This window comes from Solea solea, chromosome 17 (assembly GCF_958295425.1).
Source record: "Solea solea chromosome 17, fSolSol10.1, whole genome shotgun sequence".
Taxonomy (NCBI): Eukaryota; Metazoa; Chordata; class Actinopteri; order Pleuronectiformes; family Soleidae; genus Solea; species Solea solea.
This window is the reverse complement of record NC_081150.1, coordinates 9,088,951-9,161,039: the sequence shown is the minus strand read 5'-3', so window position 1 is coordinate 9,161,039 and position 72,089 is coordinate 9,088,951. Positions and strand designations below refer to the sequence as shown.

Genomic DNA, 72,089 nt, shown 5'->3' with positions numbered 1-72,089 from the left:
AAAATTGTTTTCAATTTAAACACAAGTGCAAGACAAGAAAATGCCTCAAAGAGTGAGTGAGTGAGTGAGTGTGTGTGTGTGTGTGTGTACACTTGTATTTGTAACCTCTTTATGACCTTTTCAGGAATAAACACTGAGCTTCAAAGGACCAGTAGTCCTCATGGAGACCAAAACTGGTCCTAATGAGGCAGAAATTTGTTTCTGGGAAGCTGGCTAAGATTTAGTGATAGTTAGGTTAAGGTTAGGGTTACGCATTAACTGGTTTTTGGTTGAGGTTAGGGATAACACTTTGCTTAGGCTGTCCAGTAAATGCCAGTGTAGTCCTTAAAAGAATAGCTGTGTGAACCTGTGTGTGTTTGTGTGTGTGGCTTTGGTTGCCTGCACCTCTAAAAAGACCCACTGAGGCCAGGTAGGGAAGTGAGGAATAGTTGTTTGTGCACAAAAGACTGCGCTTTTTGTCACCTAGAGGAAAACTGCATGCCAAAACTCGTATGTGATGTAGATAGACGACAGGCCTGACAGCATATGGCCTCAGTGTGTGTGCGTGCTATTGTGTGTTTGAGTGTGCATGTGTGTGTGATTTAAGCATCTAGACGGCACTGTGGGCCTCAAGAGACAGATTTCTCCGTTTGATTAGTTTTCTTTCTCAGACCACAGCCCCCCTCCTCCAGAAGCTTGGAAAAGATTACAGTCCATTTTTTTACGGTCTACTTTTTTAGTTCACATTTGCCATCAGTCAGTTTTCAATCTGTGCCACATGTAAATGCATATTTTAGCATTTACTTGTGTGATGTCTATATTCAAAACAAAAACAGAATGAAAGATGTTCTTTGACAACAGTGTAGGGGGAAAGCTATTTCTCAGTGTCGCAGAGTAAAGATTTCAACATGGCTGTGATATTCTCCTCACTAACTGAAGCTCTCCGACTTTGGCATCATGTTTTCTGCAGTGAATGATGTAGTGAAGCGGGGGTAGTTTGGAGGTTTTTCTTTGTTTGTACATAAACAAATGGAAGCAAAAAGCTTTTCTTCTGAGGGGGAGGAAAGTCTCTAAATTTGTTGACTTTGAGCACATGCCAGTTTCAGTGATGTTAAGTGAGGGGCACACAAACAAAAAGTGAAGCAGAAATCCCCAGAGAACACACTCACATCTCTTCTCTCTCCCACCTCCATCTTTCTCTGTGGCTGACTCTTTCTCTCTGCCTTTTTATCTCGCGTCCACCTTGCTGGTTTTGTAAAAAGTCAATATTGACCCTCTGTCATAAAGTAGGATGTCAGATCTAACGCAATTTATTGCACTGGCCTACAGTTAAACCAAGAGAGGTAAGCTAGAGAAACAAACCCACTTCCCTTCCCCCACACATGTACTTAAAAGAAAGCTACAACATGGACAAGGTGTGAGGAGAAGAAGAGGCAAATACATTTCTAGAGATGTGACGAAGGAGGAGTTTAAGGCCATTAGGGTGCAAGTGGGGGGAGGCAGGGTGTCTTCAAAAAAATGGCAAAAGGCTTGAAAGTGGCAACGGAGGGCAGTGAAGGGGAAGAAAATGGGGAGACAGGAGGGGTGAGAAGAGTTTTCAGGGTGGCAGTCAAGGCTACTGAAGCTCCACAGGAGTTTGGGAACCAGTGAACCTTGCTTTACCCCCTCCTTCTTCTTCTCTTCTCATCCCCCCCTTCATCAATGTGAGGAAAGCCTCCCAGGGCGTCGGCGATATATTTCCCATGAGCTTTAACATGCAGCCCATTAACCCTCCTCTATAACATCCCGCGCTGTTAACATGTGTCCCGTGAAATCTTTTCATGAAAAAGAAAATAGTATTTTTCGGAGAACAGAATAACATTTCCACACCTGTATAGCATGAACATGATGAAATGAAATAAGAGGCAGTTGTACTTGTGGGGGAGGTTGATGTGAATTCGGGAGGTGGATTTTGAACTTATGGTTCGGCCAGCACCGTGTTCACTGCATGTCCACCTATACCTGCAACATGCACCTATTAGGCAATACTAGCTGTCAATCACACAATACCCAAGCCACCAATAGATGATGTTTTATCCAAGTGGCAACCAGTCAACCACAAGACTCTGAACTCCTGTTCTGAAGCCTTAAGAAGAAATGGAAGCTCATAAATGTCCTATAACCAGACACCTCTTAATACCAGCTTGTATGTGCCATGATTTATCAGCGATTTTACTCGAAATGGGGACATAATTAACAAAATTGATTTCATATGCAACTGGAGAAGTAAGTAGTGACAGGCACCATTAACTCCTCAGGAAAGTGTTTACTGATGCTGTAAATCAAGGGCCAAAGTCGACTAATTTTCCCACAGACGTCCATTCAGATGAGTCATTTTTGTAACCAGCGATATATTCTTACGTCAGCTCGGAAACCAGAAGACTACGAGCAATTTTTTATATAAAGTTAATGGTTTTATCACCTATTTTATTAAATGGGACCATGATTTACAAACTGGACATGCGATATTGAAGACCTGAAACTAAAGATAGAGGCCATAAACTCCCCAGGACAATATTTACTAGCGTTATAAATCATTTGGGAAGTAGGGTCATAGGGTCACTATTTAATACAGATCACTGAGATTAGAATCATTTTTTTCGTTCTTTACTGAAAAAGAAATTCTGATCTCAGTTATATGTCTTAGATAAACCAAAAAATAAACACATACAGTACATTGAACGATCGAGAAACACATTTAATCGCAAATACATCGGTAAAAGCCAATAGAATGAGTTGAACAACATAGAATGCAATGCAGTTTTACCAGCTGGACTATCGCAAACACCAAACTTCCTCTCACAATTAAAACTCTTTAAATAGCCTCTAAATTAGTGAGTAGAATAAACTTCCAGACAATAAGTGATACACTTTTCTCTGTGTGTGTGTATGTGCATGTGTATGCATGTGTGTGTATACCAGTGGAAAAAGGCCCTATATCAAACACATCCAAACATGTAGACAGACAGCTCTAAGCTAATCCTGCAGAATATCAAAAGAAAGCCTTCACTCCTGAGAGAGATTGAAGGAGTGACTGCGGAAGAGAGATAGACAGAAGAGGGAGAGAGGTCAGGAAATGGGCAGGGGAGTTCAAAGAGGGGATGGAAAAAAGAGGAGAGAGGAGGAGGAGGACCTGGGAGAGAGTTAAGAGTGTTCAAGTGTAAAATGAGGAGAATAAAACCCTTTGTAGAGTGCTACTTACCCAGTGGCCACTGTTAAGCCATTTCTCGCTGAATCAATCCCTTAAACCAACTAATGCTCTGTAAACCTTTTCAGTATATACATACATATGTGTATATATATACATATATACCTAGTTTTATTATTGTTTCTAAATGGTGCATGCTCACAGCTTGTACTGATCTTAGTTTGCAACCTCTCTTCTCTCTCTGTGTCTGACTTTTAGCCATTTCTAAAGTACTGTACACTAAGGAGGCCAGTGTGTGTGGAGTATGTTTTGTCTGAGCGTCCAAAACGGCCCGGAGCTAGCCTGCCTTATCAGCCTCCTCTTGTCTCGTTGCCCTAGCGACACATCCCACCTGGAGGGAGGCCAGCACCCCATTAAGGAGATCAAAGCTGGGTAAAGTGGATGAAGCTCTGTCTCTCTGTCTGACTGTCTAAGAATCTCTTATTCACATGTGTTTATACCCAACTCACTTTTTCTACTCCATGCATTCTGTATTAATCTAACAATCATTAAAAGATCGCTTTTGCTTTTACCGCTATACAACATCATTATTACTAATAATAATAACTAGACAATATTTCATAACTAACAATATTTGAAGAAATTGCAGTGGGATTCCTGCCTTCTGCCCGAGGTGAAGCCAATCTGGTATGTTGCATAACTTTGGTATGAATGAGAAGTTGAAATGATGAGTTCAAGTTTCAAATGGAATGTCTGAATGTTTAGAAAGAAGTCAAAAAGTTGTGCAAAATAAGGGGATGGAGAGTAGGAAATACATACAACTGTCTGAAACGCAACTATGGCAGAGGAAGACAAGATACAGCACAACCGCATATGACGTCAGCTCGTATTAAGACTGGTTCGGGCAGAAACAATGGCACTAGCGGCTAAAACGATGCTTTGTTCCTTTAAGAGCACCAGTGTGTGGTGAGCTTACGTGCAGCAAAAAATATTGTGTCTCTGTGACTGGTGTTGCACTGTTTCTACTACTTTTTTCTACCACAACTCAACTGACTTTTTGCTTTCTGGTTTATTTTATTCATCACAGCCCTAACAGTCTATTAGTGACACTCTTGCTAACTCATACGGTTATTATTCTAGCCTTGTGATTAGCTTTGCAGCAATGGCTACTCGCTCTAGAAGTCAAATACAACTGTGTAAGTAAATGACATTAACATTTAAAAGCCACCGTTACGCAATCACACTGAAGGAGAAGATATTAGAGAGGGAAGATAGAGGGAGAAAAGGGGACTCTGAGACACAATCTTATTGTCCTAAATTAGCTGAATATTTGATGTGTGCAGTCTAATCTGACTAGCCATACTGTCAACTTACTCTTTCTTGAGAGTAAAATAAAAGAGCCATTAATCAACACATGTGCTTCTTGTTTCCTCTTCAGTGCGGACACTAATTACTCTCAACTCTCCACACTTTGCTGAGTGAGCAGGAGTTGAAAGACTAAGTCACGTTTTCTACTCCACAGGAACACCCACAGCCACTTTTTCATTTTGTAGCAATGTTTGATTATTCTGACCATAAAAAAACAATCATTCTCCCTGTTTGTGTAAGTTAGAAATATAAAACATAAATAGTACACGAGTGACAAGGTCATCTCTAAAAACAGAGAGAGGGGAGACGACAGCCTGGCAACACAGAGAGCGCGAGTTACTCCCATATGTCTCCTCGCTCCGTTTGCTGTGTTTTAAGGAAAAGTAGCTAAACCGTGCGGCTGTATTGAACACCCCACTGTTCACTGGATGAATGAAAAGTGGAAGTTGGCCGAGAAACGGCTAACTACCAAGAATGAGACGCTTCCGCCAATAACTCCACGTACATAAAACACCACTCTAATGTAATTGTAGAATGCAGTAAAATGAAATGGAACAGACTTGTAACTCTACCTCACATTTTAAGGTGAGTAGGGGAAGTGGCCTTGCGTAAATCCTATCATGTTTTGTTTTTTTTCTTTTATTTCACTTTTAAAGAAAGCAAAGCAATGTCACAGAGGAGCGAATAACTCTGCAGCTTTTATGAGTGCTTTGTGTAATGTTATCCATACACATGTGACATACAGTCCATGCATAATCTTGCCATGTTTTGACACCTTTGTCAAACACTATGAAAGTATTCACAACTGGTTTAAACACTCACAGACACACGGCAAATGTCACAATCTGAATAGTGCCACTATTATGATTACATTTAACCCTTTCTTTCCTGTCCTCGGGAGGTTTTACAGTTCTGTGCATTATACCATTCCTCCGCTTTTTGCTGTATGTCTTAAAGCACCAGCTTTTGCTGTTTCATCCAAGATTACAGTGGTCTCTTCCTTCCTCCCACAGAGTCTGGAAAGCCGGTTAAATATTTGTTTCTCTCTGTTAAAAGCTTTCGGGAGACTGGATATTTGCCCCACTGACTACACCTGGCCACTCTGGTAGGACATTTGTTGAATGAGAGGAGACAGGAGAGTCCTCCTCAGCTTTAAAATGGATGTGCTGTTTCTTAATTTTACATAACTTCAGCCTGTTGGAAAAAAAAATACTGACTTCTTTCTTTTAAAGCACCATTCATTTATGTCTTGTTAACGACATGGCCATTCTTCTGTGAGCTGCCTATTGTTGTATTGCGCCATTTAAAGGAGTATTTTACCCTAAAACCCCTAAAATAAAACAAAATAAACAAACAAACAAGACAATTCATGAGAACTGCTATTAAAACGCTATAAACCGCACTCCAAAACAGATTTCCCCAAGTGGAATCACTGTGCCGTTCATTTGTCAGATATACATGCCAAGGGTCATTAAAGCCATTTATGGTTTCAGAAAAAAAGAAAAGAAAAAAAGAATGTTGTTGTATTTCAAGTCGTCTATTTCTTACATCACTGTGGAATAAGCTGTGAAATGTAGCCAAGGTTGAATGTGTTGTACTGAAATGTGGAGCAGAAAAAAAAAATACATTGTGTTTAGCTCTAAACATTTTGAAGCCTTTGTAACCAGATACTGTTAGAAATGGCACTGGAGCTGATTGTGTTGTAGTGTTTTGTCACAAAGGTTAAGAAAGTGACAGTTGATCGCGCCATGATCGCCATTTTATTAATAAATAATGAAGATGAGTCACTGATCTAGACTTCAAGTCAGTCCGAATGTGAACCCATCCCATGGTTACTGCAGCATCAACCTTAGATTTTCCATTACAGCACCAAACAGGTGCAGTGTCGTCCGTGTGGGAGAGGAATGCACAGATGCATCTGTGTGTATTCTACGGTATCAACAAACCTGCACACGAATGTGATGTCTCCAACAGCGGGAGTGTCTGGCAAAGAGTGTGAAGTAGTAACTGAAAAATGCAATAATATTATGCTGTGCATAAGTGGACTGGACTTTATTTGCACTCTACTCTGACGGTTCATCAGTGGGTGACGAGGTCAGTCTCATGGTTCTGGGGAACCAACCAGGAAGAAACAGCAGGTAAAACAACACAAAACAAATTATCTGACTTGACATGACAAAGCTGCAGTGTCTTAGGTCTTATTTTTATGAGATGAGATGAGTCCAGCTGCGGCCGACTCAATGTGTTTTGAATAACGATGACCTGGATGAATGAGAATCAACACAGACATGTTGATGATGGTGTTATTCTTACTTTGTCTGGTTTTTGTGAACAGAAACTATGTTATATTATTTGTAAACTGTGTCATTCACATGAAAACGGGCTCTGACAAGTCATACCTGACTGAGGGAGCGTTTCTGTGTATACACCAGCAGCACCACGGCAGGCAGGGACAAGAAGCATGCACTTATCCTGTCAAAGCGCTGAACAACCAAGAGTTTTGAGCAGTGTTGGGAACGTTACTTTAAAATAGTAATTAGTTATAGTTACTCACTACTTGTTCCAAAAAGAGTTAGTAACTGAATTACTCTATAATAAAAGTAACTCGTTACCAGGGAAAGTAACTATTTGCGTTACTGTTAAAAAAAAGTTGCTATATGTCAAAGAATTTGGATTTTTTTTGTCAGTTGAAATGAGTAGAACAGACAGGTGTTTGTACATAACCTTCTATATTTATTGCACGTCGACAGACAGCAAGATGTTTATCCTGCACTTCAAGTATTATCTTTGTAAGAAAAGTAAATAGTTACACCATATAAAGTGCATTTAACTCTAGCAAATTAAATCAAACTCTCTCAACCTGAGACAACAAAAGTAAACTTTTAAACAACAAAAAAGTGTGTTTAGCTCTGTAGTCTTCTTCTTAATTAAATAAATCAAACTCTCAATAATCTGTGTTTTTGGCAACTAACTTTGTAGATGCGTGTGCCATTGTGAGATGCTTCATTAAATTAGAATTGCTTACAACGGATGTCGACAAAGTTTTTGCTCCGGGACATAATGTACATAATGTACATAATGTTAATGTATTACATGTACGTTCTTGCCTTTGATCACAATGAAGTGATTTTATCGCCACTTTGAAAATGCCAACGTTACATCGGAGTCCTGACTCGCCATCTCTGTGAATAACGTCGTTACCTAACGCCGTTCTTTTAAACAGTGTTATTCCAAACACTGGTTTTGAGCAGTAGAGTTCATTTATGAAACTCTTATGGTGTTTTAGCGTGATGCATTTTATTGCCTTCATCTGTCTTAACATAAAACATCACTTCCTGTATGCAGTGCAGGAATGTTGCCAGGCGACATGAGATCTAAACACCAACTATACTAACAAATATAAAGAGTCATTTGAAGCTTATAGGCTTAATCAGTCTGAGGTTTTTGGATATTTAGTGATATATTTTTAATATGGTTCATAAAAACAACTGCTCAGATAAAAAAAAAGAGCCTGTGACAAAAAGTTTAGACTCTGGAAGCTTAGCGTGCCAAAAGTCCTTTTGTTCCTCTTTTCAGCAATTGCTAGATAGAGTTACACTTTTTTTAGGCTTTTATGCTTTCAAATACAACACAAAATCACGTGCAGCGCAAGCAATGTGTGTTTTCAGTTAGACATTTCATTGTGCTGCTGGATGACATGACATTGACCCATTCAAGCATTTGCTTCTGAGCCCAAACCAGAGGTTTTATTGAAAACAACACACAAGCAAAGTTTTTGGCTGCCATGCTGCTGAAACTAACACTGGATAAGAATTAGGCTATTTAAAAGTTTTCATCGGTGGTTTTATGTTTAGGTTTAGTTTTTATGGTATCTGAGAACTTTTTCCATCACTGTGTAGTGGGAGTCTCTGGACAATATGCGTGCCAGGTTTGGCCTGGCTCAGGATCTGAGGAGTGCAACTTGTGAAACCGTGGTTGGTGGAGATCACTTAAGACAGCCCAACAACACTCCTCTGCACAAATAGACTGCTGGAGGTTATGCATACAATGGTTTATAAACATTAATACGGTGGTTTATTCAGAGCACCCGATGAACCTAAACACTGTGCAAGTACACGACTGCATACTGTACACACAGAAAAGAATGAAATGAAACTCACTCTCCCCCACAAATCTACATTTGTGTTTCCTGTTCAGCCTTTGCTAGACAGCTACAGTGCCAAAACCAAACGCTCAAAAAAAAAGGAGAGGTATGTGATTAAATATATTTAATCAGTTTCCAGGGTTAACTCACAAACAGAGTCCCTGTAGAGAGAAGCACTCAAGCAGCGACTGGCAGGTCTTTAGGAAACACCAGCAAAAGCCATTTTCCACTTACAGAAAGTCTTGTCATCACTCTTCTCAAGTGCCCTTGTGGCACCAGCTGTAAGCCACCTATGCTTCTCAGATCAAAGTGAGCCACAGAAATACGGGAACTTTGGCTTTTCAAGGAAATAGTTATTTAGAACGACAAAGCTGTTACACTGCCAGGTCGGATAATAAGGATGGGTTTTTATTTTTGCATCAGAAGTATAATTTCTTCATTTTAAACAGCAACTCGAGTCAAGCGTTTTGTACAATGGTCCAATCTTAAATAACTGGCCAGGAAAAGGTCAAAAGTAAGTATAGTATAGAGATCTCTGATTATTCACCCCCAAAAAAGAATGGGCATCCCAGTGGCCTAGGGAGGAACATGGTGACCATGTAATCTCAAAGAAGCTAAATCAAGGCTCTCTCATACTAAATATCAGGGCAATCTATGCTGCCTGTGTTGAAGTAGTGAGTGTTGACCAAAATGATGGACCAGCCATAGCTGCCTTTTCAATGAGCAAAGAGCAAACATGTCTAAAACGTTACAGCAAATGTCAGGGGACAGGACTAGATCTCACACTTGTTGGGTATAAATGAAAAGATCTGGCAACTGAATTTGTCGACGCATGACTTTAGCAGTCTATAAAGTTTCCTAGCGTAGGTGTGCGGAACCACCAGCATCCCGTTCTGTTTTACCTGAAGTCTCATTCTCCAAGTCCAAGAACAATATCAGTCCTCAGTGAAGGATTGTGTTTTCCACAAACGAAGTTCCCACAGCATCTCTGCAGAGCCGTTTCGCTTCATTCAGCCAGGAAAGTTTTTCCTCACCAACTACAGCTCCATATGGGTTTGTCTGAGTCACTAATGTTTAGTACGAGGCTTTTCAATCAATGGCTGTACTGCCGCACTGAATTCACATGTTTGAAACACATCATGTAAATGATGTCGCAAATCTGCACCCCTCAGAATATCCCTTTGCCCTACCTGCTTTCATTTCATTTTTGACACTCTTACACTGTTATCACAAATGATCGAAATAATGACTCAACGCTAAAGAAACAACACAAGAGCTGTAATGAACCTCAGTAACGTTGTGTTGCTTCTACATACAACAGCGTCACTTTTCACTGGCGTTAGAAGACATCGCAGCCCCCACCAATCAGCAAACGAGCGACCTCCGCCTGCCACTAAATGAGGGGGAGTAGAGGAGTGAGAATCAGAGGGAGGAGGAGAGGAATGTTAGATGGGGTGGGGCAGTTCAGTAGTCGTGCTTACTTTACTCTCTAGGTTAATTACCATACTGACAGATTGATTACTGAGAGTGACAGAGGAGGGGGGTCTGGCAGCAGCTCCCAGCTGTACTCCTTAACCTTCAAACTGTGTGTGTGACAAAATGGGACTGAAACAGGAATTGTAAAACATCTTTGTAATAGTTTCACTTTGCGTCTGTGTGTGTGTGTGTGCTGCTGGACACCTGGAGTTTGAATAGAGAGCGTTTGGGACGTCTGTATCTGTATACTTTTCATTTCAAGGGTCGCTGCAGAGGTCCTACGTGTCACCACAGTTGGAAAACAAACACACGGACAGACACGCACACAAACATGCAATCATTTTCCTGTCAGCAGGTTCTGGCACTGGTCACATGTGTTCATTATCATAACTCTGCGCTGTGGCAGATACAACATACACACAGGTCAAATGATGACTTGGAACTCCCAAAAACTGCGAGTCTGACGCAAAACAGTGGACGCAAATTTGCACGTTAACACTCGACGATTCCCAAACGCGTTCACATATCCACAACAGCAAATGTAAATAAGACACGTCGCCTGACCTCATGCACTCAACTGAAAGTGTTTGTGCGGACACTAGTTTCAACACAGCTGCTTTTTATTTAGTTTTAAGCTTCATTTGATACACAAAAATTACACCAAAGTGTAGCCTACTGCAAGCCTGCTGCTTTGGGTGCTTAAATAATGAATTAATTAGAAAAGAAATTCAAGACTGTCTGCCCTCTAATTCAGACCTCAAGTGTATAAAATGTTTCAAATCTGATTATGCCGACTTCCAGGCCCAGTGCCACGCATAAACTCATTGACCTTCATCCGTCGATATTATAGACGTTCAAGCAGCCAGGCAAGGGATGAGCAAAGAGATGAAGAAGGAAGTGAAAGAAAACGAAGGCTGTCTAAGTAGCTTAAGTGTTTTTTGCTTTTTCTTTTTTGTCTTCATTTGTTGGGGATCAAAGCTGGCTCCTGCTTTAAGAGCTGTCTCTTTCATAAGGAGGATTAGAACCAAACGCAGCTCCAGCTCCCACTGAGGAGAGGAGGAGGAGGAGGAGGAGGAGGGGTGCGCTACCATTTCCAGCACAGGTGGGTCGTTTTACAAGCACGAGGAGGCTAAAAGACACCTCATTTGAAAAAATATCCTGCAAAGTCTTTTTGGACAGCGCTGCGTACTGGATTGTGATATCCACACACAAACCAGCCTTTTGATACTGGAGGGCCAGTATGTTCGGGGAAGTCCTTGCTCAGCTAAACCTAACTCCAACTCCAGTCTGTCGGGCAGATAATTCCACAGGTAGGCAATGAAACACTGCAGAGTTGAACAAGTACACTGTAACCTGTGTGTGTCCTTGTGCAGAATCTGAGTTAAAATGTGTTCATTAAATTAGAGTGGTCAAAACTTCATTTGTACTTATACTTATACTTATACTACTTAAATTTGCTGTTGATACATATCAGAAACTAAATCTTTATTATTATACAGCAAGGAAAAACAGCATAGCAAGGACAAACCCTGTCTTCATGTCTATATTGGGCCGTCCTATTTCATATCAAACAAAAATAGATCCGTGCAGCTGTCAGTCCACCTAGCCAGCACGCTCACAACACAGGTGACTGTCATCCACACCAGAACAAACAACGCGACGGATAACAGCTTCTTTACAGTGTGTGTTTGTGTGTGTACCCAACAAGCATGGGGGTGGCCATGTAGGCTAAATGCCACAAGTAGTTTTCATTAATAGTGCTGGTAAAGCATTGTGACATTTGAGCGGCCCTTTGCCTCACAACGAGACGACGCAACTGCCAAAACCTGCACGGTCACACAGCAATAACCTTGTCGGACTAAGACAAGCATGTCCTCTGGCTGACAGTGGATGTGTGGTAAAAAGATGGGTCATGGGACTGGGTGGTGGGGTGATCGCCATTGTTGTCAAATTAATTAAATATTTGTGTATTTTTGGCAGCCTGGTGTCTACGACAGTGTGTGTGTGTGTGTGTGTGTGAGTGTGTGTGTGAGACACACTATGGTGCTGCAGGCACCTGGATAGATACAGTGAATGTCTATGGTATCACATAACTGGGTCAACTGATTTTTATCAGCAGGGATCCACAGATAAGATACAGATAATATAACACGGACATGTTGTCTTTAATAAATGTATCACAATGTTGTTTTATTGCTCCATTCAGCAATTTATGATAACAAACTTAAGCGGTTTGACATTTATGGACACATAGTTAGTTTGCATCGTTGCTCAGAGTTACTTCAACTAACTACATGAATTTTGTACATGTGCAAAAGAAATCCTGTATTGAAACACATGATAATCACATGAATGTACCCCCGTCTACCACCTGTCATCGAGTCAAGTAAAGCTCAGTCCTTATCATTTAGCCATTTTTACCTGGATTACGCTCTGAATGGACCGTTCAGCACTGCCACAGCAGCTACTCCCAACCAACTTCCCCTTGCGCCAGGTCCACTCCACTGAATCTTAAATCCACATGCCAATCTTCCCAGTCCCTTCCCCTTTTTACAAATCCATAAGCCTGCGAAAATAATACCATGTTAACTTCCAAGACGAGATCAGCACAGGTCAACGCACTAAAAGCAGTAAAGATTAAGTTTTTATATTACAAAATGCTTAGCTGGATGCCCTAAGCTCACAAGGGGTAGATCCAGCCTGTGTTTTGAGTGTAACCAAATAAAATGAAAACATATACATTCAAACCCGGGACTAAAGGCAGTAAAATAACATATGTACAGCAGTTTCTTGTTTAGGGGTTACCAGACTTGCAGTTGTGCCGGGTCAACACACATTTCTTTGTAAGGTGACGAGCAGAGGAGGCTGACATGTTCAGAGCTGTTTCACTTTGTTTCCGCTTTATACACAAACAATGTCCCACTGTCATCACTCCATCCCTCAAATACCAAATGGCCCCCTTAAGAGTGGGGCCCCCATGATTTCTCTTGTAGAGCAAGACGTCTCCAACGAAGGAGCTTTTACTCCATGCAAGCTCAAAGCGCTTCTCTTCAAGAAGCCTTACATCCAAAATAGAATGATCTGCTGATCTTTCTAGCATTACTATACTTGTATATATACTAGTATACACACAATGATTTTCCACACTGATAATGTGTCTGGTCCCACTTCTCCCCCTTATGCCTTGTGACATTAGTATTGCATGACACTCTGACTGACATAGAGCCACACGCTCCCTGACTTTACTTTGCAACTGGTAGTCGATCTCTCACCCTGTAAACCTGCCGGCTTGTGTTAGTGGGCGCTTTCTCACAGGTTATCGCTCTCACAGCTGTTTTTTCATGTTCTTCTGCTGTAATTTAAGCTACTCTGCGATGATAATGGATTTAGCAGGTCCCTTTTAACAGCTCTCTGACCAGATGTGCACAGCAGCCTCAGGATAGACGGCTAAGTATCACTCTGTCTTCATTTCGTCTAAGGTGGTCTTCCATTTTCAACTAGGTAAGGCTCACCTGGAGGGTCCTCACCACGCCTCATAATTACGCTTAACATTTTCATCCTATACACTCATCTGATAGTTCTTACCCTGCCTCTGTGCATGGTCATAAAACCTCATCTGATCCGCTCCAAAATCTTCACTGATTATCCTGACAACTGTTAATTAACTTAACACTTCTTTCCTGTGGTAAAAAAAAGAAGAAGTATTTTACTTGAAGCTACCTGTCTTAAAGGAATAGTAAGTCTTTGGGAAAATGCTTTCTTGCCATAAGGTAGCCAATTTACAGCTTGATATCCCATTATTATTAGGACTGGCATAAGAGGTATCAGTCTGTTAAATATCAGAACTACTAAAGCTGATTTGTGGAGAGATTCTTAGAGTTTCTCCCCACATCCCCCCACTGCTTGCTCCACAACACTGTTGGAAAACCACAAATTATAAACCATGGTCTGCTTTTTCTTGTCATTCAATGTCAGTGGTCTGCAGGTGTCACACACAGGTCAACCTTTCAAGCCCAAAATGAATCTTTATTTTAGTTAATCTTAAGCAAACTTCAGAAAGCAGATATGACCACTTTCGTCATCAGTCATTATCACACTTTGCACTAACCAGTCTGCTTCAGCCGCACTGTAAATCATACAAAGGAAACCACGTAGTCTTATCTCACTCCATATTCATTTACCTCCAAATTCCCGACCTGATGGTCACACTTCATTAAGCATTAACAGACAGATAAAGTCTTAAGAGGGTTAAGATTATTTCTCAAACTGGCGTGACTCCACTTAAAGATATGATCAGTAATGAACTTTGTGGGTCACTTAATTAAAAGGGACATGATTTAAAAAAATTTAACAGGTGAATGAATCCTCCTATATCTTGTGAACAAGGACGGGATTAGAGTTGTTGCTCCTGCTTTATGAAGCATCCAAATCTAAATGACTGCAAAGCCAAGATTTCGACACTCCTAACCTTTCCCAGATGTGGGAGTCGACGGAGAGATGAGGGTGTGGATGAAGTAGGTGCAGCAGCGTGATGGGAAAGTAGAGCTGAACAGAGAGAGTGGAGCACTGGGAGAAGGAGAATATTTTGGGGTGAGTGAGAAAGAGGCTGTCACGGCCTCCACGGGTGAGGTAGGGGGCCAGAGGTGAGAGAGATGTGATCTCTGCTGTCTCTGTGGTAGGACCACGGGGGAATGACAGAATAATGAGAACGAGCATCTGACAGGAAATAAAGACAGTGTGGGCAGGGTCGCCAAGAGGCAGCAAGCCAGACATTGTTGAAATCTACAATAAACTGTGCAGTACGGGTTAAGAAAACGTCTCATAACGTGCAGCACCGGAGACTTCATGACCTTTGCTGCTCAGACTGAACATAAATAATTGATTATTCCAGAGGGCATCAACTATACTGTCATTTTAGATATTCCTGTAGGTTTCTTCATTTTATTTAATAACTACACTGTTGACTTCATTTTAATAAAAAAAGAAAACTTATTTTATTTATTTAATTTTCATCAGTCGCGCTCTGATTTGGCGAGGTTACGTTCCATTTTGTTGTGTCTCCTGTTCTTGCGACGTGTTGATAAACTGATGGAGTGGGACGACTACCGGATACCTCAGTAGCTCCAGTGGTGAACACTCATCCATTCTGTCTGTCATTCTAACGTGGATACTTGAGAGGTAAAGAATGAAAGGCATGAAGGGCACATGGAGAGGAAGGGGGGTGGGGGGCGGCGACTTTGAAGTATCTTCTCCGTATATGTCACTGTCAAGAGTGTTCATTCAGAACGGACTCGGGACCCCTAAGCAACACAAACAAACAACCGAAACAGTCCTCAGCACTGCCTTCGACTCAAATGAGGCAGAGCGCGAAAGAGCATTTTTGTCATTCTGCTGAAGACAGAACCGATGTGGCGTTCCTTCACCAAGTCTGCGACCTCTGTTTTCAGACACTGTCGGTTTGTTTTCCAGCAATTTCCCCAAAGTAATGGGATAAAAATGAACAACAATCACGTAAACAAAATGGTAATTTAGCTTCCAACAGGGCAACTGAAACATTATCCACATTGGTTTGCAATTTAACTGGCATGAAAGTCTGGACCAAGAAATTCCTTTGTAGATGCAGCGTAACTGTAGCTTGCGTGTCTTGCCTTGATGTGGTTTTGACATCCTCAATAATGAAAGCAAATGACTGAGCAAATGCTTCCTGGCTGGGAGATCAGGATCACTCATATAATTTGTAATGCTTGCTCACTGAACACAAAGACAGCAGCTCTATGAGCAATGCATGAGTAAGGAAATTAGAATCAAAAGACTTAAGCGATGGAATGGAAAGAGAAGTAAGTTTTAGACCACAGGTGTCAAACTCAAGGCCCGCGGGCCAAATCCGGCCCGCCCATGCAATTGTATTCGGCCCGCGAGATAATATGCTATGTCTTTCCAGCTTTTTTTTCCACAAACAAATCAAATGTGGACTTTGAAAAGCCAGAAGGGGAAATAACCCCCTTCTGGGTTTTCAAAGTCCACATTTGATATCTGGCTTCCTACAGCAAATAATTGGTGAAAATAAATGTGACGACAGGACTGTTTGTGCTGTTCTACTGAAGAGGGAATCAGTAGAATTGTTATTTGACCTCATCTGGCCCTCGACTTGGACATAGTTTGTAATTTCGGCCCCCTCTGTTATTGAATTTGACACCCCTGTTTTAGACTGATGTAGCTCATTCATTCATTTATTTTTTGAAATTCTCTCTTTTACTTTGTTTTCTTGTTTTGTTTTATCAGCCAATTTCCTCAAAGGTGGTTTGATGTCTGACTAAAACTTGAACTTGAATCTAAATCACTGTATCTTTCACATTTGATCCAAAGGCTAGTCTGGTTCCAGACCTCAAAGTCTCCATAGTCTGTCCAGATTTCTTTTTTCCTTTGTTTTTCTCTCCTTGCACTTTAAATATGTCAGGTTCTAGCCTGGACTACCATCAGAGCTTTGCAGTCAGGATCAGGAATGAAGACATTTGAGCAAGAGGTGGAGAAAAAAAAAGATTTGAATCTGTTTTGGCAAAACTTGACAAAGTTACAACCAACTTGCGTAATGATAATTATAGGCTTTTTTGGGCGAAAAGCTGCTTTTTGACTTGCTGAAGTAATTGCTTGGCACTTACTTGCTTGGAGTTTTAAAACCAAACTAACCAAAGCTGAGAATAAAGAGCAAGTCATTAGTTTTTTAGGTATGTGGGCCAACCTATTAGACCAATTTAAATTTTAGTAGAGGAAAATTCTGTCTAAGCCTCTAATCAATCTGTAGTAAATTTCACAACAATCCAATAAAGATTATTTGAAGTTGTGTTGGTGTTACTGAAAGGAAAAGTCAAACCAAAATTGTTAGAATTTGTCAATGCTAGACCTCAGGCTTGGTATCATTGCAGTCTGAGGTTCTGAAAGCTTTCATCTTGTAAATTAATAAAACCAATAACAATCCATCCAATTGTTTTTGAAGAATTTCAGTCTTCTTCCAATGAGGTTGACTTTGCCACAGTGAACATGGTGACCATGAAAACACCAGGTTAATAATAATATTATTATTATTGTTGTCAGTATTAATGCATTTATTAATGTATAATTTGATGTAACTGGGTGTGTGTATGTATATGTATGTATATAATTCAAAAAGAAAAAGCATTGCCAGGAGAACGCAGTAGACAGCTTATGAATGTATAGATGCATGTTATAATAACTGCAATTAAAGTCTTAAAAAGAAAATAAATCAGGTTATACAGCAGTCCTTTAGTCCCTTAATAACCCCCAATTATGTCAATAAAAAATTCCACTATCAGTTTTGACAATACAAATTGAGACACCCAATCCAAACTTGATGCATGGCTGCACGCGTACTATACAGTACATGTGTTTAAGGAAAGACCAGAGTTTCTTGATTTAAAGTCTGTGTCTGCACGAGCAACAAGCATGAAATCGGAGCACTAACCATGAAAACTACATTTTCCGTTCCACACCATACCGACAAAATATCCATGTGTTTCCACTGATCTAGTAATAAAAACTAGTGTTGCCAAAAGAGAGCGTATTAATTAACATTATCTTTAGCTAACTAAAAAAGTAATATCGGTCTCTGTGTTTTCATAAATGTGACCACTATGCTTCGATGGAAAAGAGGTAATTCAATTTCCAACTGGGCCCCTGCTCCACTGAGGCGTACTGTGCTTGGACCGGATCCACCAGGATCCCCTGCTAGCATGTTAAGATCACAGACGAATGGGGGCTCTCACCCTGCATACATGTCTTCAATAATGAAATGTCTTCCCTGTACCTGTAGAAGATGACAATCTTAATTTCATTTCCATGTTTAAAAGGTGGTTGTGAAGGCTGGGCCCCTGGTCATGGACCCTGAGGTCCTGCCAATTTTTTTTTACTGTGCTCTTACCCATTTAATATGGATACAACAAAAACATTCTTGTGTGCACGTCTTTATAAGTCAATGGGGATACATGGGAGTATTGTGATTTTCATTATCCTTCAGTTCACTGCTGGGATTCAGCCATATCTTGTGAGTGAGGTAAGGAAATTACACTCCTGAGTGCGATTTGAGATAACTGGTTGTAGTGCTTCCAATAGGCCATTGTATAACCTATTTAAACAAATTACAAGGATTTTGGCTATTATAAAACTTCAGACCAATAAAATAAGCTGTTGTGCTTCAGTTTGTCAGACGAAAATTCAATATGGCTAAAAAAAAGTAGACCCCCTCGGGTGTTTTATTTGATAGGCAGTCCATGTGATTGCAATCTGGCCAACGTCCCAGGGAAATGCTCTTAGACCTGTTTAATATACTGTACATTGTCAGGTCAGAGGTTGTCTAAGTACCGTAGAGCAGAATTAGTGCCTGATAGACAACTTTCTACCGATTAAACCCTCTACCGATTTGTATAACAATAGATTAAAACACTGAATATAGCCATTCAGATATTACGGTGGACCTAAAAACGGGCAAAAACAGAGCAAACACAAGTGTCCTAAACAAGCCAAAAGTTTGGTGTATTAAGTGTTGATTGAAAAGAGCAGATTTATGGTATTATAATACTAAACAAAACCGTAACACATGCTGACTCACAATTCCAAACTAAGAAAAGAAAAGCTTTATACCTGGGCTCATATACTGACATATAAATAGAAGGAAAAGTTGAGATATGTGAAACTGCACTTGTGTCCACTATGAATATATATTTTTAAATTGGTTAAAAAGTTAAAAAGAAAAGATCAAAGAGTCATCATAAGTCAAAAAACTATAAAAAACAAACAAAAAAAACACAAATTACACCATTTACAATTATATAAGTTACCTCTATTATTAAGCACTCTTTTGAAGGACACTGTAAAAATATTGATATGCACAATATTTAATATTTGCAGTTTAAAACAGTAAAACTGACCAAATATACTGCAGAGCCTTTGCTTACCTGTAACAGAGTTGCACATGTTTTGACAGTGCTTGAGGTTAATGATGTTGGACTATCCTATTACTAGTGGCATGCAACCTCTGTACTGCCTGTCAGTGAATGCTCCCTTGCCTCTGGCTAAGGAGATATTACTTCAGGGAGAAGAATCCCATTCAGCGGGCAGGTAATACTGTCTGTGTCCTGAGAGACTGTTGTCTGCTATCTGGATTTGAACAGCGGTGCTTACAGCCCAGAGCGCACGAATGTAATATGATTTTACGGATGATGACAGAGGTATGTCTTCCCTGTAAGTGTGGCCTATTGTGTTAAAGATATAGTCTGTCTGTTTCACATTATACTGTGTGCCTCCCAAGGTTTACCCTCACACAAAAAAGACAGCTCCAATAATCAGACCCACATTTCTGCTGCAGGGAGGGAACCGTCTGAACTGCGATGTATGAGGTCTTGTAGTGATCATACTGGCAATTTGCAGTGTATGGTTGCTCTGTGTTAGTCTCCAGGGCCACAAGCACATGCACTTCAATGCATAGCAAGCGTACATGGATAAATGTTCCGCAGTTGTCTCTCAGATTTATAGCACATAGTTAGCTATTTTGGGAAATGTGCCTATTTGACTTTTTTACTGCAAAAATATAACAAGATTTATATATTTTTTGCATCTGCACTGAAGCCTCTGTATGTAGCTGGATTATAAATAGTAGAAAAAAATGTTTGCTTAGCTCTGTCCAAAGATAACACGAAGCCGCCTTACAATGTCAATATATCAGTCGGTATCATAAATTGTGAAAGTGATGGTGTATGGCATTCATTAATTTTCACGGTTATGTGGTGGCCTTTTGTTTAATGACTGTGAACTGTTTTTTCTTATCTTTAAAGGGATCCGTTTTCTAAGACATGACAGTGTGAATGAGTACACTTTACTCTAATGTCTTATTTCAAATGTTAAATAATCTTAAACACATTCTTAGCCATTCTTAACAATCTTAACCAACCTATAATGGTATGTTCTGAAAGGAACAAAATGCATTTATACACATATAAGAGGACAAACAAGTGTCTAGTTACTGTCTCTAATTGTGATTAGTGGCAAAGATGTTGTCCATCTTTTATTTTAACTGTTGGCTCTGTATGGAGCAGAGACAACAAGGTCTTGAGTTTTCAAAGAGATCCTCCTCAGATCAAATATCGGCAGATTTCCTGGGGATCAGTCGTAGATGAGCTGCAGTAGTGATTGAATCACAGCGAATACTTACACAAACAGCACAAAGATCTCCTTAACATGTAACAGGTGGCGTGGTCAACGCAAAAAGATTTCCTCAATCAGTATTGTGGAAAATGCACTGTACATACACGTACATGTATGTGCAATGAGGCAGTTAAACCAAAGGCATGCACCTTAGGAGGAGGAAAATGAGCTGCCTAGGGCTGCCAAACCACCATTTAATAGCATTTTATCAGTCATAATGATATTTTATAACAATGTTCTCAATGAGATATGAATGCGAGTATGAGACGCTTCAAAGTGGTATCTCTATTTAAAAATGAGATACAACAGACATTTTTCTAGGGAGTGCAGCCCTGACATGATCCAGATGTAGGCAAAGGGCAATTATTTTAAGAAAAGTCCTCCTAAACACAGACCATTGAGCAACGCTCAGATTAGATGATGGCAGCCGGCTATCATTCAGGTATGTTATGATTAGCCATTGCATTTCGCCTTGTACAGTTTCACTTTTTACTGCTGGGATAACATAAATCACCTGCGATCACCTGTCATATCAAGTATTCACTTCAGTGGCACCAATGATGATGATGCTTAACACTCCTCTTTCACGTAAACACACTCGTAAAAAGAATCGCGGCAGCATGTCGTTCGTTCTCTGCGATAAAAGTAAACAGCATTCAAAGTGTGGCCCGACACTACCTTCAGGGTGGTCTCTTCCGGCTGTGTGCCTGTCAATCCACGATCGGGATGAATGCAAAACACATGCAGTGGTTATGTGTCATCACTGGCATGCCTCATCTGTCGAGAAAAGCAGAAGCCAGGTTTAGCACTTTCCATGAGAGATTGATTTTTTTATTTATTTTTTTTTTTTCACTTGGAAAATTAAATGGCTGTCAGCACAGTTTTGGGTTCCGCAACAGCTTTCTCAAGAACTCAGACCTGCCAGCCTGCGAGAGGCAATGTTATGCTGGCAAGGTTTGTGGTAAGCGAGCTAATAGCTAGGATGCTAAAAACCTAAATCAGAAAAATGTGTTGAACTGGACAAGTGTTCACCTCAAGACGGACTGACTCATCATCATCATCACTACCACCTGACAACAGACGTATTGCCAAAGACGTCACAGAATATCATGTACGGTACTTGTTTCAAAGTTCCAGAGTGCATGGATTAGTGACATCTAATGGTGAAAATGCAGATTGTACTCCTTTGCTCACCCCACCCTTTAACAAGGACATCAGAGAGCTACAGTGGCCTTTGTATAGCAGAAGTTATTTCGTTTTTCTTTGTTTGCGTAATAAGCTTCTGCTTCAAAAGACCACGCACATGCTCTGGCTGGTTTGTCGGTTCAGGCTGGATGGCAGCAAAAGATGGCAGCCACTGTAAAGCAAGGTGCTTGTCATATAAAAGGCTAAGTCTACCAACAACAAACACATTTTATTTAAGAGCGAATATACACTTACCCGAATGTGCTTATGGGTACTTCATTCTATTTCTGATTATAAAACGTTCACATAGTTTATCTAGGAAAACCAACGCTGGATATGTCTTCCTTTTTAATGCACATCACTGAATATCTTAAAAAGGTGTTTGTTACATTTCCGACATTAGCAGTTAGCCCAAAGTAGTAAAAGCCCTAAACTCTCTTCAGTGTGTGTGATTCTCCTCTTTTCGCATGAAACTCAGTTGGCTGTCGAGAACATTTTGTGGCCACTCTCATGAAATACTGTTTATCGCTGATAGCGATAGATTCTGCTGATTATGCCTGCTAAAGAAAATACAGGTACAAGGTCTCACAACAGCTGCAGGGTCAAAAACATGAAAGAGCACACGATGCAGTGATCAAATGTAGGGCACATGAGGGACCACAGTCTTTGATGCTTTTGTGGTTATTTTTCCCCCAATATGAGCACATGGGGAGACTCTTACAGCAGGGCGTTTATCAGATATAAAGAGACGTAAATCAGCTGAGAGCATTCTGTGTTTGTTCTTCGTGGTGCTCACTGAGTTTCCGTGTTTCTTTGCTGTTAACTGGTCTCTTTAATCCTTTTCTTTCTTTTCACCATCACAGCCCCATGAAGGTCCCCTGTGAGCTCCCGATGCTCGGGCTGATAATGCTTACCACAACAAAGAGAAAACATAACACATTTGTAAATGGGCTGCTGCCAGTTGGACGTGTTTTTGTAAAACAACAGTATTTCAACAGGGGAAAGGAAGTCTGCTCCGCTGAATCTCAGCAGCCAACAGTGTAGGTTGAGGGTGAAATGTCTGATCTAATCACATGAAATTAGATTATAATTGTTTTAAACACCTTCCTCTTAGTCCATAAAAGTCTTCTGAGTGTATTTACAGATATTACAGTGTTGATTGAGATCCTAAAGATTTCTTTTCTATTGCTGTGATCCAGTGGGATTCTCATGAGTTGTAGGGGATTTATTAATGAAAACATTGGCTTGTTTCTTTTCCAAGTGTCTCCCTTGGACTTATTTTTTGACTTGTCTTTCCTTTGTGGGAATTAATGTATTACTTCTGTCAGCCAGATGTTTAACACTGAGCCTTTTTCTAAGATCAGATAAATTCAGCTACTACAAAAATTAAAAAGTCAGAAAAATGTATTGATCTACCCTTGAATTCCCAGTGAGAGTAGCAATAAGCCCAAAAACGATTTGGTCTGTAGAACCAGCTCCAGTTGAAACTATAAGGGATACTCAAGAAATGTATAGCATATCTTTAAATAGCCATATTTATTTAAACAACCTGGAGCACAGTTTGGAAACTTGTGATCAAGAAATACCTGCACCCAAATCTCAGATAAATGCCAGAGAAAATAGGAGCTGTAGTTCATTCTTCATGGATGGATTTGGAAATTTACTAAATCTACAGTATGGGACACATTTTAATGAGCTTTCCTCCAACATATATATATGTATACATATATATATATATATATATATATATATATATATATATATATATATATATATATATATATATATGTATATACATATATATATACACATACCTATTGTTATACTGTTTTGTTTGTCCCATAAAGAGGTGACAAAGGCAAAGTAAAGGCTTATTATGAGTTGTATGACAGGCTGGGAAGGAAAAAAATATCAATACAATAATCTGGTCAAAATACACAGTAAACTTTTGGAGGAAGGAAATGACTGTCAGTGAGCAGCATTATGGTTTCATGCCAGGAAAGAATACTACAGATGCAATATTTGCTTTGAGAGTGCCGATATAGAGTGCTGAAGGATAGAGAAGACCAGAAGGAGTGGCACTAAAGCCTTTGTGGATTTAGGAAAAGCTAATGAGCAGGTGGCAAGGGAGGAACTGTGGTATTATATAAGGACGTTGAGAGTGGCAGAGAATTATGTGAAGGTGGTGCAGGACATGTATGAGGACAGTGAGACAGTGGTGAGGTGTATAGTTGGAGTGATGGATGGGTTCAAGGTGAAGTTGGGATTACATCAGGGTTAAGCTCTGAACTCCTTCTTGTTTGCAATCGTGATGGACAGGTTGACAGATGAGGCCAGACAGGAGTCTTCGTGGACTATGTTGTTCGCAGATAATAGAATAATCTGTAGTGGAAGAGAGCCTGGAGAGGTGGAGGAATTCACTTAAGAGAAGAAGAATGAAGGTGAACACAACAGTGAAGATGAGTAGAGGTAGCAAAAGTGGATGAGTTTAAATACCTGAGATCAACCATCTACAGCAATGGACAATGCGTAAGAGAGGTGAAGAAGAGAGTGCGTCTGGGTTCATGTGTGACAAAAGGATAGCAGCAAAAGGGAAAGGGAAGGTCTACAAGATGTTAGGGAGACCTTCTATGATGTATGGCTTGGAGACAGTGGCACTGTCTAAAAGACAGGAGGAGATGGAGAACTGCAGAACTGAAGATGACCAGGATGGACAGGATCAGAAATGAGCATATGAGAGGGACAGCTCAGGTTGAACGGTTTGGAAATAAAGTTAAAGAGGCAAAGTTGAGATTGTTTGGTCATGTGCAGAGGAGGAATAGTGATTATATTGGACAAAGGATGTTGAAGATGGGGTAGCCAGGCAGGAGGAAAAAGGTATACCACAGAGAAGGTCCATAAATGTTTGAAGGAGGAAATTAGGACAGGTGCTGTAACAGAAGAGGACACAAGGGATCGGGCAAGATGAAGGCAGATGATGATGTTTGTTTAAGACCGCCACGGTGACAGGAAAAGCTTCTGCAAAATGAACGGTGCCAAAGCCAGTTTCAAGCCGTCAGAGTTCACTGTGTCTACAGGGATTGAGCAATATAATGCAGAACTTGACAGACTGAGCCTTACAATGCCCCTGGGTGCTTTTCATAAGTATGGAAACAGCTAGAGCAGACATTATTTGACACCTACAGAAACCTGACACCTTCAGCTTTCTGATAAAGTTTCACTCATCCTACGCCAGAGAATGTTTAGACATTGCAATAAAATCATGTAAACAAGATATTAAAGTAAATTAGCGTTAGTTAGTTAGTTAGTGTTCCTGATATGAAGTGATCACTACACAAGCAGAATCTGTGGATTCCCATAGCTCCCTTGCCTCTCAGGAACTTTGGTGGTCCAGTAAAATGCTCCATGATCCAGCATGATCCAGTAAAATGCTTGGGGACAAACATTTTGTGCTGGCATCCTGGGACACAACAGCTGTCCACCATCTTCACTTTTTATGAATGCAGCTGGCTAAGAGTTGCCTGAGATATTGCCTGGCAAACAGTGCTGTGCAGAAGTCTTCGAGCACCACCAGTTTTGTTGTTTTAATTTCTTTCAAATCCTGTGATCTTTGGCATTTGAATTGGAATGGCGTGACAGAAATGTCTTGGTCTTATATATTCAATGAGTTTAACTAACAACACGTGTATGTGATGCTTAAGCATGTCTTGACCTGCTAAACCTGGTGTAGTAGACTTTTTTTCATTCAGTCTACTACTTTTTCCCAAAATGAAAAAGTAGGGCAAACACAGGTTTTACCAGTAACATTAATTAGGGTTCCACTCCAGTTTTATGAGAGGCAGGGTTGTGCTATGGTTCAAGTGTAAGGGTAGGTCACTAAATACTCAACACTTTAACCTACAGAAGCAAACATGTTGTTTGAAAACTGCATGCATGTACTGAGAAATAATTATATTGTATTCATAGCATTGCTGAAACTGTGAATCTGTGCTCATCTTGCAGATCAATCTATTTGCTCCTGGTGACCTGGTTACATTAGCTTTGGATTTGAACTGTGTGATTTCCTTCCCAAATGGCACTGTTTTGGGTGTTGCATGAGCAATTGCGTGACATCAGCTACCTGAGCTCTATAAAAAAAGTTGTTGGTTGATTAGCTCCCTCGTGGATTTGCTACAGATGTCATGAGGCACAATGACTCATAATGGGCCTGTAAATGTATCCCTGTGCCAACCGATTAAAGAGAATTATGGGAAAAGTGGGCATATTCATTGTGTAGGGCACTTTGAACTGTACTTGTTGCCACAATGGACATGACAAGGTTCCGCCAAGCTGTCAGCAAATGCCAGTCCAAAAATCTGAAAAATGGTACTTGTTTACTTGAAACTTGACCACAAAGCATACAGTTGGTCAGTACGTAGAGATGTCACTATTTAGTGTAAATGGAAAGCATTAAACATAACCAACAAGCAGCTCTGGGAAAAAGTTGTTTGTCCTTTTTCAAGTTCTCAGTGCTGGAATTTTACTGGAGAGTTTGCCTTGTGTTTGACTGCCCAGTCCTTAAAGGCGTACATGCGAGTGAATGGGAGATGGAAGGACTTCAGGTTTGCTTCTTTTCAGCGTCCACTCTTTTGTTGCATCATGTCTCTTTGTGCGATGAATGTCTCCTAATTAAGCCTGATGCATAAGGACTGGAGGAACACTTGACTGATTGCCGTTGACTGTACGACTTCTCCCCACCAGGGCAAGGCACATACACACATACACACACACACACACACACACACACACACACACACACACACACACAGGGGGAAACGGAGAGAGAACATAGGGTTTTTACGTTCTCATTCAGGGGATAAGATGTATTGGACATGGTGTTAAAAAATACAACAAAAAAGACGGCAGTAAAAACAAGAAAAAAAGCAGGTCTCAAGTTGTTTTCATGAATGACCCCCAACCGGGAAAGGAAGAGGAAGAGGGACAAAGATCATGTTCCCCATGGCGGGTTAGAGAAGTTTCTTTGGTCTGAAAACACATTGCTCTGAAGGGAAAAATCATTTACTGATAAAGTATTTTCATTACAGTTGCAAACAGGAGATTATTTATTCTTTCCTATAGTATAACTTTCACTTTACATTTGTGCAACATAATCATATAAGGGTTTATAGACTGGTATCTTAATGGCTTGAGAGGTGTGGCAACAAGGGAAACATACTGTGCTGTAAAAGTTGTGAAATCTTGCCATGGAGATAACTTCCACTTGAATGAGCTTTATTATTTAATCCTCAAGGTCTTGATGACTTTGCTGCTACAGGGACAAGACAGCTCTACTGAAGCAGCAGTCTGCTTCCCTTGACAATCACTACTGCCCCCTGCTGGGCTAAACCTGTCTCGACTATACTCAGCAATTATATTAACCCAGTGTCAGTCATTTTGAGAGACAAAAGCTGAGGAATATCTTAGACATGGTGAGTCATGTCATGAACTCTCAGCATGTCATTATGTTATTTTTCATGATCATATCATCCTTTCTTGGAACTGTAGTGTACCTGGATTCAAACAGTCACTATATCGTTCATCTCAAATCAGAGGACCCAATCCTGGCAACCTTAAGTGTGGGCTTTTCTAAATAGTTTGGTCATATACATCTACAGTACCTTTTTAAACCCCTTGCAATGTTACAGCCAAACTAGGAATAACACTGGAGGCTCAAAAACACTCAACCCCTCCGCTTGGCCTACAACTTTATCATGTGCCAGATGACCTTGGGAAAGAAGAGCCTGCATTTAAACAAATACCCAACTTGTCTTTAACATGTTATAAAGCATTGTAAGGGGCATGGCAAGGTATGACTATGGCAACCAGCACATGTAATAATGGAATTGTTGAAGGAGAGACATTACCACACCTTCACCGCACATATTTGTGGACATACTTGAATTTATAGTGGTATCTCTATTTAGAAAACATTTAAAACAATGGATTGGATTTCAGAAACACTCACTTATCACGTTAATGTCAGTGGAGATTATGCTATAAACTGTAAATGCTTCATTGGTTTTATTTGACAGTTAAAATAAACACAAAGGCATACTTTTGCAGATACAGATGAAAGATTATGTGTCATTGACACAATAAAAACTGGGCAATAACCCGTTTTTGGTGGATGACGATCACCAAATCATTCTGTTATGGAAATAGGCCTGATGAGACGTGGATTTGCAATGTCAACAATTCATTTTGTATGTAGGTCAATGGACAGAAATAACCCTGACATGAACGGACAACATTTTTTGAAGAAGCAAGGTTGATCGACCAAGAACTGGTGTTCACTCACTGGCACAATAGCAGCATATCTCATGAATAAAATGATTTAAATTTTGAAAAGAGTGTCAAAACATTCCTTCGTCACAGATGTCAAACATTAGGATAGAGAGAGCAAATGAGACTTAATATTTACCATTGATTTGAGTTGTTTTTACAGCATCTTGTGCTGCCTCCAAGTGGTCAAAATAGCCAGCAATACTTTCAGAGTCAAATTAACCAAACAGGACGACCAGTTTTCCAAATAATTCCAATTTTGTTCAGTGGACTTCCTTCAATGCAACATTGTTGTAATTACTTTTTGTGTGTGTGACATCATGTGAAGCACTTGGTACTGCAATTTTCCACAAACAGGACTGATTTGATTAGACTTGAATTGGCAGCTCTGTAAACATAAATGGTCAATGCATATGTCACATGACATGACACCACCGGAGGATGCTCTTTTAGTAAAGAGGACTGCAGCTGGCTGGAAACCATCTGGTCCATGTGAGAATCCTGCTGCAGGCATCATAGCAACATGCACAAGGAGGAAGTTAAAAGCAGGGGCAGCTACGGTGGGAAACTAATCTGGACAATACTACAATATCGGCACAGCATGAGATATCCCTGCATCACATTAAAAACATCCCTGTGAGCTTATATTAATCACAAGTTATATTTCTGGTTGTTCTTCCTACAGGTGAAACATGATTCTTTAATCCACAGCAGATGGAGCAGAGAACTCCTGATCAGTGACAGTGACCCTGGTGAAAACTAATTAGCCGTCTCTTTGTACTATTTTAGATCTTACTCACTCTCTGCTCTAATTGACTTCCTTGTTTTTAGTCTTCGAGTTTGAACCTCTAAAGGGTCAGAAAAACACAGCTCAGCCAAAGGAGACTGGACCGGACCTCGGGAGGTGCAGCGCCAGTTCCAAACTAAAACAAAAACTCCATCCCAGCAGGAAGGAAAACGCAGAGAATGAATACAAAAATGTTTTCAAACATCTGAAGAGGTTGGCGTTTTATTGAGAATGTGTGTGTACTTATACAGGCAGGCTGAGTGTGTGTGTGTGTGTGACAAGGAGAATACAGAGGCTGCCACTCTCTGGGGGCCAAGTTGAGAGAAAGTGGGAATAAGAGCCTATTTAAAGAGCAGTGAATTTGTTGGAGAAGCTAGTGCCATTTAGCACGTACGCCCAGACACGTATGGGGAAGTGAGTGATTGAGGTGAGAAACGGAAGATAAGGGGCTCACTGACACCTGGACGGATAAAGAATCACGTCACTTGCAGGAAAACTTTACCCACCATGAAAAGAAACTCTGAATGTCACTCTGGACAATGTGGTTCACTCCCTGGTCGATTAAAGCCGTGTCCTGATTTCTAGTTGTCTGCCTCAGTGAAACGTCTTTCTTCTTCTTTTTAAATGCGAGGGCCTTAAACTAAAACCCATTCCTTAAAAATAGGCTAATTGTGTTCAGTTGACTTCCTTGGACGCAAAAGCCCTTACAAGTTAATCACCCAGGAAAGCCTCTTAGTGACAGCTATGCCTTAATTGCATACCAGACATTGCCCATCAATTTCATTGAAGCGAAGCCACACATTCCACCTGCAAGGGAATGAGATATTCTGACAAAAACCCTTTGGTTCTCACTATTAAAAATCTTCTCCTAAGGAAACATACTGTACAACAGAAAGAGATATTAAACAGCTATGGTGTATCGGCGAGATTGTTTAATTAGTGGTTTTAAATATAGTTCCTGCCCTAAATAGAACTACTCTGATCTCACATTATTCTGGCCCTCTTGCAGGTCTTTTTGTACTCCGATCACCGGGGGCTCTTCAGTCTACACCAAAACATTAAAGGCCAAACAAACTGTGTGACAATAAAAGAGGAATGCGGCAGGGTGGGTTGGATTTGTTGTTGTGTTATGAGACTGTGCCCACTCATCTTCCCTCCAGCCTCAGCTCATCTGCTCATTCCACGCTGCGTTTCAGCAGTTTATCCAGGGAGGCAGGGGTGAAAATGCTAACCTTTTCCACACAGCAATAACTTCCCACCATGACATCAAACCAACATTTCTTCAGTGTCCCTCAGTGCTTGCTGTGAAAATGTCAGACGAGCTCTTTTCATCTCGGGGAAATCCTATCTGATTTACTCTCCCCCTGCTTTCCTCAGCTGAGGCGTCAGTTTGTACAGAGCCATGTTTCATTTGAATATCAAAGCCTGCAAGGTGGTGGCCAGACACTTTAAATGCTATTTTTCGGGCTCCTCTAAAAGAATGCGACAGCGAGGTGTCCTTGACAAAGGAACCCAATCACTGAGGCTATGTCTCCTTTGTAGAAAGCAGGCAGGCAGTGGTAATTTCTATGTCCACTTTGATCTGTAGACAAGCCCATTTGCATCTCAGTGTGCAGCACATTTGGTTTTCACACTTAAGATGGTAATTGAGATTTTTGGCCATGACGGTGAAGTGCACAACATGTATTTACAATGCCCCATCCACAATTTAGTCAAAGGGATGTTCACGTCAGTCCCAGATGTGTTTTAAATTCGCCAATACACAGGGAATGAATTACTCTTGAGTGAAGTTGGTTTTAGGGTATTTAAAAAAAAAATGCATTTTTTACATCCATGTTTACCTGTTTGAAGTTTTCTTTGCCACTGTCTTGTCGGTGTTTTCACACGTTCTTGTGCAGGTGTACCTCCTGGAAAAGTGCAAAAAAACCAGGAACAACAACAATGTTACTGTCATATTATGTATCACGTTTAAGTTGTTCTATAAATATCCGAACTGTTGATGGAACTTAATCTTTACTTAGGCAACAACATCAGGGATATAACAAAGCATAACTAATCCGGATATAAAGTGTCTACATTGTGTACAAAAATAATACAAAAACATACTTGATGTGGAAAACTTTGTTGAGTTGAGTCTTTTGGTATATAAACACAAGTTTCTGTTTCAGTGCATTGGTGGCTTCAAACATACTGAATACATTTCCTCTATTATTAAACATTTTTCAAAGCCACTTTTTGAACATCGTGTATTGTTTACATGCAGCTTCTTCTGCATCATTACTCATGTTTGTTGCACGTCAACGCCAACGGTCAACATTTTGCAGGTGTGTGTGTCACATTGTTCAAGCTGCTTGTGTATTTGCACTCACATATATGTATCCTCTTGCACAGGCATGACAAACAAAACATTTTTTCTGTATTCATTTATTTTGAAAATTGAGACCTACAACCAAAAGGAAAATTGTTGTAAGGTACCAAACTTATGAAGATGAAGATCCTCCCATTATGTTTATTGTGTGTTTCTCTAGTTTTATTATTTTCCTGTTGTTTTTCCAGCAGCCTACCTGTTGCTGCAGCCTACCTTGTCTTTTTTTATGCCTCCTTCATTCAAACTGATAAACCCTTGAGGTAAATACTGAAAACCAGCAAACAAAACCATGACAGGCAGACAATGGCATAGTGTTTTCATGACAACACTATCAAAAATCAAGCTCTTTATCTTCTGCAAGACTCTTTATCTGAACATGAAGAATCTAGTCTACCTGTATTGTTTGCCTTGTGCAACAAAAGTTTGCTATGCCCCTGCACTGCTGCTTTAGGTAATACCTCTCCTATTTCCTTTTGATGATCCAAGAATGAATACAGGTACAAACAGTGATGCTGTATTTGTTATGAACTCACGGCATCTAAACAAAGCAAAAGAGGAAGAAAACATCTCCTAGTAATCTCTAGGATCCAAGGATACTGTACATCCTGCACTCTGTTGTGTTGACTGCATTTATTTTCATCTGCCGACACATTGTTTGGAGACAAGCACATGGAAAAGTGTCCATCTTTCATGGAGCTGCTTTAGCTTTATCTAGATGTAATTCTTGCTTTTGGTGGAAGTCCTCGCTTGTCTTATACGGGCTAGCTAAGATGTCTTTTCAGCATTTCTTGGCGTAGCCTCATACTCCATGGAGGCAAAAGTGAATGTATTTATCTGGATCTATTTCATGTTCATATATAACAAACACATTTCACTAACAAACATGGTTTGTGTCCATTTATAACTCACTTTCTGTTGACTGTATTGAGACTTTATTGGGGTTTTCTCCACCATTGTCAGAGGGAGCTCTTCGCCGAGGGGGCCGCTGTTTGTATTCTCGCGAGACTATGAGACAGGAAGCGACGAAGGGGAAGGTCAAAAAGTAAACATGGCGCTTCGCAGTGTGTTGAGGTCGGTTTGGACCTCGTTTACGGGTTTAAAATGTGGGACTACAACCTCAACTCTGGGCTCCCTTCAAACGATACATGTTCCTCAGCTGTCCGCTCTGACTATCCAGAGCAGGGGTATTCGCCAAGGTAAGTCTTTTCTGCAAACGTAACGGTTTTAGCATATCAGGGTATTAGCTAGAATGCTAACATGAGGATAGTGACAGGCAGCAGGCATCTGAGTGCAGAGAAGTCTGCTGCTGCTAACACAAGCTCCGGGGAGAACTGTCTCCTCTTAGATTTATCTCAAATGCAATCTAGAAAACTAGTGATGAATTTCAGTCGTGTAAATACAGTCCTACATCCTGTTTTTATTGTGCTGTGAACGCAAGAGTAGATGATGCCTCACACATTATATTTAGGATTAATTTGGACAATACTATAGTGATTTTACACAGAAGAAATGTGCTTGTGATCGCATTCAAATTGAGCATTAAAATAATATAAAAGAAGAATATTCACAGATAATATTACCCTTATTTCGATCCATCCATCAGGCAAAAGCTTGATAATGACCCATTCATTTGAATCAGGTGTTTTGTACCAAGGCAACATTTACAACATGGAGGGCATGGAGTCCCACATCTTTTACAATTAAATAAATTTGCTTAAAAAGTGCAGTGTCACAGATTTATATCAATACTGATGACGTTTTATTGGAATAATTTGAGAAATGAAGCTAAAGAAACAGTAGTAGCTTGACATGATAACAATGATGGTGCTCTGCAGTGTAATAAATTACTCCTGGTACTGGTGTATCAGAGTCTGATTGCAGTAGGTATGAAGGATGTTCACAGTCTGCTGCTGAAGTAGCCATTTAAAGTTTCCAGTGTTGTGTTAGGGTTGAGAGTTGTTGTCAATGATGGATTATAGTTTCACCAAATCCTTCATACATAAATCCAAGAAAGTCCTTAATACACTTTGGCCCTTCTTGTACAAGACATCTGTACAAAATATATCTTCCTTATCGAAGATACTAATGAAACACAAATTGTTGCCTCAATGAGTTGATGTTTACTGTGCCTTGACACATGTTATCTTGTTAAATGTAGAAAGAGCTGGAGATTTAAGTAAAATTATAAATTATTTGCTGTCAAATTCATTGTTTCATTACTTGCAACTGACATTTTCAAAACTGTCTTTTATAGATAAGGAAGGTGGTTTAAAAATGGTGCTGCAAGATTTGTTTGTGATTAATATTTATTATTTTACTCTGGTTTTTTGACAGTGGTCGAGAAGCAAGAGAATAAAATAACAATGGTGAGTAAAAGGAGGCTGGGAGATGAAACTGACAATTGCACATGAATGTTTGATTTTCAGTTGTATTTTGGTTGTGTTTGTCTTATACCCTGTATACCCACACAAAATACTTAAAGGTAATGAATCATACTGAGGCCTGTACCTGTATAACAAGCAGTAGATAATATCACAATGGACTCGGGAATAAACAAGTAAAGCTTTTATGATAGTGAGTAATGGTACTCTGACTACATAAACCTGAGAGAAGCCACCATGCTTACTGTTGTAACACCTTTTGTCAGATTGAGGGACAAATCGTGGATGTTCCGTCAGGACCACAACCTCCAAACCCCACAGCCAATTGTCCTATCTACAGATGGAACCTACAGCACAAATACAACTACATGGTAAATGCATACAAAGGCATGCAAACTCTGAATAATCATCGAAATATTGTGAAAATGTTACCGTCTGTTAAAAGGGCCTGATTTTGCTTTGTTGACTGTCCTAGGATGTCTTGCTGCTCCGTCAGTTCATCAGGTCAGATGGAGGAATGTTGCCCAGGAGAATCACTGGCCTCTGCCCAGAGGAGCATCGCAAGATAACCATCTGTGTGCAGATGGCTCACAGAGCCGGTGTGTGTTCCCGCATTTTTTTTCTTTCTTTTTTTTTTCTCCGTTTCAAATAGTTTCAGAGACATTTCTTTGCACTCTGATCTCACAGAGTACAGTATACCAGGGTTCCATTGCAGGGTTAAGGCAAATTCAAAAAGATTTTGGTGTTGGAGACACATGAAATTATTGAATATGACACTGCTGATGGCAGTACATGAATTCAGGTTGAGGCATTGAATTACTTTAAAGCATTTAATTCATTACAGCTTTCACTATTGAAGCTTAATATCTGCTTATCATTATAGTTATTCACACTGGTTTGTAACCCATCACCACCTTTTTTCATGGCACTTTCCTTGTAAAATGTAGTTCTTAATATGTAACGTAAATCTAATCAAGCTTTAACTTGCCTGATTTTCCTCTGTGTTCAAGGTCTGTTCCCTGACCACAGACCCAAACTTCCAGAAGGCCATGTCCCAACGAGGCTGAGGCCGAAGCCACAGCTTAACAGGTAGTGTAGGCATTTGTGACTGTATGTTTTCAACCATCATCTACTAATGCTCAGTATGTATTGTGTGTCCACTGTAGTTAAAACGAAAAAGGTGTTTTACACCTAGAGCCTGATTAACGCAAAGGTAAACTAGGCACCTGCCTAGGGCCCGATTGGCAGGGGGCCCAGACAGAGGGACAATCAAAACCTAAATATGACTTGGTCAGCATTTCAAGACGATTTATGCTCCTCGTCCTGATGACGCGACGCTGTCAGGGCGTTCTGAGGACAGTCTGCTCCCATCGACAGTCGCGCTGGGGGCAGGCGGGCGGGAGAAGCCGCAGCGAGTGCACATGTCCGTGGCGAGGTCCGGGCGGGGGTTCGTTGTAAACCACCTTCGCCCCGAGCCCTTCCAAGCCGAGCTAGAGTCGGTTGCGGCGCACCACCGCAACTGACTGTGTCAAACTTATGTGTGACACTGCACTATAGAAATGACTGAAACGTGACTAAAACTAATAAGCGCTTAGTCCAAAAGACTAAAACTAAGACTAAATCTAGAATGGCTTCCAAAAACAACACTGCACAGTACACCATCCAGAGAAACATCCAGACCAGTGGAGAAAACTGCTGAACAGTCCAGACCAGGAGCTGAGCTGCTGAGTGTTGAATACCAGAAAATGGAAGAGAGGTGATGCTTGTCCATGAACATAAACCTCTTTACCACTACAGCACAGTTTCTCTTAATGCAAATGTTATTGGTCTTTGTATATTTGACTACTTATTAAACTATTCAATTTAATCAACACATTTAATTAAGATTTTCTGCAAAATGCAATAGCTTGCAACATTTATCTTATTTGCTCTGTTTACATAGCAATGCTGACACCTATTGGTGATTTACTAGTACTACTGCCTTAACAATGACACTCGCAATTGATAAGATAAGGATAATTTAATAGCATTTAATAGAGCCTTGTAGTAATACGGTAATAAATATAAATAAATACGATAATATACGGTAATAAATATAAAAAAATAGTCTGATAGACTGTTTAATATACGACACATGACTTATTTTGGCATACAAAGAACCAACTCGTAACCAAAGACTATACACTATGTAAAATGTGAATTAACTTTTATTAGTAACTTTGGTAAGTTTCAGATTTCAATTCATAAATAACATCGATGGAGGGGGGCCCAAAAAATACAGTCTGCCTAGTATAGTCCATTTATTTAATCCGGCTCTGTTTACACCTCTCTTCTTTCCTTACAGATATTTGACTCGCTGGTCCGTCAAAACGGTGAAACCCATCTACAAAACAGGACTGAAATGGTGTAAGAAGCGTATGCCTGTTGGCCACCCAGCACTCAAGGACAATGTGCGTTATGGTGCCAGGCCTCTTTACATGAAACACTGAAGGACTGAAAGCCTGAAGAATAAGTGCAGCAACTGTAAATGGCCCACGATGCAAGGACGCAGTGGACTTTCACATCTTTTCATTAGCTCTGCAGTTTCCTGTGACTTTTGAGTGACTAAAGCCTTCATCCATCTGTCATTCTACCTTTTGTTTATTACACTGAGTCCCACTTTGAATGAATCACGCTCAATCCCACCCAGAGCCATCTATTTTGTCTCTGTGGCTTTTTCCAACAAGCCCTTGAAGTGAACTCGCTGACAACCGTGTGAGCAACAACTGGGTTAGTGTAACACTTTCAAAGTAGGTGGTATGTTGACTCTGTAAACTCAAGGCAACACAGATGTACAAATAAAATGTCTGTTTATTCTGCCTCCCAACATTTGTTTACTGTATAGGAATGAGAACTAAATGGAAGGGCTGCACATTATTTAGTCTATGCATTGATACACACATCATGGGCCATTAGATCAGTTTTTGCTGCTTTCACTTTCATGACCAATGGACACAAACCTGTCTGATAAAACTTAAGTCCTATGCATTTGTAATCAGTTTTACTTTCACAATGAGGCTTATTTAGTTAAATCCTCTTTTGGCCATTTTAAGTTAATTAAAGGAGAGTTTTAGTCAAATTTTTCAGCTTTTTTTTTTTAATTTTCTTTCACTTCCCTGCACAATCGGCTCCATGTAAGTATATCAGGATGGAACTATTCAAGTAATTTGCTGAAAGGTTCTTTATTTTTTATCCTATCACAACCACGTCACATTCAGACTTATCGTGCAACTATTATAAACATAAACTGTATGACTTTAACTCATATGACTTATGAAGATAAAATGTCAACAAAGTTTCAAGATGTCTCTTTACAGCATGAAATTAAGGTCCAAATTCCTGTACCCGTTGCCGATGTAGATGTATCCGCTATGTGGCGTCACTGGAACATGGTAGAAGGTCAGGCCGAGCCACAACAGACTGCGGAGCACGCAGACTTTTCTGGCACATTCAAACTGCAGACTCCATGATCCTGCAAGCAAAGTCGGAGTACGTGTAAACAGAGGCTGCCACTTCATTACTGCAAAGACTTAGTAGAAGAATAATTGGTCAAATTTTCCAAGACAAGTATACTATTCACATGTTGTGGCAGCTGAGGGATACCCAAATAAATTAGCCCTTTGTGCCTTTGATACTTGGGAGTCAAACCTGTTTCTCAGTATGTTTGGGTGTGACATGATCTTGGCAAAAACTGGAATTTCAATGTTAGCATTAAAACCCTCTGAGGATTATGATTTTGTTACACAAAGAGAAACAATTTGACAAAAAATTACACAGTACATGTTTGTATTGAGGAGGTTTTTTGTGCCGCAGAATGTGAGACCTGCAGCTGTAAATCAAGAGCTGGACACAGGTTGTGGAAAGCTGTGGAGCCACGGCTTCAGGGTTTCAGAGAAAAGCACTTGTGTTCTAGTTTTAAGCTGTATCACACCGCTCTCTCCCGAGAGGTCCCGTTTGACAAATGTTAACTGTTTTTCCTGCAGTAACTGCAGCGAGTGTGGCATTGAGACAGCTGTGCAGTATCTGCTGCAGCGATGACACTGTTGACGTCCGCATCTACTCCAAGAACACGCAAACGTACACAACACGTGTGGAAACTCTCTCATGTCAGACATCTGTTGCATGTTTGGTCGCAGACGTTTGTATCGTGTCCACGTACACAGAATGGAGCGACACAGCTTATCACAGCTGCATTTATATGAATCTTTTTCCAGCAATGTTTGTTAAGCATTGGCCTCCAGAGTGTGATTTTTTCCAACAGCTTGAATGCCTGTAGCTGGTGACCACACATGTCCAACACTCATTATCATCAGTTCATGCTTTAAACTACGTTACTGCACAATAAGTGAGTATTAATTCAATTATTTATGGTATACTTAACATCTTGTTGTGTGTTTAGAATAACTTTTTATTTGAATGTCACCTTTTGCTTCATGATTATTGTTGCAAATGACGAAGCAACAGGTGGCACGGTTTTGGTGTCATATTAACTGAGCTCTCTGGCCCTCACCTTTAGGAATGTCATCGCTCAAGACATCCAGAAAGTCAATGGTTTGGTTCAGTTCACACATCCCCAGGATGGATTCCTTCTGATTTCTTGGTTCCCTGAAGTGAAGGAAACTGTCAAGCTTCCGAGCCTCCGAGTCCGACAGACCTGAGAAAAAAGGTACACGTGAAGTACATTCAAACATTTGCACAGGAAACTGAACAATGTCCTGTTTGACATTTTGGTTCTTATTAAAAGAAAACCACGTTCATGCAATACTTTAATTAAGCATCTCAGGATAATTTCACGTGCAATTACAAATGTTAATGCTTCACAGTGAGACACAGGCTCACAGTCATTTGTATAATTTACCACAAAAACTGCGGTTCATCTGGACAATGCCATGCGGGTTCTTGATGAATGCACCACGTGGTACCACAGAGGCTTCCTCATCGATCCAGTGAATTGTCACCGCCAGCCTGTTCTCCTCACTAACTTTGACCTGAAACAAATAACAGTCCAGTTACTGTTATAACAAACAGAAAAATGAACATGAAATACCACACCTAGTCCTTTGCACTTCATGTATAAAAACACTTAGTTGCTGGAAGCTGACCAGAGATACTGTAAACTAGTACTCTCTTTTACTACCGTATATGTTTATTTGTGGCCACACAACTATCTTCTTAATAGTTCTGATACCTAATGCTGAGCTAAAACATATACAGTATGTAGGAGTATATGTATATATATATATATACATATATATACATATAGGCACTCTAAAGTAAAACATATGACTGTCTTGCAATATATTGATTATCACAGAATTGTATGTATGATATTATTGGTATCATAAACCACTACTTACCACTTCCTCGTGCTCTTCATCCTCCTCCAAATGAATGCGGAGGACACGCTCATACACATGTGAGGGGTCTCCAATGAAGCGACCTCTGGCAGCTTTGGACACTTCGTTGATCAAGCAGTTGGTGGCAGGGGGCAGAAGGAACCAATCCATGCAGTTGAAGCTACAGATGACAGGTAAGAACCATTCATTCGAAGGTATTTCCCCTAAGGATGAGCAGAGCTGATACTCAGCGTTGGCATCGGTCTGCTACTAGTCAAAATAACAAGGTCAGATATAGAAAAAAAGAGAAATCTGATATAATCTGTAAACTACAGGAAATGTATGGTTTGGTGGAAACATGTGACCAGGACTTGATTGAAGGCCACACAGTAGGAACATGTTTTTGAAATGGCTGGCTATAGCTGGTGATACATGTATCAATATATTATGTTATTAATAACAGCTTAGTTGTTTAAACAGGGTAAGAAAAATGAATCGGTAGATAGTGAAATTGACTTTTACCTGTACAGGTTCTTTTTATCCTTCAGCTCGTCCTCTCCTCTCCCTTGGGCAATAAAATAATCCTCCTTTAATCCCAGTATTTTGCCCCAAAACAAGACACGTCCGAATTTGTAGTTTTTCCTCAGAATCATGAGTGAAGTCTGCAGAGCAGTTCTCTGCTCAATGTTCAAAATGTGGCCGCTTCCGGCAACAAGTTCCAATGAAAAGTACAACGTCTGCGAGTCCATTTTTTTTACTCTAGTTACTCGAATTTCCTCGAATTGTAGCACATGAATATATAACAGCCAACACAAACGAGTCTGAACGCTCCTACGGTGGTTGCTAATGTCAACAAACCGTGTCAAAGTGTGCGTTATTCTCGACACAAGTGACGTATTAAACATATGAAAGTGTTCGACTCTCTCCTTTCATGTCGCCGCAAACGCAGAATATTCTTATGTCGGCGACACCGTCCAATTCTGTGATTAGAACACTATATATATATGTATATATATCGGTAAGAACAATACAAAGTGGCAACTAAGCGTGACGTCATTTTGAGGTTGGTGTGTGCGTGGGCGCGCGTGGTTACCATGGATACGGTTACACGTTTCGCTTGAAAGTGTCGCGTTAAATTAAATCGTGTTTTCATAATGTTTCCCGCATATAAAACTGAATTATTATCATGTATGAGAGTCTGGTTAGCCTCTTTTTGCTAAATAAAAATGCAATGAATTAATTGTTTAATTTTATTGCATTTATATTTACTTTTTTCTTTTTTTCTTTTTTTACTTTTAATCTTATGTTTATTTACCCATGTCTGTGGTTTGACTGGCTGGGCCTTTCAAGTGTGTGCAGGCAGTAGAGAGCAACCATTATTTTATATTATTTATTTATGTATTTATTTATTTAAACTTGTCATTTACAACACTGTGAGGCATTTGAACATATTATGAGATAAACAAAGAATATAAATAACACTACACCAGAACATTAGGTAAAAAAAGAAAAATGGAAACATGCACAACAACATAAAATAGATAAATAAATGAATGAATGGAGAACAAAAAAAGACTTAAAGTACTCCATTTGTGAGATTATTCTTTAGTAATTTAGGTCTGGCACATTTTGATTTCAATAATTTTAGATACTTTATATAGAGTCGGCTCTCATAAAAGCACATAAATATGGATGGGGTCCATAAATTGTGCCTTGTGGATGGAAAATTTGGCTAAATAGGCAAAAATATTCATTTATCATCACTTATTTGGGTGAAAAAAAATTCTCTCCTCTCCTTCCTGATTTTTAAAATCAAATTGCATTTATAATTGTAACATGACCTTATTGATATGATTTACCACTCTTTGTCAAATGCTCATTTTATTCACACAGCACTAAAATCAACAGCTGCTGTGAGCCGTGTATCCTGTAAATCGTGTGAGGAAGCAAATACTGGAAATCCTATTTAAAAGACACTGAACAGACACTGTTTTGGTGGTTTTATCCTGGAGCAGAGCCACCGATCCTGGTCGGTGTTGTGAAGCTGGCTGGAGTTAAACATAGTGGAAACATGATTGGCTTTTGTTCAACAAGTGATTTTGAACCGTCTGCCAGTGTTGGGCTCATGTTGTGGTTCCTGATCCTGTTTTTGGTCGCCCCACCTTGTTGGATGGTCTCAGTTTCAACCACTGCTAATGTTTTCCAGAAGCCTTACAGTATATGACTCTGAGATCCTTGCTGGAAGAGCGTCGCTTTCGTTCATACAGTCATTTCCTCACTGTCTAAATTTATAGCCCAGTATTTAGTACCAATCACATTTGTGTTTTCTCACTATAAAATTCTAACCACTTTTACAGCTGAATCCGAGCTAGTTTTTTTTTTTTTTTTGCTGCCACTGCTTTCAGCTCGATGTGCACCGACAGAACATTCATCAATTCTACAGAAAACCTTTGGTGCGTGTAAGCACTTTGACGTCACCGGTTGAATGGCGAAACCCAGCCACAGACGTTAAAATATGTAAATAGGTTGGATGCTGTCTACAAAACAAAGTCTGACCAAATGTTGTATTGCATTTCATGTAAAACCATCGCAGGCACTTTTTCTCAAGTCCAGCAATCTGACAAACTTTCAACACAAGCCAAGTTTTAGTAATTCTTAATGTCTATTCATTCCCATGCTTGCTTATTCCCATGCCACACTGCAGTCGCAAGAGAGCGAGTGTGTGTGTGTGTTGGCTGTAATTGTCCAAACAAAAGGGCTCGGTCTGGAGTCACATGCTTGATCAGCAGTGGTGATTTCAGCTGCCTGGCCCTCTGCCCTTCTGGCTAATGTAGTCCACCACCAGAAAAGGGAGGGAGAGTGGGGTGACTTCACCACAAAGTAACCCACACAGAAGAGAATACACAAGGACAGCCCCTCACCAGCCCTTCCACTCACTCACACAGACAAACACACTTTGAGCTTGTTGCTCAGGATGGCACCTCATTAGAGTTGGCAGTAAGGTGGAAGTTTTGGAGTTGCAAGCCACAGAGTGACAGACACACACACACACACACACATGAACACACACACACACTTCATTTGTGTTTCCCAATTGGCTGGGAAGGAAGTAATAGTTGGAATGAAGCAGTCTGTTTCTGTCCTTGTCCTGCTGCTCTGGGAAACTCACCTCCCGGGCGACTAGCGTTGCCACGGCACTAATCCTGATGGACAAAAGATGGGAGTGCCCGCAGAGCACGATGTAGCCGGGTGTCCTCATTGGCTGGCAAGATCCCATGCGACACCGCCATTGGCCGGCGCTATGTTTGTATACAAATTGGGGCAGTCAGAGGTCACATCCATCGATCTTGGTGGCGACACGAAGGAAACCTGACCCTAAAACTTCAGAACTCTAAATGGGTTTAATTCCCGTTTGATACGTACACACGTTAAAAGGTGCACGCACACACACACAGACACACACAGCAGCTCTTTCTTGAGTCCAGTGGCCTGGGAGTGCAGAATTAAGTGAACGCTGAAAGAGAAGGAGTGAAGTGACTAAATAATAGTGTCTGAGGTGCACAAAAGCACGGATGGAAACAATACCGAGAATGCTTCTAGAGCACTGGGTTCCGCGGGTTGCACACCTCCACAAAAGACACAATCAGAGAGGTTTTTGGATTAAGACTCGATAAATGTTTTGATCTGGAGAAGAGACTAAATCACTACGGTTTCATATCACAACACGTAGTATAATCAGTTTTATTGGTTTCCAATTTCAAATCTTTTTTGTTTACTCTCATTAGTATTTGTCCGTATCCTTGAAAGTATAAACACTAATTTGTTACATGCAGTGTTTTAATGTACATAATTCACCTATCTGTACTTTACTTACTGTTATTTATATTTATAGAAACTTTTACTCCACTACATCTCCTCTCACTATCTTTGTTACTCGTTACTACCAAGTAAAATCAGAACAAGAAGAGTTGGTAATGGTCTGTATTTATATAGAGCTTTTCTAGTCTTGTTGAGCTGCTTTACACTATAGTTTTGCCATTCACCCATTCACACTGGGTTAAGTGTCTTGCTCAAGAACACACATAGACTAAAAGTGCCAGGAATTGAACCCACAGCCTTCCAGTTGAAAGACAACTCGCCCTACCACTGAGCCACCATGGCTCAATCTCAACTCTTAAATACTTATAGTAAAAATAATACTAAAATAAAAATACTATTAAGTACTACTTCTAAAACTTAAGTATCAAAAGTAATTTTATGATATAAAATGTACTTAAGTACAGGAAATGTCATATACTTTAAGACTTTTACTTACTACTTAATATTATAAGAGGTGACTTCAAAGTAATTTTCTACTTGTACTTTTACCCAAGTATCCCTTTAAGGTACTTTATACAAAACTGGTTAGATGATACTAATATTTGCTCACAGCATATAAACTATACATCGTATATATTGTTGTATGAGTCCTCTAACAAGTGACCGTGACCCTTGTAAAGCACACGCAGGAAAAGCACAGGCTTTACTGAACTCATCAACGATGAATCTGTTCAGTCCATGGAAGTCAGAGCCAGCATGCACACTGAAACTGAGGAAGCTAAATGGAACTCAGCCGTCATTAACTTGATGATTTACACCACGGCACTGTCAAAATGGCTGCTGTGCAAAGGGCCACTTCCCATACATAAATGAAAGAAAGAAAGAAAAGATATTTAAAGGCATTTTAAATGGTTTCTCGTTAGATAAGTTGGCCACCAGATGGCACTGACACCTAATTTTTTTTAAATGTGAAAGATTCTTATCACTACATGCTGTTTATATTGAGCTACAATCAGCTGAATCGGTGTCTGAAGATCATCTCACTGACAACTCAGATGCTCAGAAATTGACTGATAGAGAGTCACATCAAATTTCTCTTCCAACAAGTAATACGACTTTGAAGACTCAAGGCACTGCCTATTTTACAGGTCTCTGACCTAGTTATTGACATTTCCTCAGTACAACTGTTCTCTTGTGGACTTAACGGCTGTTTTCTCCATACTTTCAACAAAGAGTGTATTTTTCTAAATGACTAGAAAGTTGCAAACCAGTAAAACAAAGCATTACCAACACACACTGTAGAGATCAGACTCAAGTGTGTCAGTTACAAGCCTTACAATATGGTCAAGTGTCGGCATCAGCGAGCAGGGCATTTTCCATGTAATTGGAAATATTTAAGATCAGACTTTCCCACCTTCATTAGCAGGGGTCAAAACCCATGTGTGTAGGAAACGAAGCCAGGGAATTTTTGGTGTTTGACAACAGGTCAAAGTTTAGCGAGTGGTCTTTTTTTTTTTTTACAGACGTGTTCACTGTAGTTTCAGTTGCTGCTGTTGGGACTCACTCTGCTTCCCAGACCTGAGCAGCCTAACCTCATGTTTCTGCTGCTCCACTGAGCCAACATAAGACAGTCTCCAGCAGTGAGCATTTATTGAAACTGCATTAAACGGACTCAACCATCAGGGCTCAAGTGTCTTATATCAAAAGTCTTCATCTCATTCTCAAGTCATGCTTGGAGCCACATGAGGATATCTGCGAGTTATTAGTGCCCCTGCATCCTGACCCCGCACAGCTTTCTCACTGCATTTGTTGAGGCACTGGCTGTTTTTAATTCTCTTTGCTTAAGAGGTTTGTGATTTTTATCAACAATCCAAAGGGATATTGAGAGTTTCACTATCATGTCCGGCATGCTGGGGATCATTTTACATAGAATCTGGCTTGTTTGGGTAGGATACAGGAAGCACCCAGCTGTTGTTAAGCTGCTTCTCGTTTTTGTTGTCCAGTTCAAGAACCACAGTGAGGCTTTATTAGAAGTTACACAGACCCTCATCCAGCAGGCAAACCCCCTGTTTTCATAACCTACACTCACAAGCCAATTTATTAGGAACACCAAAGACACCCAAGTTAAGAGCAAACGTAGCACCTGGTGTGTTCTTCTGCTGCTGTAGCCCTTCTGCTTTAAGGTAAGACAGATCTGGTTTCTTGCATACCTGGTTATCAAGTGTGGTTATTTCAGTTACAGTTACCTGTCTACCGTGTCTAACATCCCCAAATGCATATTATATATGTGCATTAAGCAGCAGTAGAGCAGGTGTACCTAATAAAGTGGCGAGTGCAGATATGTTGTTACATTAGTACTCCTTTAACTGTGTTAATTAGCATGCCCAAAGCCCTTAAATGATAACGCAGGTCTTTCTTCTGCAGAGGCAGGTACCGTACTGTGAAAGGGGAAAAAGGGCACGACAAGTGGGAGCCAAAGGAAAACAGAAGGGGAGACAGCAGTAAAAGATCAGGTGAGGAGGCAGAGCTACTGGGATTGTCGCTCAGTTAACTGGCTCATACAATGTCAGGCCGAGTTAAAAAATCCTCAGTGCAACACTGTGCATTCGTCCTTCTCTCCTTCATGAATATTGCAGAGGTTAAGTTGCCCAACCGCTGCTCAACAGTGCCCCCAAGTGACAAGAAGCCCTGACAGCAGTACTGTTGTTCCTGCATGTATTTATTTTAAAACAGCACAGCGTTTCAACAGTCCATATTATTAGTTCCAACTAATGAACGCATTGCTTTAAAGATTTAGCTCCTTTTGTTAAATTACACATTAAAAAAAAGATAAGATTGGCATAGATTAAATTATATACATTATTTCAAAATACATTACAGAGGGGGGAGTCGGTACAATTGTACCCACGTAATTGTAATAGCATGTACAGTATGTTTCAGGTTCACCACCAATATGTAATCATAAATGTAAATTCTCTCGAAAATAAAGTGTAACATGGGTGAAATCCAATGTTACCCCGGAACCACACATTGTCACATGACTAAAACCATTGTATAAAATGTCAAAGTGTTCCGGCCCCTACATTTAAAGGCTGACCTAGTCAAAACATTCATTCATCATTTGTATAAATCTACATACCAAAGTTTTTGTTTGCAAAACTCCTGCAATACTGTTGCATATACGTTTGTTCTATTTGTTGATATTTACTATTACATAAATATCTTATCTTATATTACTCGATATAAATAGTGCATTGTTACCATCAAGCAACACATTATTCCCTTGGCAGGCGATGTCCGCTCAAACCAAAGCACTCTGCCCGTTTGTCAATGGTTGAGCTCAGTCAGTCGTCAGAGGAATCAAGAATCTTTGCCTTTGCCTCCACTGTTAAAACACACTTCATCTTCCACTGGACTGAAGCTGCTGTTGAGGCTACTTTCTGTGGCGCCATAAGACTGATCATTTTTAGACCCCAGTGTGGCGCTGGCTGGTGATTTTGGATTAAGCACTCTGGGCAGGTAGACCTGCAATTATTCAAAAACAAAAGAGGAAAAATGAGTAATAAACACAACAGAAACACATACTGTACCTTTGATAAAATAGTGCGTATCAGTATGACTTTGATACAAGAGCATGGTAAAGGTTAGCAAAAGATAAACCTCTAGTAGGTCTAGTCTGAAATCACACAAACAAGAGTATGATTGCCTGGCACTCCCTAAGAAGTGAGAAAGCGTGAAGAGCAGTTAAACTTGTTCAACAATCTCACGCGAGTCTAGATGCCGTCACAACTTAGAAATACTCGGAAGGATCTGTATTTTATATATTTATATCTCTCAACCACACAATCCCCTAATTTGGTATTTCACTGTGATTGAGATAATAATAATAATAATAATAATAATAATAATAAAAAAACTTTAAAACATCAATGACATAATAAGAGGACAGAAAGTGCATGAATATACCACAACCTAATATCAAAGTTGTGATTTAATGATGTTGGAATTTGTTGCATAATAAGAGCAATACCTCTGTGTCTTCTTCTGCTGTTTCCTCGCCCCTGTCTTTCACCTGCAAAATAAAACAAACAACATTAGGGCTTGGTAATTCTGAGAGACGGCAAACATGTGAACACAGAGGCGAACACTCACCTTATAGTTGAGTGGACTGAGGTATTTAAAGTGACCGAAGCAGGTGTAGCTGATGCCAATAAAGACGGTGATACACAGGACAACCAGGGTGAAAAGAGATGTGGGAGCCCAGAAACCTAACACATGAACAAAGTCTTTTATTTTGCAGCTGCATGTCATGGGATACTTACACAAGGGCAATAATGGCATTGTTGTTACACTGTAGACATGCTTCACTTAAGGAATCATGGATGGGAATGTTAAGAGAGTTTGTGATATTAACACTTAATTTTTAAGGCATGAGTGGAGGAAAAAACCTAGGTTAACGCCTTCGACACCTTCGTGAACTCATCTGAAAATGAATCTAACGTGTAAAAGTTCCGCAATACAGCTTTCACCTTTTGGCCAGTTAAGCCGACGCTTGTCTCTTACCTGTTCTGAGGACGGAAAAGAAGTAGAGCCATATAAGGGAGATGATGGGTGCGGCCAGAGCTTGATTGACAGCTCCCAGGTGGACATGGACATCAAGGCGGGCGGGCAGGTAGGCAAAGTACAGGTTGTATTTGTCCACCAGCTGTTTCAGGAGCATGTACACGAGACCTGATGGAGTCAGACACACAAGACAGCCATTAAGAGCCACAACACAACATGTGACTTTACATATATGGCTCTGGTAAAGACTGATATACTCACCAAATGGCACGATGATAGGGCAAATGATGCTGTAAGCCATGATGACAGTGAACACGCAGAGGGTCCATCCATACATGGCTCCGTATTGAAATTCATAAGCCTGGTTCTGTAAGACAGGAGACTTTGTGAGTTTACAAGCAAACATGAGATCTCATTTATCGATCTTGTTAATATCAATAACATATTTTTACATTACACATTCTGATAACACAATAAGAGTTATAGTTAAACAGTGTATTATTACAGACCTGTTTGACATATTTCCTTTCAGCGGCAGAGCTTGCAAATATCAAACGAATGCAGTAAAGCAGTAACGCAGGCAACCGCAGCAGTTCCATCCCACAGCCGATCAGGGCCGCTGCGATCACATAGTTGACAAAAAAGGCCCCTTGGTCAGGTAGAAACACACACCTGGTGTAGAGAAGAAAGGGAAAACAAACAGATAAAAGAATAGAGGACAATAAAGTACAATTGATTAGTAAAATACATTTAGGACAAGACAAGGAACTTGATTCAGGAAGGACTGAAACAGTGAGACAAACTCTTGTTGAATTCGTGAAATTAAATTTGAACATTGTTGATTAACACACAGATCAGTAAAGAGGAAATACTTACTCAAACCTTAGTTTTCCATCTGCTAGAAACTCTTTATCAAACAGCCAGCGGAAAAATACAGCAAGGCTGAAAAGACAAAGGAAAAATGCAGTAACTAGCTTGAAAGGAAGATAACACTTGCATGTGACGTTCACATATATTCTGCGCATTTTACTGTGGACACACACAAGCATGTCTAACTTAAATCTTACACCTGATCATTTTTTTTTTGTAGTTTATTTCATTCGAATTACTAGTGCAAATATAAAATCATCATGGATCCTGGAAACCTGATTATTAAAAGTGATGGTTACACAAATTACCTGGTGAGTCCGAGTGACGGGAGGATCAGCACCATGAAGAGCAGGAAGAAGTAGAGTTTACCCATCATGCTCAGCTGTTCGCTGGACCTGAGAGACACGGGCAATATGATCAAACCTATTTCCTCGGTGTGTGTGTCTGTGCGTGTTCTATTTGTTAGCTTTTTATAACCAATTAAGGCATACACTTTGACCTTGTCAGGACCAGAGACTTTCTGAGGAACTGGTTAAGTTTAGAGCTTTGAAATAGGATTGGGTTAAGTATGAACTGGTTATGTTTGACGATAAGGCTTTGTTTTGGCTGACTAGATAAATGGATGTTCATGCAGTGTACAAAGAAGCACAACTACACAAACCTGTGTGTGTGTATGTGAGAAAGAGATTGTGATACCTGCTCCAGTGTGCTTCTCCTAGTGTGGAATAGTAGACTATGGTTGGCAGTAATGCAGAGAAGGACCACAGCAGCAGAGTGGGGAAGAACTGACTGATAATAGGGCTCTAAGGTTAAAAAAGAAAAGAAAAGATCACTGCAATACACTTGAAAGTAAACTTGTGACAAACGTGTTTGTATGTTTACGAGACTCACGTTGAGATAGTCAATGGGCTTTGTCACGCTAAACTTGTCCATGGTGTTGATAATGATAGTCGGAGTGGTGAGGAAGGTGAGCAGGAAGAAAAGGGCGATGTTGAGCACCAGATAGCGCATGAACCAGGGAAATCCCTGCACTGACAGATTGTCCCTGTGGCACAAGGAGGAAAAGGGAAGAAGTAAGGAAGAGAGAGAAAAACGTGTCTTCTCAATAATTGACAACAAGACAAATGATCCAAATGACGTTTGACGTAATGACGTGTTTGGTGGTTTGGTGCCGTAGATCTTACCAGAACACATTTTCTGGGTGAGGGGCGAACTTGATGCTCCACTTATTCACTTTCAGGTTTCTGCTATTGGATGAAGGCTGGGGCTCTTTCCCACAACAGCTGCCACACTCGACTGCATTGAAGTCTTTCAGAATGCTGACGTGAGAGTCAATGACAGCAGTTAGTGATAAACATTAACATGCGACGACGACCTGTTCCCAGTAAAAAAAAAACAAGTCATGTGTTGACAATAAAAGAGAGTAAATGTCTTGATTAGACCAGATGACACACACTGTCACCTCATGTCATCCTGCTGATTTCAGACTCATCATAGTTGAGAACAAATGTTCATATTTTCAACTGTCACGTGTCACTCTGTGTTCTGTTGTGTCTTCTCTGTCCTCTGTCCACGTGTTAAAGGTGTGGGCTGGATCTACCGCATTATTGTGAGTATTACTCTTGGACGGGGTTTCACATGTTCTGTCACATGCTTCAGATTTAACAGTGGTTTCTTCACCGTATAATTACAGGCACAAGCGCTCAGAAAAAGCTACTCACTACTTAGCCATAGACTCGTTCTGCAGGGTCACAAAAGCCATCCCCAGGGGGCGCTGTGGCACAAGTTCCACCTGCTTGCTCACCTCTTCCAGCAGGTCCTTTTCTTTAGCACAGTAATACTCTATGGCGTCAACCTAAAAAAAAAAAAAAAAAGCATACAGACACAACATATTTAAAACTTTAAATCATTATTTGAACCTTGCAGTAAAAATAACTCCTTAATACTGTAGTGTGTGTAACGTTTAAGTATAAACAATAGTCTATAACATTCAAAACATAGTCAAATGCAGTGTTGATTGCTCTAAGAATGTCGTCAAATAACCTTGTTTCTGTTTTACTGAATCATAATCACCAAAAAAAATAAAATATATAAAATGAAATCACAGAACGTTACGCACAGCAGCTTTAATTCATTGCCCGTGTGAGTGAAATGAATTACAACCTTTGATTTGCTGTATTTAGTTCAGTTATCTTTTCCAATAAATCCTTACATAAGTGACACATGATGAAAGCATTCACCTCACCTTCTCAGAGTTGGCGCAGCAACAGAGGCTCCCACACACGCGCGGGTTTATCAACTCACGGTTTCCTGTTCTCTGGAAGACGAGCTCGTAGTAGCGCAGGTTTTTCCCCGCTCGAACCCTGGGGGTTAAAAAACACAATTTGGTTTATATAAAGTAACAAAATAAGGACGCTTCACATGCTGCTTGCACCTCTGTAGACATTCTTGCAATATGCAAAACAATAAGCGTGAAATACACAGTGAATTTCTGGATTTGTAGCAATGGACAACTGTCACGCTGCAGAGAAATCTATTCACCGTAAAACTAAAATTTTAAGGAAGATTAACTGCACACAACTTAAATCCAACATGTGATTTCTCACCTTTCTTTATGAAGCTGCATGAGCTTGGCCACATCATAGCCCAGAGTCACAGCAGTGACTTGACAGGAAGGATAGGCCTCTCTGTGCAAAAACAATAACAACAGTGAGGAATGCGGCAGGTGGCTACTATTTATGGTGAGATGCGAGTACAATGCATCAAGACTGAGAGCCAACTCGCTGAGGACGGTGGATGCACTTTATCAGTTAAGTCCACTCACGTGAAATGGGTCTTCACAGCTTCCTCTGTTGCCGTTTTGGGAATCCAGGACACAAACAGGGTGTTTCTGGTCTACGAAGGGAAACAGTAGTGATATCTAGTTAGTAAGATTGACCCATGATCTGCTGCAGCTTTCATCATACATGTGTAGATGAATAGAAGAAAGAAATAGTGTGAATTAAGTTCCTTATGTAAAGTAACATCAAAACTCTCACTGTCTCGCTGTATATGTCTTTCATCTGCGATGTGTGACGTCGCAACAGAACAACTGTCAGGACCAGGTAGATCACGGCAAACACTGTGTGCAACCATAGCAGATTGTCCCTGGGAGCAGAGATGACAAACATTTTGGCATGATTAAAATCACAAAACCCCTCCGCACAATCGAAGCTTTTTAATAGGTTCATAGTCTCATTCAATAGTTACCCCTTTTGAAGATTCCCAATAGTCGTCCTTCCAAAATCTTTGGCATCATTGCCTAAAAGAGGAAACCAGACAGTTTTTAATTAAAATGTGAGTGCGTAGAGTCAAGAAAATGAAGCTCCATGAACACACCATAAAATATAAATTAAATACACACCTGGCTAAATTAGACTGGATTAAATTGACTTTTTTTTTCTTTCTTTTTTTAATTAATGGGTGAAAATACAGTGTAAAGTATGTAAGTCTGTGTTTCAGACACTATCAGACACTAGTTGATATTAGTATTTTAGTTTGTAGAATGTTGTGAGACCGTGAGACAGTCAGTAATAACACTGAACTCACCGAGCAGGTCTCCAGTCAGGTTGACAGGCAGTATGACTGCAAGGGAGGTGACGGTCATAACTACCAGCAAGATGATCACATGACGCTGAAAGGACAGGTAGTGAATGGCATCCATGCCGCATTTGGCTTTGATTCTTTCCTCACTGACGCACACACACAGAGACACACAACACACAAATTAGAAAAACCAACACATGACTTGTTTACGCAGCATGAAATGCATACGACACAAGATAAGAAACAATGGGTGTTATTGAATTAGGGGTCAAACCACGGTCACTTACTCCATTGTGAGGATGTATGGCAGCCAGGAGCAAAATCCCTGATGACAAAGAGATGAGATTAGGTGAGGGTGAGTTAGGGTTCTATATCAGTAAAAACAAAAGTTTCAATATGCATCAATGACTTTAATATTTTACCACAGATTTGTAAAAATATTAAGATAATCTTTGCTTAGTCAGCCATAAATTATATTGATGACTTATCACTGTACTGTAATGTTTAGTTAAAAGCATACAAGAGTAAAATAGTGGCTTAGTAATGGATAGGATAGAATGTCACGCCAGTTATCGTAAAGCTTGGCTATGTCTTGATCTACTCTATAATGACTAAAACAATATTTAAATAGCAGTGTTGATTTGTCATAACGTGACTAGAGGTGCAGTTTAATGGTGCTTTTACATACCTGTTCATATTCTAAGTTATCGTCTGTAGACACAAAGGATAAAAAGCGATTATTTCGATGATTTCCTGCTTCGGGGAACCTGAAATGCAAATTCAAGTGTCAGTAATAATTCCAGTTTACTAAACTTAGCTCTCGTCTTCTGATCAGTATGTGTACTACTCCCAGCTTAAGTTTGTTCGTTTACCATTCAGTGTCTGCGTCTGCTATCAGCGCTATACGCCCATGGTCCCAAAACTTCTTCCTGATAATAGAGAAGATGAGGAGCAGCACCTGTAGATGAAAAGAAAAACCCATTATAGCTCATTACAGCGCAGTGGAAAGACCTGTACAGAGTAATAATAATATTTACACTTGAAGACATATTTACTGGGAGAAAGAACGGCAAGGCAGTTTTATTTGCAGAGCACCTTACATACACGAAGGCAGATCCACGGTGCTTCACGCAAACTTTTCAAAACAACACAGACAACTTTGAGATATGACTACAAGTGCAATCGATAACAACTTTTTTAAAAGGGTATATTATAATTGTAAGCCCAAAAATGTAAAGGTAAAAAAGATAATTGTAATAATAAATAAGTTAAGGAGAAAATCAGGATTACTATTTTAAAAAGAAAGTGTTAAAAATATATAACATGAATAAGTAAATAAAAGTTTAAGAAATGTTAAAACATCTGAAAACATCATCTTTTCGCAGTTTGGGAAACAACAATCAACTCTTTTCAACATTTTCTGACAAATACTTCATTCATTGACGAAAATAACTGACGGATGAATAGTTTATGAAAATAATCTTTAGTTGCAGCTCTATATCGCAGATTGTTAAGATTCCTTTAGTTAAATAATACGCTTAAAATAAAAGATTGTAGTCTAGGGAGTAGCAAGTATTTTCCTTCCTCTGAAGACACAACAGAAAGAAGTTGACATAATTGGTGTCACAGGACATTCATTAGATCGGGAATCACATCTGAGGCAAACGAGAGAGACACTTACCAGGAAGACAGCAAAATCGAGAAGCAGTACAACCGGCACTCCTCCAAATGGGACTCCAGTCAGTACGGTGCTGTGTGCCGAGCTGATGCAGGTTTCATTGTCTGAAAAGTGAGTGGTGAGGTTCGAGTTCAGCCACCACAGGGAAGCCATCGCTGGTGTGGAACCGGCAGTTTGTCTTCAGAGACTGACAGTAGCAGCCTGTATGTGCACAAGTAACAGTTTCCTTGAGACCAAAAGGACATCTTCAAATGTCTTGCTCAGTTTTAATAATACTAGTATTTTTGATTATCTGAAATAAAAACAACTGTGAATCTAAGCACATTTTAACTAATTGCCAGAGTTAATACAATGGAACACCATTTTATATAAAGGCAGCACTTTCAGATTTGGGATTTTTGCTTGAATTTACACTGATTTGTCAATTTTCATTGAAAATAATGTCATTGAGTGACATTACTAGTCAAATTATACTTTCGATATCGGTTGTGATGAGCTTCTTAAAACAGAGGATGTTAATAATTATCACTAGTATTGCTCTGTTTATGAATACTTCATTAATTACATGTTTTGTACCTGGAGTCTAATTGTCAAAGTGGACTAAACAACACATTTATACACACAATATGTAATGTTATATGTGAACAACCATGAAACGTATGCTCTGAATAAGTTACTGTGAGTGTTTTTAGATTCAGAAAACCTACTGTGTTTACGCTCGTGTATCCAGAAGCATCTACATTATAGTTGCATTTTTAATTATTCTAAGACTGCACAGCAGCAGTAGTAAGAGATTTCTCGTGTCACGGAGACATGGACGTCAGTGAAATAACGCTCAAACGACAGCCAGTGACTGAGTGACTCTGCTGTTTCACTACTGGAAACCGAGTCAAATCCTGCTGTCACGGACACAAACAGAGCACTCACGCCCCACCTCAGAAAATTGATGGAACACGCTCGCGGAGTCACGAGGACGCGGCTGTGAGTCATAATTCAAAAGCCAACAATAAAACCAAAAACACATTTTACTGTTAATCCGTGACATTAAAATTACCGAGTGATAGATTTAACGAGATGAGGGTCAGATAATGTTGTCTTTCTAGTTTTTAGAGAGTGCGGGCATTTCTCGTCAGAGTGAAACCTCTTCGCTCTCTTAACAGTTGACTCACTTCAAGAGAGACAGAGAAGTTCCTTGTTGTCTAACCCAACTTCCCAAAGTTACACACGTTGCTGCGGTAAATGTTGTGACATTTAGGCGACAGCTACAGTCGAGAAAAGGTTACAGAACATTCAAACCGCCACATAGATATGTCAACAAACGCTTTCAAAACTCCCCAAACTTTTCTGGAGAGGCTAACACTCGCTGTTCTATACAGTAATAGAAGTTATGTGCTTTTACCTGAAAGTCGTGTTTTCTACGCAGATGGAAACTTGTTTCTTTACCGCAAATAATACCTGAAATATGGTCCGTCGTCAACGCTTTCTTGCTCTATATGTCGCTCTTGTGCGCATGCGCACTCATGCGGGAGCCTCCCTTAGACTTAAGCAAATCACACGTGTTAAACTGTTTCCACTACTGCAGTGATGATAAGTCACTTTACTCCACAGTTCACACTTGTGAACAATGACAATGAATGTAGCCCAGGTATCTCCAATTTAGGAAGTATAAGAGGCATTTATGCAAGGTTTATTTATTAGTTTAGACATTTATATGGAAACCTGTTTTTCATCTACTTGAAAAATAATTATATATATTAATAACTCATAATAATGAGATACTTTCTCATAAGTATGACTTATTATCTTGTAATATGACTTACTATCTCATAATAATTACTTATTATCTCGTAATTATGATTTACTATCTGTAAAAACTAGTTATGATCTCATAATTATCACTTATTATCTCATAATAATCAGATACTTTCTCATAATTATGACCTACTGTCTCATAATAATGATTCATTATGTCATTATAATGACTTATTATCTCATAATAATGACTTATTATTCTCATAATTATGACATATCTCATAATAATGACTTATTATCTCATAATAATGAATGATTACCTTATAATAATGCCATTATTTCTCATAATTATGACTTACTATCTCATAATAATAAGTTACTGCAATATTACATTACATGTTGCATATTACCGTTACATTACAGTTAATTTAAATGTCACATGTCTGAACTTCCATACATTCTCTCTTTTTCTTTTCTCTGTCTTTAACTATTATTTGTTAAGAGAAGTAGGTTACCAATGTGAAGATTTATGTTCATATATTGTTTTTGTTTGTGGTCGTCTGGCACCCCTCCAGTAGATGGCGCCCTAGGTGACCACCTATATGGCGCCCCTAGAGCTGGCTCTGCTTAATAGAGCCCCTCAGCCCTCAGTCAACTAACAAAGGTTATTATTCGCCAGGTGTTGCTCGACAAAAAACACGTTTAAGTTGTGGGAGGAGGGGAATCAGTGAGATTCTTTACATGATACAATCAAAATATTTATAACTTTCTTTTGCACGATATTGGTACCGCAGCTGATTTGTGTGTCTGTGTGGCAATGAACAGGGGGTGTAGTGCCTTTTCCAGTCTGTGCCCAGGGGCCAGCTGCCTCATACTCCACCCCAGGCCATACTAACATACAGTTGATGTGTGATTGTGTGTTGTTCCGACCGACTGAGCGCTACCAGAACAGGAGGGTCCCTATCTCTCTTCAAGAAGCTCTTGAAGACCCAGCTCTTTCAAGAGCATCTTCTGCCCTAGCACTTACCTTTTACCCCCTCCCCTGCACGATCTCTTTCTGCACTTGGATCCACTTCTGCACTCTCACCCTCTGTCTGTCCACTGTTCCTATCTAGTGGAGTTCTTTCCAGGACGTCTTCTATGTTGCTTATTCCTCTTTTGTAAGTCTCTATGCAACATGCATAACCACATTCATACTGTAAAACGTAATTAATTGTAACCTGTGACAAACAAAAATATGAGCCATTCTTAAAAAAACAGAGAGACGTCAAAAGAGCAGCATGAAGCAAAGCATGTGTGCAGTTGCAGGGTAACGTTTCAACACTGTAGCTTTCTTTACTGCTAACTGGTAAACCCACAGATACACTGCATTTACTGTGACTCTGTTAACATAAAAGTGAAGCTTTGTTTCATATGGTACAGCTAGTGATGTATTTTCATACTCCACATACTGAGAGTATTGTCTAATGTCTGGTGTGATTATTCCTAGAAATAACCAGGATTACATGGTAAATAAAACAACAACAAAACAGTGGTTACCACCAGTCAGAATTCCAAACACTTTCTGGAGAATCAAGGGTGCTACAAACTGTATGGAAGATTATTGGGTACAATAACAGTCAAGATTTTGTCAGATATAAACGTCATTCCTCTCACCAGTGTTCACTTACTGTACTGTAGTGAGTTACTTCTATAGTCCGACCTGAAGATAGAGTCTAGAGTACATGTCATGACCTTTTGTCTTGTGGCAGAGGAAACTTCCAGCTCCTTTAAATATCTTGGCAACTGTTACTATGCAATTTTTGTATGGACAACAGCATTTTATCCAGATTCCACAGTGTCTCAGCATCATCAGCATGAGGCTGAGACTGATTACTCCTCCATGGATCATGACAGGTGTTTGAGAGACAGAGTTTGAATGATAAGTATCATAATGCGTTGCTGACATTTACTGCTCCAGGCCAGAGCTGATTACTATTGTTGTTGGGGTCTTGTTCCTTCCCGTGGGCTCCATCTGCATCCTCCACCTCTCGGGCCCCTGCCCAGCATGTGAATTTATTTGCTGCTGGTAAACTCACTCACTAGCAGTGTCAAGTATTTGTCTCAGGTTTTGAGCAGATATAAATACTTTAATTTTCCTTTGTAGAAGAAGAAAAGAAACGGAGAGAAAGTGTAGCATGTTGTGTCAGACAGGGCCATTAAAAGGTCATATCACAAGAAAATGGTGACACTGTTGCCATGGAACCCATTTCACTTTGTTTTAATGCCAGGGCTTTTAGAAAATACTTAAAGCAAGTTTCCCTACTCTTACATCTAACAAATATATCAAAGTGACAACAGACCTACTGTACACCATCCTCCTGCAGCTGCAGGCGTCGTAATCAGATCACAGAGCTTTTCCACTGTCAACCCAATGAAATAGAGGTTTAAAATGTGCTTTTTGTGACCTATCTTGTTCCATCCGTTCTGCAAATTGGTCAGTGTTGTACTTTTTATCACGGGCATGAATGAGAATCAGCAGAACACGAGACATAGATGTTTTACTGTGGCTCACAGGACAGGGCATAGATAACCAACGTCACGGGCCTCTATCAGATGTGCCAGTGGTTAAATTAACGAATCCAATGCAATTAGTCATTCAATTTAGTGTGAGATTCTGTGGTTGCTTTGAGCACATCTCTCTCTCTCTCTCCCCCTTTCTCTTTACTCTGGCTTTCCATTATGAGATTTTCTGTTTATCTGTTGTGGTCCTGACTGTTCATTTCTGCTCTCTGTGTCTCACTGCGTGTATTTGTCTGTGTTTCTTGTCTCCGTGTGAAAGTGTGCACACTGTGATGTCCATGATGTCAGTGTGTGTATGCCAACATCAATCTACTGTGTGTGTGCATGTGTGTGTGTGTGTGTGTGCATTTATATGCGTGTGTGTGCTGACTGTTCATGCCTCACCGTGGGATGCGTTGATTAGTGCTCACTGCAGCTCAGCTCCCAGCTGTCCTTGCGACCGGCCGCTGATTGAAACCAATCAGGCTTGCGATGGCCTCATCGCGGTGACCCCTCACCCCTCCCACCCCAGGCCTAATCACCTGCTGATTGGCCCACGCAGGGCCCCCTCCCGTTGGCACGGAAGGTTAATTTGACCAGCGGATGAAGGCTCCAGGAGGGAATAGGAACGTGCGCTGGGTGATATTGCATGGATATAGCCCACCTGTCAATCCCAGCCACTTAAATGGGAGTTGAGGGAAACACTGACAACCAGGCAGGAAGATGGGGAAGGAAAAGACGGAATGAATGGTAATGTTGGTTAGCAAACATCTAGTTTACCTCTGGATACACTATTATTATTTTTTTTAAACTTTAAAATCCCATTCACTGACACTGTAAACTATAACATATCATTTATTTTGGTCAAACTACTGATCTGGTGTTGAGAAATAAATAGCATTCGAATGATTGTTTTTTATTTATGTCCTTTTCCTTACATGAATAATGCACCTTTTTTTCACCTAAAGAATGGCGTCAGTGCAGGTATTTGAAAACCTACAGTACATTACAGTACATACAAAAATGGAGCTGATGTATATCCTTTATTGTTTATTGACCCTTTACAGGGCTGTGTTTCACTTTCCAGTTTCCACAATGTCTCTATTGAATGTAAATTTAACTAATGTAGCTACTGTATTTTCTATTTTACCCAAATAGCTTTTAGAAAAGCCTATAACCAGGGACAGGGATTGCAAATTACCCTTGACTAGAAATCACATCTCCATATTATAATAATAATAATAATAATAATAATAATAATAATATGTGACATTAATAACGAATAATTAAAACTAATGTTTTGAACAATGAACAATGAAATGATTATAAGTTATAATGATTTGTCAGTTACATATCTATATGAGCTATATTATCACAAAAAAAATAAATACAATTATTTTCATTTTCAGGTGCAGTATTAGCATTTATCCAGCGGGTGGCAGTGTTGTATTCAGCGTAGAAAGTTCTGACCTGTGCAATAAAAGGTCTATTAATAGTCCAGTACTTTATGGTCTGCTTTATTCTGATGTTTAAGGTCTGTTATTATGTTTATTCCGACTTCATCTGCAATGTACAACAAAGACTGTACATGTAGATGCAGTTTGGTTTAACTACTTACAACAATCCAAAATAATTTAAAAGCTCTGTAAAAAAAAAAGTGGACATTGAGGTAATAATTATTCGGCATGGTATTTATATTTAATTTTGGTGTGTGTGTGTGTATGTGTGTGTACTTGTATCTAGGTAATTATTTGTTACCTTTTACTTTTTAGGACCTTTCCTGGAATAAACACAGACCTTGTTAGGACGAGTATTCCTCATTGAGACCAAAACCTGGACTTAATGAGGCAGAACCTAATTTCATTGGAACTGAGAATTAAATTGTGGTTAGGGTTAAGGTTCGGGTTAGGTATTAACTAGTTATGGTTAAGGTTAAGGATAATGCTTTGTTTAGTGCAGTGTCCTAAGAAGAATAGCTGAACAACACACTGTGTGTGTGTGTGTGTGTAAGCAAAGATTTTCTCCTCTCATCGTCAACATTTTGACATTAACACTGAATCCCCTCCGATACTGCTGCAACTTTTCTTAGCCATGTCACTACATAGTTTTCACCTTATCCCTGTGTGTGTGTGTGTGTGTGTGTGTGTGTGAGTAGTTTGTGGTGGGTTCTTCTCCCTCCCAGTCTTTGGTGGATAGAATAATGTTGCCAGATTACCATATCATTACCATATCATTTCCATGTCATTATCATGCTGCAGTCTGCGATACGTGTCTGTCTGTGTGTGTGTGCACACGTGTGTGCGTGTCTCAACTTTGCATCAGATCTTCAACTGTTTCTGTTTCTGTTGCACACACACACACACACACACACACACACACAATCCCCCACAGGAATACACACACACATCCCTCTTCCATGCTCCCCCTGTTTTTCTCTGTCATAGACTCTATCTCTCTATCTCTGTCCCACATCCATGTAAGCACATCATAATTCTCAATAATCCACCACTCTCGTAATCTTCGCTTGCTTATTTGCTTGTGTTAATCTGTATGCCAATTCAATTAACCTGTTGATTCAAAGCCCACTATAGCTTTATTTTAGGACAAAGAAGTGAACCCTGTTTTGTTTTCTGAACTCACAGCAAAAAAAATAGTGTTTTGTTTAGTGATATCATTGTGTGTCACAGCACGTTAGCTGAACTGTAAGAGCTATAGCTAATTGTTAAATAATCAACAGTATAATCATAATAAATAATCATACAGAGTATGAATCATGATTTCATTAAAAATGTTTCATGCTTCAACGAAATGCTTATGTCCTGCTAGAACTTAAAAAATAGTCAGTTTCACCACCAGACTGCATAAGCGTCTAAGATTTCACTCTACATCATATTAAGTTGATGTTTACGAACATTATGTCCATACACATTCTGCATTAAGGAAAAGTGACTCGCTGATGAGCCAGCACATCTGTCATTATCTCATCTGTCTGTCGACACGCGGGAACAAATGTAAAAATTCAACTGAAGCAGACGTCGTGCATCCGTTTTCTCCCTCAAAGTCATCAGTTGTGGATGAACTCACTTCCACCGACTCACTTTGGATGAGCGACAATTCGACATCTTTTGTACACAGTCAGAAATGCTGCAGTTAATGAGGAACAGAACGGCCTTCCCTGTAATACGGTCGGTCAGCCATTCTGGCTCCAATTCTCGACCCACAAAGTCAGCCATTTTGGGGTCTGCAGCTGCCAGAAAAAGCCCATTTAGTGAGGGGAGCATGTTTGGGGTCGCGCCCTTGTTTACATGGGGAGCCAGAGCTGATGGTTTTAAAATGGCGTCCAGATGGTGACAGAGGCTTGATTGCAGCAGAGGGGGCTCCTGTGTCCCGCCCACTCCTGCTGTCCAGCTACTTTAGCTACAAAGCTGCATCTCTCTCTATCTACTCCCTCTACTGCTTATTATCAAGCTTCCACTCCTGTTTTTATCACTCCCTGCTCTGTCAAACACTGCTCAGAGCCATTATTGTGCATTTCCTCTGTGGATACTTGTCTTTATATCAAACTCTGTGCTATCTCTGCCATCGTTTCCCCTCCCCTTTTTTTTTTTGGTCCATTTTACTTCCTTTGTACCCCCCCCCCCCTTCACAACTCACTGATTTACTAACTCTCACAGACACAAATGCACACACTCGCCTGCAGGTGTTTCAGGGCAGCAGTGTGTGTACATTCTGATGGATTGGACTGCCCGTTGTTAAATTACAGTGTAGCCGCCAACCAGCTCAAAGCACAGGCTTAAATAAGAGTGCACGGTCTTATTAGGATGGAAAAGAGAAAGGGAGTAGTAGAAGGAGAGAGATACATATTTAAATGAAGGGAGCCAGAGAGAGCAGGTTGAGACGGGTGTCAGCCTCAAGCTTTCAGCATTCTCGCTGCATTCAGCGTGTGCTTGATCACTTCAGAGGGGAGAAAGGGAAAGAGACAGAGCAGAGTGACGGGGAGGAAAAGAGAGTGATAGAAAGCTGGAAAGACATGGACGTGATAGAAAAGATGGCTAGGAAGCAGGGGTCTGAGGTGAAGGACATGAGGAAGGAGGAGAAAGCTACTGCGTTGGAGGAGAAAGGGGGAGACGGTGGGCCACAGTAGATACAGATGTTGAGATTGTGTGTTTGTCAGTGTGAAATATGATTAGTGTTCTCTCGCTCATTAAGGAGCTGATCACCCCCGCGCCTGCCACACACACACACACATGCTAGTTCACACAGCTATTCTTCTTTAGATTCATTTGGATGGCCTACACGAAGCGTTATCCGCAACCGTAGCCGGTTAATCCTAATCTTAACCTACTCACAGTTCAAATCTTAGACCTAAACCTAACCAGTCCTGCCTCATTTGGACCAGGCCATGGTTTCCTACTGGTCCTGACAAGGTCAGTACTTATGCCAGAAAAGATCCTAAAGAGGTGACAGATACAAGTACACACACACATGCTGTGAATTAAACGCTTGAGCACAAGTGTGTCAGGATGATGAGCGTGACTCGTGTGCGTGTGTGTGTGTGTGTGTGTGTGTGTGTGTGTGTTTGTGTGTTTGTGTCTGCATTTAGCACTCTTTGACTCGTGATGCTCCTCTGCATCTGTGCCTGCACACATTTGTGCCAAAGTGTCTGCATGCATGTGATTCCTCACGTTTGTTTGTGTGGCTCCAACAAGCACACGTTCTCTCCCCCGTCGTGGAAGCTGGTAAGTGATTCCACAGGCGGTTGGCAGAACTCCAGTTCAGCTCAGGGAGACTGAGGAACGGAGAGAAACAAGCAAACAGACGAGAGGAGAGAGAGAGAGAGAGAGAGAGAGAGGCAGCGGCTGTGTAATTAGTAGCAGGTTTTTGCAGCCCCCTGCTTCTGTTTAATTAAAAACTGAAAGAGGGAAAGAGGAAACAAGGAAGGAGAGGGAGCCTGTGCGAGTCAAAGAGAGTTTTGCATAGTTATTCTGTTTTTGCCAGAGGCAGGTGCGAGGCTGCCACTGGGAGAGATGCCCAACAGCTCCAGCGTTTCCCACTAGGCTTTGGGAGGAATAGCTGAGGGGGATACACTCCACCAACAGTTTGAATGATTGAACGTGAATTAAATGTGACTATATCTGCATTTTCCTTTAGATACAAATGACTTTTATCTTGTATAGTGATAATGACAAGGCTGATGAGTGATAATGGAGGTGGTGATGTTGAAGGTCTTTCTTTTTTTTTTTTTTTTTTAAATCCTGCAGCTGTGTATCAGGGTGATGATGACTCAGCGATATCGGCAGCAGTCGAGGTGCTGATGAAGAGTTCTCTCTGTCTTCTCTAACCCAGGGCTATGGATCCATAATGCTGAGCACGCACTTTCACCACCACAAACTCCTTCCTTTGTCTCTTTACTCCTCCCCAGCCTTATCGCCAACTTTGTTGCTGTCATTTGTCTGGCCTTGCTGGGGATCACAGCTCGATTTCTTCTCCCCCCAATTCTTACTTGTCCTCTGTTTTCCTGCCTCTGTCCCACTGCAACTTTATCTTCCTCGCCCAAGTCCACGACACAGAGAAGCTTCCACTATCCTGATTGTTTTGTCACCTACTGTTCTCTCACTGTGACACGATCATTAACTTAAGGAAACACTCTGGTGGAAGCTGTTATTGTGTTGATTTCCCAGGCTCCCTTCTGTCAGTTGTACCTTTTTATCCCCTTAATACATTAATTGATTTGTCCGGCCACTTGGGGCAGTAGACTACAACAAGATGTAAACAGATTATACAAATTCACATACAGTTTTAAACATTTTATGGTCATGGTCAAGACTGTCATGTGTAACTTACATGCAAACCATTGTCATTGAGTCATTGATCAGCTGCATACCATACGACTCTCTCTCACAGATATACCTGGTAAAGATTCCCAATTTGCATTGTCGTACCAGTTATACAATTAGTAAGTAGTAAATAAATAAGATAATAAATGATATTGACCGCTCTTGTAAGTCTAAAAAACTAAGGCTCGTTGCAAGCATTAATGCTCACAGCTATGCTAAAGGTCTGGAAATGAATGTACGTTGTAGTATTGCCCCAGAAATGTCACATCTCTGTCCAAAATGAAATAGAAAGGAACAAAAAATGAGCATGTTCACTCTGGTCTTACATTCTTTCTGCTGCTAAATGGAAGCTGCAGCTGATACAAATCCACATGCATTGCAGAGTCATTTGACCGTGGAGTGAATGCTGATCAAACTCCAACTGGTGGAAAAACCCACTCAAAAACGACTCAAGGTATAAGTGAACTAAGCGTGTGGGAAAATTTTTTTAAATGTTATTTTGGAGTTGAATGTTTGCCCATTTAGTGCCCATTTGCACATGTGTTTTATTTGTATGTGACGTTTTAAAAACCAGTGTCATTAAACTGGTTTATTTGTTTAATTTGCTGTTCAGTATCACCACAATTAGTGCTTCACTTTGAATCCGAAAGTGCAAATTAATACCAGGCCACTTCTTGGATTTAACTGGTTAAATGTGTAAATAACACAACTACAATTAATGCAATTTATAGTGTTAAATGTGTATCAATCATAGCCAAGCACTGGCTTCTCCGATGTGGTGGGAGGGGCCCTAAATCAAATTCTGCTTAGGGCCCCATAAAGGCTTGGGCAGGCCCTGGGCCCTATCTTCCTCTCAGTATAGCAGTGTTGAGATCTCTTGTCATCTTGTGACATTCCCTATTGACACATCCAGCTAAAATAGAGGAACACTATTTATCTGGATTTTCTTTTTTGTTGTTGTTGTTGTTGTTTACTTTTGGGCTCCACCAACCCCTGTAGGAAATATGTAGATTTTAGCTGCAGAATGCTCTGCTAAGGTCATCAACTATGCAAACTTTCTCTGCTGTTTGGTGTCGGACATGTAGTGTACAGTGACATCTTTTACACTGAAAACAAGTTGCTAAAGCAGTCAAGCGTAGGCTTCAAAAACCAAAACTATTAGCTGAAAGATGCTAAAATGCATCTAATGCTACCGATATCAGCCTGATACAATCATTTTGAACTATGAAGCTGTTTGCAACACATTTGTGCTGAGTAATTTTTGGAGACATAATTCTCCAACTATGTAACAAATATTGTTGAGTCTGTGCATATAGTGAAGCATGCAATATAGAGGATGTTTGCATTTCTATAGTTTTCATTTTTATCTGTCCGATATCCGATCCAGGGATTTTGACCAGTATCAGACCGATATCGTTACTGACTGATACCGATACCCATCCCTAGTTATTCCATAGTTTTGGATTCATCCTCACTATGGTCAGTCTTCATTTGACACTACAATAGTGTCAAGATAATGCAGTAAAAGTTTTAAACTTTTCTCTTTTTTTTTTTAAACAAAATTCTATTCACATAATGAATTGAAGGAGGTGGAAACAGAAGAAAAAAAAACAGATAACTCTAACCATGGCCAAATTAAACCTAATCTACAGCAAGGATAATTAAAAAGCATGAAAACCAGAAAACGCATTAGGCTATTTCATTATTTGGGTGACCCAATCCTTTAAAAATGTGTTCACTTGGTTTCCTCATAATTGACTTTATGTATGGTGTTTCTGGAGAGCGCTACAGTATGAGCTGCAGCTCATGGGATATTACTCTTAGTTGCATCCCAGTGATACAGCATGCACTCATAAAACATGTGCAGATATGAGCAGCGCTCTTCCTCCCTGCCTTTCACCTTCACCATCCATTCAGTGCTGCACTTCCTCTCCAACCCGTGTTTTTCTCTCGTCTATACAGTAGACTCTACCTTTGTGTGGAGACGTCTTTGCAGATGTCTTCATGACATGCTCTGCCTCTGTCTCTCTCTCTCTCTTCCCCATTCCCTTTGCTTTTTTCCCCCCCGCTTTCATCTTTCGCTAAGTCTCACTGTCGAGAGAAGTAAATGAGAGGCAGACGAACTGACATTCAGTCAGGTAGAAAAATAAAGACGGGAGGAAACAGGGATGGGGCAGTGAGAGAGTGGGAGGGTGGCGGGGGGGAGGCAGTGTGGTGTTGGGTTGGGGAGTGAAGAGCAGCTGCCAAAGCCGGTCAGTTGGAGGAGAGTGAGGAGTAGGGAGATAAGGAGACAGCCAGAGAGCGAGAGCTAGCAGGCACCCTTAAGAAAGACACTGATACCCCCTCTCTCTCTCTCTCTCTCTCTCTCTCTCTCTCCCCTCCTCACCCCTCCTCACTACGCCACCTCTTCCTCCCCCCTTTCTTCCTCCCTCCACTCCCAGCCTCCTCTTCTCCTTTGTGCTGTGTCTCAACAGAGCTGCATTTTGAGTGGCAGGCCGTCACAGATCAGCTAGCAGCTAAAGCAGAGGGCTGTGCATGTGTGTGTGTGTGTGTGCGCTTGTGTGTGTGTGTGTGTGTGTGTGCGTGCGTGCGCGTGTGTGTGTGTGTGTGTGTGTGTGTGTGTGAGGCAAGGCAGGAGGCTACCAGCCCAGAGCGAAGAGATCATGGAAGAGTCTAAGTGGGTTTATCAGTTCTGCCGAGAGCCAACACACACACGCGCACACACACACACACACGCGCACACACACAGTATGAACATCACACAACTGTCACGCACAAACTGGAGGTGAAGAGACAAAGAAGTGGGGCATTAGCTACACATGGAGTCAGATTTAGGCATGTGCACACACACACACACACAGGTTTGTGCCACTATTCTTCTTAGGATACTGCATTGACAATTCAAATCAAGGTCAGTGTTTATGCCTGAAGAGGTGACAAATACAAGAACACACACATTACAGAGGGAGCGAGGGAGACAAACACACATATATAGAGAGAGAAAGGGGTATTAGACCCAACCAAAGCAAACCTGTGAGCGTGAAAGCGCCTTACTGCCTGCCTGCTAGCAAGAGATGTGACTGGATTCTTAAGCAGCCAGCTAGAGAGTGAGTGCTGCTACACACACACACACACACACACGCACCGACAAACTGTTCATATCTCAAGGTTCAGAGGAAGGCTTGTGCCTCATTCCTCTTGTAGCTCAGCGCCTCAGAGCCCCGGCATGCTTGTTAAGGTAACGATTAGGTGTGCGTGTGTTCACTCGTGTCTGTGATCTCCAAGGACTTCGTATCTATATTTTGATCACATTCGCTGGCATTTTTGTGGGTTGCTTTTTGAGGTGGTGACATTTTTATTGTGTTGCATAGTGTAGACAGAGGGAACAGGGGGGGGATGAAGGAAAGGGGCGTGCTTCATGGCCAGATGTTGGAAACAAAAAAGTACTTTTAGCTCAGTGCAGGCAAGGACATCCTGATTGATAGAGTTTGTTTGAAATGAAAGTGCCGCAAAGATCCGAGCACACTGCGCTTTAAAAGTGCCTCAATCAATATTTTTGGATGTACAATGGCTGAAATTACCGCGCATTGTGTAGAAGTGGTCGTTTGCCGTGATGAACTCTCCAGTTCACCTTAGGTCCACAGCAGGTTTTTCTTGTTTTTTTTAGCCACTTGGCCATTGTCTTGGTTTAATGAGCCACAGATAAACCACATGTGTCACTCAGGGTTGCACTTTGTACAGACACAGTCGGCAGCTGTTTTCAGCAGGGGAGAAAGGCGCACACAGACGAGAATAACAACGGAAATATAACACAATACCTTCTGCAGAACGTGAAGAATGTGTTTTTGATTTGCATTTAGCTTTGTATTACTAGAATAGGGGTAGTATTTTTGAAAAATTGTGCTCCCCAACCTCAGTTTCCCCTGAGTCGAGAAATATCTTCACTCTTTTTTTTGTTACGTGCCCACCAGTGACACTTGGTCCTGTTAGCGTAGCTGTTAGCAAAGATGGCGGACACTGTTTACATTCTGGGATTGAAGTCCGGTCTAAAGAGCGAGTTTTAAGCCTCGGACCAAGTGTCACTGGTGGGCACGTTACATAAAAAGGTATGTAAAACGTTACATAAAAAGGGGCCACTAGGGTCTCAGTGGTTAAGACCCTACCTTGTGTACCAAAGACATCATGGTCGCAAGTTCGATTCCACCCCTGGCTAATTGTACTTGATTCCATTGTAAGTCGCTTTGGATAATAGCGTCTGCTAAATGACATGTAATGCAATGTAATAAAAAAGAATGAAGATATTTCTCGACTCAGGGGAAACTGAGGTTGGGAAGAACAATTTTTCAAAAATACTACCCCTATTCTAGTAATACAAAGCTAAATGCAAATCGGTGAAGTATTCCTTTAAGACACATTGAGATTAAAACTAGTCAAGACAGAGTCTGTTAGCAGCACCACATACACAACCACAACAATAACAACATTAAAAAAAAACAACAATAAATATACAATAAAGAGCACTGCATAAAGCACAATATTTGGGCATTTATTACTGATTAAAGCAACTACTAGCTTCCTTTGTATATTAATATTATAAATGAGGATTTCAAGCCTGTTTATGGTTCCAGGATCAGGGATCTTTGTAGAAAAAGGCTTAATTTGCTCGTCTCGCACTTTAAACTGAAGCCCATTGAATGAAATATCTCTCTCCAGAACAGTTCTATAGGAAATGTGCCTGGGATAACTTAATCTAATCTCATGACAGAAAGGAACAACTGTAGGGCTGAACCATTTGGGACGTTTTCTGACCGACATCACTATTGCAATTTGTTTCGTGATAATTTTTTTGTTCAACATTCACACTTTAGTAGATGTAAAACATGACAAAGCATCACCACATGATGTAACATCAAATATTAACTCGTCTGCTTAAATCCGAGAGCGTAAGGACGACAGTTTTAAGGCGTGGCTTAGCATAAATCAAATCACAAAGAGTGAAGTAGAAACCAAACGTGCTGCATTATTTTCTGATTGCATTATTGCAATTTAAAAACAATATATCGTTCAGCCTTAAACACGAGTATAGCTGATGGCTGGATATTTATATACAAATATGACATAACTTATGATGTTTTACTGTGTTTTTTTTCATTTGCGCGTCGTTTCTCAACCTGCAGCACGAGCTCTCTCAACTCAACCTGTGCTACATAAATCCATTAACAGCCATTTATGTTTGCTCCCCAGTTGTCTTGCCTATATGTAAAGTGTGCACGATTAATGTGTTAATTAAAATGCATGTATGCGCGCTTGGCTTTCCATGGGTGAACCTTCTCCCTGCACACAGTGTCTCGGTTGTGCCGCGTGATATCACTTTGTGTAGCAATGGAACAGACAGGCCTAATTACGTCTTTAAGTGTGTAATTAGGTGCGAGCGTAATTGGTGGTTTGTACACACAACACACTCCTGGTTGGAAAACACAAATTATGTCTGACACAATGTCCAACATGGCTGTTCACTGCAGGAACGACAGGAGGTCTCAGCACTCGTATGGAAGTTCTTTAAACACACGTACCAAGGCGCGCGCACACACACACACACACATTTGCATATGCAGTGTATGTGGTTTATATAGGGGCCCGGAAATAATAATTATTTCCATTATTGATTTAAGCGTTGACAGGTCGGGACACATCGGGACAAAAGACGTGGGACCAGTGTCTTCATCACTACAGCATCACGACATGGTTTGTAACTTTTTTCACAAAGCATGGTCACATTTAAAGTGCTTCTTCTACACGTGATGATTAAAGACGTCATTGCTGTGATTATTCTAAATGCGACAGTGAAAAACGTCACACACAGTAATCTCCTGAAGGTTTGCCTGTATTTGAGAATGTTGTTACTGTGATTTAATGTTTTGCCTCCAAAGAAATGAGAGATGTGTCAGATAATTAAAAAAAAAAAATACATACACAATAGAGACGGAGATATTCCTTTTTTAATGCTTCAAAAATGCACACGTTTGACATTTTGTATTTAATGTTGTCCTGTTCTAATTTGATTTAACGTCACATTGTAATGGGTTTGTCTGCTGAAAACATGTAAAAGGTGTAGATTTCCAATTTCTAAAAATATCTGAAATGTGTTGTATATGTTATATACTCACATATACTTTTTTCTTTTCTGCTTCCCCATGTTGCTTCCTTTCGCGCAGAGGTCTCAAACTCAAATGACCCAGGGGTCACAGAGTGTCTCGTTGGGTCAGTGTGGGGGACACTCAAGTGGAAAAAAAGACATCCAAATAATATTTATTATTTTTGTTTTGACATGGAACGACAAATAGATCACAAAATAAATATGTTTACGATGCAAAATGAATGCAGGAATAGATATAACAGAAATAGCCCATTATGACTTATAATGAAGTGGCGGGCCGCGGGTTTGAGACCTCTGCTTTAGAGGCAGGACATTACCTGTTTAGCATTCAACTCCTCAGGCTGAGTCTGAGAAAAAAAACCTCTCTGACGACATCACCATGACATCATCAGGTGTTCATTTCTCAGAGGACAACTCCAGATCCACTCAAAAATACACACCTGTTTTCAGCTGATGAGTCCAGAACAAGTACAGTACTTATTGATGAATGTCATGTTATATTAACAAATCATTTCTACCTTCAGCTTGAAGGATAAAATAGATTATGTTTATGGTTGAAAACAGATTGCAGTACTTACTACTTACGTCTGTGGTTTTCCTATAGGCACACACAGCATATACAGGCTCACAGAGGAGACAGAGGACGGAGGGTGATTGACGGGCCAGGTCTCCTGCCTCTCCTGTTCACAGAAGAGCTGTTTGTTTAGAGGAAATGACACGTGCTGCCGAGGAGGAAATGATCTGCTTGGCCCCATGTAAGATCCTCTCTGGCACCAAGACCACTGCACTCAGCCTTTTTTCCCTCTCCTCCAACACACACGCAAACACACACACAAACACACACACCTCCATCCTTTTCTTGCCTTCATCTTCTCAGCTCTCCATCCATCGCTCGTCTGTCACTGTGGGAGTGCAGCCAATCCATCAGGGGTCGCAGCTAGGCAAGCCGTGAGGGCGCGTGTGTGTGTGTGTGTGTGTGTGAATGACTGAATATGTGAGTCTCAGCTGTGTTGTGTATCAAAGCACCGCTCCAGCACACATTAAACACCAGGTCTGTTTTAAGGTTGTGTGCACACACACACACACATCCTCATTCCTTCACCGTTAATACACAGTGTGACTGTTGTGTGTGTGACAACAACAAGGAAGTGGATATTGGTCCTGCCTTCCTTCCCCGTGTGCACTGCCGACAAACCACTGGACCATGTCAGGCTGCTGAGAGCCACACCATGCTCTGCTGGGATAGAAACTTATGATGGAACGTCAAATTATGTCGCAAAGGCGCGGGACTGTGTGGGATTTTGAACGCACACACACACACACACACACACACACACACACACATAAACACATCTAATCGAACTGTTGCTGTATGCCACTAAAAGTCTCCCACTGAGCCATTATGATCTGGTGGCAAGCCAGTATTACTGATGATGGCGTGTTGTTTTATTTACATAATACATCTCCTTTAGGCCACTGATGTGGTCTCTGTAAAACCACTTTGGATTTATGAGGCCATTTTCACGCTTGTTACCACAGGAAATATGAGCGTCTATCAGCATGTGTTAGAGCAAGAAAGAGTGAGCGTCCCAGCCAGAGCTGCACTGACAGCTTCACACACACACACACACACAGACACACACACTCGGCTTACACACAGTATATGTGGAAACACACACAGGTCACTGTGCTTTGTTTTGTGGTGACAGTGAATTGCAGCTGGGGGCTGAAAGCCAAATTCAGCCTCATAAAATATAGGGGAGTGTGTGTGTGTGTGTGTTCCTTGTATTCATTGCCTCTTTGAGACCTTTTCTCAGCATAAACACTGGCCTTGTCAGGACCGGTAGTCCTCATGAAGACCAAAACCTGGCTCCATTAAAGGTAGAATTGGAGATCATTGATCATGGAGGTTTTTTTTTACTGTATTGCTTAAAATCCTCTTCACACCCCGATTGTAACCAATTAATGAATGCCTTGCCACAAAAATGAAAAAATGTCAGTCACCTGTGGAATGGACAGGTCTGTAAAAACACCATCCAATCATAGTGAACGGCCCGATCAATTTAATTGGATCGTGATGCAAACTGCCACCTGCACTTATGCACCTACGTTCCCCTCTTTGTGTACTAATAGTGCATGTCCAGAAGACAACGCCAGGGCTTGTGCTAGCTTGCTAAATATTCAACGAGACACAAGACAGATGCAGCTTTTTGGGAAAAGCTACTGGCAAGAAAAGGGCTGATGCAGAGCGATCCAAGACCAGAGGGGACATCGGTGCTGCTGCGTTTGAACGGTGGCGACAACTGAAAGCCTGTTTCTACTGGACAGGTAGGCTAACTTTATGTCTTTGTGATCTTTTGAGAGTATTTGTGCGGAACGTCAAGTACCGCTCGTGAACCCGTTTTTTTTGCTGAGCGTTCCTGTGCTCTGGAGGCGTAGCTTCGGAAGGGGAGTTTATCCAGGATCTGCAACCCTACCTTTAAAACACAAACCCGTGTGTG

The 72,089-nt window shown here is 40.5% G+C and overlaps 3 protein-coding genes across 4 annotated transcripts; 1 reads left to right on the top strand and 2 right to left on the bottom strand.

Moving 5' to 3' along the window:
- The first annotated feature begins 32,049 nt into the window (after positions 1-32,049).
- Positions 32,050-36,277, top strand: mrps18a (mitochondrial ribosomal protein S18A). The gene is made up of 6 exons (XM_058613442.1): positions 32,050-32,226; positions 33,365-33,396; positions 33,678-33,782; positions 33,887-34,010; positions 34,422-34,500; positions 35,756-36,277. The coding sequence occupies exons 1-6, from the start codon at positions 32,079-32,081 to the stop codon at positions 35,898-35,900; spliced, it is 633 nt and encodes a 210-aa protein (XP_058469425.1). The 5' UTR covers positions 32,050-32,078; the 3' UTR covers positions 35,901-36,277.
- Positions 36,278-36,613: 336 nt separating this feature from the next.
- rsph9 (radial spoke head component 9) lies at positions 36,614-39,868 on the bottom strand. The gene is made up of 5 exons (XM_058613438.1): positions 39,309-39,868; positions 38,808-38,967; positions 38,309-38,438; positions 37,961-38,104; positions 36,614-36,922 (listed from the first exon to the last, which is right to left on the bottom strand). The coding sequence occupies exons 1-5, from the start codon at positions 39,689-39,691 to the stop codon at positions 36,762-36,764; spliced, it is 978 nt and encodes a 325-aa protein (XP_058469421.1). The 5' UTR covers positions 39,692-39,868; the 3' UTR covers positions 36,614-36,761.
- A 5,438-nt stretch (positions 39,869-45,306) lies between these two features.
- Positions 45,307-54,835, bottom strand: tmem63a (transmembrane protein 63A). 2 transcript variants are annotated; one of them, XM_058614306.1, is made up of 23 exons: positions 54,701-54,835; positions 53,305-53,502; positions 52,496-52,581; positions 52,312-52,390; positions 51,911-51,948; positions 51,627-51,769; positions 51,288-51,339; positions 51,077-51,185; positions 50,863-50,933; positions 50,645-50,725; positions 50,284-50,401; positions 49,760-49,893; positions 49,223-49,357; positions 48,930-49,083; positions 48,735-48,841; positions 48,347-48,433; positions 48,045-48,110; positions 47,678-47,840; positions 47,430-47,535; positions 47,169-47,336; positions 46,758-46,873; positions 46,636-46,677; positions 45,307-46,130 (listed from the first exon to the last, which is right to left on the bottom strand). In XM_058614306.1, the coding sequence occupies exons 2-23, from the start codon at positions 53,452-53,454 to the stop codon at positions 45,966-45,968; spliced, it is 2,370 nt and encodes a 789-aa protein (XP_058470289.1). In that variant the 5' UTR covers positions 53,455-53,502; positions 54,701-54,835; the 3' UTR covers positions 45,307-45,965. The 2 variants fall into 2 exon arrangements, with proteins under 2 accessions (XP_058470289.1, XP_058470290.1); XM_058614307.1 differs by having other exon boundaries at positions 54,757-54,826.
- Between the last annotated feature and the right edge of the window lie 17,254 nt (positions 54,836-72,089).

Bases quoted from the DNA above. Each gene is read 5' to 3' on its own strand.
- mrps18a (XM_058613442.1), top strand. From the start codon at position 32,079: ATGGCGCTTCGCAGTGTGTTGAGGTCGGTTTGGACCTCGTTTACGGGT. The intron at 32,227-33,364 runs GTAAGTCTTTTC...GTTTTTTGACAG, and splicing joins GAGCAGGGGTATTCGCCAAG to TGGTCGAGAAGCAAGAGAAT. The intron at 33,397-33,677 runs GTGAGTAAAAGG...ACCTTTTGTCAG, and splicing joins AAGAGAATAAAATAACAATG to ATTGAGGGACAAATCGTGGA.
- rsph9 (XM_058613438.1), bottom strand. From the start codon at position 39,691: ATGTTTAATACGTCACTTGTGTCGAGAATAACGCACACTTTGACACGG. The intron at 38,105-38,308 runs GTAAATTATACA...CTTTTTTCTCAG, and splicing joins GATGAACCGCAGTTTTTGTG to GTCTGTCGGACTCGGAGGCT. The intron at 36,923-37,960 runs GTGAGGGCCAGA...CTTTGCTTGCAG, and splicing joins GAGCGATGACATTCCTAAAG to GATCATGGAGTCTGCAGTTT.
- tmem63a (XM_058614306.1), bottom strand. From the start codon at position 53,454: ATGGCTTCCCTGTGGTGGCTGAACTCGAACCTCACCACTCACTTTTCA. The intron at 51,949-52,311 runs GTATGTAAAAGC...CTTTGTCATCAG, and splicing joins ATAACTTAGAATATGAACAG to GGATTTTGCTCCTGGCTGCC. The intron at 46,678-46,757 runs GTGAGTGTTCGC...TTTATTTTGCAG, and splicing joins TCAGTCCACTCAACTATAAG to GTGAAAGACAGGGGCGAGGA.